Raw genomic sequence first — 72,089 nt, 5'->3', positions numbered from 1 at the left:
AGACCCCTTTTCAAAAGAAAAATAAAAATTAAAAAATAAAATAAAATAAAAATACCTAGACTCTAGGCTCAAGAGAATGTGGTTGCAGAAAGAGAAAGGAATCCAGCTTATTCACTGCCAGTTCTGCCATTGAAATCATAATTTTTAGTCTTATGACCTACATCATTTTGGTACAATTAACAAAGACCATCTTTTTTCTTCAGTGAGTACTAGCTCCAACAAGGCAATGACATAGGAACAAAAATGTTAGCATAAGGGACAAGAGATAGATACATTTGGTGGATAGGAGGAGTTGGAGTGGAGCATGAGTAGTGGGGGATGGGCCCTTTCCTTAAAGGTAGCTAAATAATTCTTTCTTGAATAAATGAATAAAGGACCAGTGAGAATTCTTAGAGTATACTGTGATGGGAAGAAGATGCAAAAGAAAACTGAGAAATGAAAACATAGGAAGTAGAAAAATAAGCCAATCAATTCTTAAAAACCAGAATAAGATTGATCAAATGGTTTTTGTTGCCAATTTTTTTTTGAACTTTAGTTGAGTGTAATTCCACTAATGGGGTGTGCCAACCTTCTGATGGGGCCCATTTTCATGACCTAATGAAACAACATTGCAAACGGAAAGGCAGCTCACAATGTTTGCCAAGGGAAAGGGAAATTCTAGGCACACCAATCTGGATGCCTTTCAAGTTCAATGCGTGTGTTTACTTTGAAAGTCTGAACACATGAACAATTAAGAGAACACTCCTCTGATTCGGCCTGCTTATGTTAAATGACTAGTGAAATAAATGATTACATGACTTAAAAATATTAGTTTTCGTTTTTTTAAACAGGAAGGGGGAACTAAAGAAATCTGGGTTAAAGAATAATTTATTCATCCAACAAACATTTATTGTCCATTTCCGTAGATATACTCTGATGGCTTATATGAATACAAAGAGTATTTAAACACATTCCACGATTTCTAGTAGCCTAGCATCTAATGGAGATAAAAAGTAATATAGATTATGTAGTCTAATGTGAAGATAAAGGACCTCAAGAGGGTAACAAAACAGCAAAAACAAACAAAAACCACAGGAATGTACTGTGGTAAGATCTATCAAATCCGATTAGTAGTTATAAAATAGAAATGGACTTGAAGATAAATGAACTTGCCAATTATAATGATTGGCAATTGGTTTTCAGAATTAGAACAAAAAAGTTGTTAATGGAACTGCTTATGTAACAACTCCAGATAAAAACTGTGTAGAATTCTAAGATTGAGAAACAATATCTTTCTAGAGCAGGGTAGAGGAAGGAAAGAAGGATCACAGCAAAGTCTATTTTCTCATGCCACTTTATTGAAGTAGGATCCAGAAAACGGAGACAGTTGGAAATGGAGAGAGGAGGAAGAAAGAGTAGCCTATAGCTACCAAGGAAGAGTTTACAATAACTCATCCTTATTGGTATCAGGAATAACAAGGGTAATGATTTCCTGTAAAAACAGCAAAGTCCAAGTATATACATAGATGGAAGGGTCAAGAGAACTGGTAAGCAGAATAAAATGCAGATAAAAAGTGAGAGTGAGATAAGTAAGGAGCGAAGAATAAACGTCAGTAGAAATTTTATTTAAATTTGAACTCTAAAGTCAGTGGGCACGTTGTTTGTTTTGCTAGTGTAATGATTATACCTACTTATGATTAATATGCAAATAAATACCTTTTATAATTTAACTTTGAAAGTTGTAATTGGGACTGGGTGTGGTGGCTCACACCTGTAATCCTAGCACTTTGAGAGGCTGAGGTGGGTGGATTGCCTGAGCTCAGGAGTTCGAGACCAGCCTGGTTAACACAGTGAGACCCCATCTCTACTAAAAATACAAAAAATTAGCTGGGCGTGGTGGCGGGTGCCTGTAATCCCAGCTACTTAGAACGCTGAGGCGGGAGGATTGCTTGAACTTGGGAGGCAGAGCTGAGATCACAGAGCTCGTGGGACACTGGCTCAAAAACAAAAACAAAAACAAACAAACAAAAAAGCTGGGCACAGTGGCTCACACTTGTAATCCCAGCACTTTGGGAGGCTGAGGTGGGCTGATCACTTGAGGTCAAGAGTTCAAGACCAGCCTGGCCAACATGGTGAAACCTGGTCTCAACTAAAAATACAAAAATTAGCCAGTCATGGTGGCACATACCTGTAATCCCAGCTGCTCAGGAGGCTGAGTCAGGAGAATCACTTGAACCCGGGAGGCAGAGGCTGCAGTGGGCTGAGATCTCGCCACTGTACTTCAGTCTGGGTGACAGAGTGAGACTCCGTTTCAAAAAACAAAAACAAAAGTTGAAACTGGAATGTGGCAGAGAGTACTTCAGGCTAAATGTTATTCACATGTAAGGAATTATTATTATATGCCTTTTGTAAAGGGTTTTATTCCCAAAGTGTAGAGCAGAAAAAAAACTAACCAAACAAAAATGGATCTTTTGAAAAGTGAGGAAAGTACTTATTCATTCATTTCATACAGATTTATTAAATGCTTGTTAAGTATGTATTGTTTGGGATTAGAAACCAGGATAATATTATATTATTTTAATTATTTGTAAGTGTTTTCTTTTATTTTTGAGTTGAAGTTTTGCTCTTTTTGCCCAGACTGGAGTGCAGTGGCATGACCTGGGCTGACTGCAACCTCTGCCTCCCAGGTTAAAGCAATTCTCCTGCCTCAGCCTCATGAGTAGGTGGGATTACAGGCATGCGTCACCACGCCCGGCTAATTTTTATGTTGGCCAGGCTGGTCTTGAACTCTTAACCTCAGGTGATCTGCCTGCCTCACCTCTCAAAGTGTTGGGATTACAGGCATGAGCCACTGCGCCCAGCCTGTAAGCATTTTCATCTTTCATTTGTTTTTACTTTGCAGCTAACACTTGCTGTGAGGACGAGGATGTACAATTTATTAGTAGCATTATTTAAGACAGGGTTCCCCAGCCCCCTGGCCATGGACTGGTAGTGGTCAGTGGCCTGTTAGGAACCTGGCCGCACAGCAGGAGTGAGTGGCGGTGGCGAGCATTACCACCTGAGCTCGGCCTCCTGTCAATCAATAGGCTGGCATTAGATTCTTGAGCCCTATTGTGAACTGCACATGTAAGGGATCTAGGCTGCATGCTCCTATGAGAACCTAATGCCTGATGATCTGAGGTGGAAGTTTCATCCCGAAATTACCCCCATCCCCTGCTCCCATCACTAGCTATGGAAAAACTGTCTTCCACAAAACTAGTCCCTGGTGCCAAAAAGGTTGGAGACCACTGATCTAACTGATCTAAGAGATCTGTTTAATTTTCAGTGAAACCCTACCCAATTACATTAGATAAAAATAAAACAAGAACTATAACCTTCCATGTACATGTGGCAATCATGTTACCTCATACCTTTAAACCTTTGGGGCCCCAGAGTGGTAGCAAGTAGACCCTGTTTCTTCTTTTTTTAGCCACTTTCTTTCTTTTTTTTTTAAATTGAGAAAACCCCAGTATAATCAGAGAAACAATGTTTCCAGTTACAATATACTACTTTCCTCAGTTTCCTTTGAAATTAGGGTTGGTTGTATAACCTAGTGTTTATCAGTAAGATGTAAGAAGAAATCTACATATAGCCCATAATAGGGCTATATGTAGCCCATAAAACGGGCTGACTCCTTCGTGATGTCTGTTGCCCTTTGTTCATCTCCTGCTTTTTCCCTGGGGATGTGGCCGTGATGCAGCAGCCATCTTGTAAGCATAAGGATGTGATGGAGCCTGAGGTGTGGCAGAGTGAAGAACAGCCATATGGATCTGGGATGGGATCCATCCAAGATGGATCCACACGGAATCCTGATGCCACCGTAATTGTAATCCTTCAATTTCAAGACCTGCTTGTTATGTGGGGAAACTATATACCTATTTGGCTTGGCTACTGTGATCAGGTTTCTGCTTCATGGAATTTAAGGGAGTCAAAGACAAAATAATAATCTTAGAAGAAGAAAAACTAAGGATTAAAAAAATTGAAAAACGTGGGACAAAGTGCAAAAACCACAGAAAAGTATTTTAACTCTCAAATTCATTTCACCTTCTATGAAGTAGTATAGTTATATCTAATGTGGTATAGCTCGTGCAATAGGCACAGCATTTCATGATTCTAGATATACATTTTTTCATATTTTTATGTCTTTGGGTGTTTTACAATTGCTGTTGGCTAGGTGGCAGTCATATTGTGGACGTTATTGTTTGCATAGGTGCATACAAACTTGCAGAAAGAGTGTCAGTGGCTTGGAAAAAAATTATAGACACAATCATGGAGTGAGAAATGCTGCTCTTGATGGCATAAATGATGATGTTATGTAGAAAAACACAGATATTAACAATTATTCTATATGACATGTTTTAGTAGAGTTGAACTCGAAATATGAGAAAGCTTTGCAAATGCCTTACCCTATTTATTTTGCTTGTTTTCCTTTTTATATATGCATAAGCGATATATAATCCCAAATAAACCTAAATGGGCTCTTTTAATATATATAACATTAAAATTCTAAGAGATAAAAAATGATATCATAATTTAATTGGCAGCTTCTTAATCTTTCTTAGTGGTATGTAAAATAATGATGTGTTTTACAAGATATGATATTCCAGATTTGATGAAATACCATAAAGCTCCTTTCTGCCAGGAGTAAATGTCAGCCTTCTTTTTCACAGCATGATGTTGTAATAGAACACAGGCCTTGGGGAAAGAGGCCAAGGAATCTACCCCAAGGTAATGTTTTATGGATTCTGTGCAAAATGCCTGGTAGAGTGCCTGGCAGTTATATTGCCTTAGGGACACATCCTATGAATTGCTCCCATAGGTAGCTATGAACTCTGGTCTGAATCTGCATAGGCAAGCCAGATCACAAACTTGGCAGATACACAAAATATGTATTTGTAGAATAAATTAATTTCTACAAATTCCAATTAGCTTCATATATCGTGCATGTTCGTTTGGGATTTTAAGTATTTCTTTTAGTAGAATGTTTTAATGTAATTTATTTATACTTTTGCCTTTCAAAACTCTTATATTTCAAATAAATTTCAGGTACTGTGATGACTTCTCTTAAAGGCAGGTTCTTATATACCTATTTTAAAATAGAAGAATCTGAGGTTTCAAGAGATTAAGTAAATTGCCTAAAGTCACAGAGCTAGTAAGTGGTATAATTAGGATTAAAATTCACATTTACCTGTTTCAAAAGTTCATGTTCTTTATGGTATGTGTAAATTAAAGTAAGCCCCTCGTTCCCTAAATCACTCCCAAAACAAGACACTGGAAACACAGCATAAGTTGCTAACAGAAGAAGCCAACTATCACAACCAAACTGTGGATAAAATTTTCTAAATAACAAACAGAGAATAAAGAAGCAGCAATTACAAACGACAAAATATTCTTTCCTAATTTTATCTTTAACATGAAGACAAGGGCAACAATGGTCACTTGATTTCCAAGAGGCTTTTTAGAAGAAATAAGACTTTATAAAAGAATTCAGCAGGACAGGTCATGTTTTGGACATTTAGGAAATTTCTTCATTAAGAGTCTAATTTCTCATGCTCTATCAACTTAAATTTGAAGATATAGAATCATTGGCCATACCTATACTAGCAACAGAATTGGGTATGACAAAGACTTGTTTTAATCTGATTGGCTAGAATTTATTGAGGTGATCCCTGCAATTTATGATGTATAATAGTCAAAGCTAAATGCCTAAACCTGTCTTTGAAAAGTGGTTTCATATGAGACTCACAAACTGATTTTCTACGTATGAAAAGTTGTCTAATGAACAAGAAATTCGTTCTTAGGGTCTTGACAAAAACGTAAGAAATGTTCTTTTTTTTTTTTTTTTTTTGTGACAGAGTCTCTGTCTGTCAGCTCACTGCAACCTCCACTTCCAGGGTTTAAGAGATTCTCCTGCCTCAGCCTCCCAAAGTGCTGGGATTACAGGCTTGAGCCACTGCACCTGGCCTACTATATATATTTCAACCTAATACATTGTAATGGTTTATTAGCCAAAGACACAAAATGCAACTTGGGTCTGAAATAAAACATTAAATTGCCTATGAGAAGATCAATGTTGAATGAAAGTGACTCTGTTGAGGTTCTCAAAGTGGCTCCCTGGGCCAGCAGCATCAGCATCACTTGGAAACTTGTGAGAAATGCAGACTTTGGAGCCTGGCTGCAAACTCACTGAATCAGACATTTTGAGATGTGTCCCCAAAATCTGTGTTTTAATAAGCCATCAGGTGTCTTTGATGCAGGTTAACATTTAAGAATCACTGGAGTATGTTTTCTAGCATAAACTCTGTATGTCCTTAGTACCACTGAAAATGAAATTGAGTTGTATTGGACTTGTATTTACTTTTTGTGCGAGCTGATACAGAAAACACAACAGCAGCATAATCATTCCATTTTACCCATTTATAACATTTCATTTCACAAGAAATGCTACATATAATAAAGCTATATGAAAAAAATCTATAGCAAGATCAGCTTTAATGGAGGAGTTCTAGACCCAGTCCATTCATGGATAGACAAGGATGTTCATTTTCAACCCTGATGACATTATAAGAGCTTCTAGCCAATTAAATAAGATAAGGAAAATAAATTTTAAAAAAGTAATAGAGATATAACCTTAAATTCAAGGGCCTCAATAAACTATTAACATAATAAAAAGACAAAGAAACTTGAATAAACAGAAAGATATATTTAATATTCTGCGTACATACTTTAAATTTCCATTACTTAATTTATTAATTCTAACAAATCCAGTCAAAATCCCAGCAGAACTTTTGAGTAACTTAAAAAATTGATTCTAAAATTTATGTAGAAAGATAAAGGTCCATGAATAGTTAAAATTTTTTTAAAAAGAGCCAAGAGAGACTTACCCAAACAGAAATTAAGACATATTAAAAAGCTATTGTTTAAAAATGTGGTACTGGCACAGGAACATACTGGTAGATAACAGAATAGAATAGAGTCCAGAGAGTAGAGAAAATAATACATAAGATTGAGATGATAATCACAAATAGCAAGGGACTAGGAGTAGTGGCTCATGCCTGTAATCCCAGCACTTTGGGAGGCTAAGGCAAGAGGACTGCTTGAGGCCAAGACTTTGGGATCAGCCTGGACAACATAGTGAGACACCATTTCTGTAAAAAATTAAAATTAAAAAAGCAGCCAGGTGTGGTGGTGCATTCCTCTAGTCCCAGCTACTCAGGAGGCTGAAATGGGAGGATGGCTTGAACCTAGGAGAGCAAGGCTGCAGTGAGCTATGGTCGTGCCACTGCATTCCAGCCTGGGTAGACTGAGTAAGACACCATCTCAGAAAAAGAAAAAAGTAAGAAAAGAAAAGAAGTTAGCAAGGAAAGAGTGGATTCCTTATTAAAGAACACATTAATTGGGTCACCATATGAAGAAAAATAAATTGGGAATTCATACATCATAGCACATATAAAAAGAAAAGAAGGAAAAAGAAAAAGAAATCCATTTAAATTAGATTAAAGGGCTAAAGTTGAAAGGCGAAAATCTAAAGCTGTTATGGAAGAAATAGAGAAATTTATCTTTGTGATCTCATGTGGAGGAAGCTCCAACAGTAACCCAAAGCACAGATGAGGAGAGGAAAAATGAATGTATTTTGCAATATGCAAATATAAACATTCTGTTTAACAAAGGACTATATAACCAAAATTAATAGGCAGATATAGATTGAAGGAAGGTATTTATAATGTGAAAACTAACAATAAATTATATTACATGCACATAAATACATATAAATGTGTGTATTGGTTTTTGGAAAATAAGCAAGGAAGTCTGTAAACCAAGTAAAAGATGGACAAAATATATGAACAATAATTCGCAAAAGCATAGGGGTGGGAATCAAATAGTTTAATAAGCATATGAGCAGGTGCTTCCTAATTTATTTATGCATTTTTTTTTTGAGACAGGGTCTTGCTCTGTTGCCCAGGCTGGAGTGCCGAGGTACAATCTCAGCTCACTGCAACCTCCACTTCCTGGGTTCAAGCAATTCTCCCACCTCAGACTCCTGAGTAGCTGGGCTTATAGGTGCATGACACCACGCTCGGCTAATTTTTGTATTTTTAGTAGAGACAGGGTTTCACCATGTTGGCCAGGCTGGTCTCAAACGTCTTACCTCAAGTGATCAGCCTGCCTTGGCCTCCCAAAGTGCTGGGATTACAGATGTAAGCCACCGCGCCGACCAATGTTTACTAATTTGAACAGTCATGAGCTACCATTATCAGGCTAGCAAGAGTGAGGTAGCTTCAGAATATCCACTGCTCATAATATCAACTGTTGTTGGAGGTAAGGTTGATGCAGTCACTATGGGCAGTAATATGGCAGTATTTAGTAAAATTAAATATTCATGTAACTGTGATCCAACAATCCTCCTCCTGGGTACACTCCAGAAAATATCCCCCCACGTCCACAGGCAGACTTGGTTACCACATTGCTAGTCCCGTTAGCAAAGGGGAGGGGGCAATTGTATGTGTTTATCACCAGTGGAATATGTAAATATCATGTGTAAATGCAAACCATGAAACCTAATTGACTAAAGACTCCTGGGGTCTCCCAGTAGACTACCAATAAAGGATAATTATCTTCCTTATCTGGATTCTGAACAAATTAAGAAATAAAAGCAAAAATGAACAGAGATCTAAATATTGCTTTTATTATTGATAACAGCATTGGAAGATGTTTAGTGTGGGTGAAAAGGGACACGAACACTGAAAACCAGAGTAGACAGAATCTCCACCTTGGGCCAGGTGCCCACTTGGGGCGCCACATCTAAGCAGGAGAAAAAGTGGACTCTCTGAAAGTCGCTAGGACCCATGAAGAAGAAGGGGAGAACAGAGAAGAGCATGCCCAGCCATTCTTCTCAAATTTACCCATTAATGCAAGTCATGGAGTAAAAAATGGAATAGAACGAGACACTTCATGGGAAAGTAACATCTGTGTGAGGAAGAATGGCAATGGAGTAGACCTCAAAGGATAATAATGGTGAAAAAGTCAGGACTGATACAATCATAGTTCACTCTATGTACATTAAAATAAACACATGTAAAAGACAAACGTAGAATATTTTTCAGGAATATCTATCTAAGGAAATGTATGAAACGTAGATTTGAAAGGCAGAGATTACATTTTAGGAATGTCTATGTCTATGGGGGATTAATACTAAATGTTTTAAAAAATAAAATGGGAGATTTGCACAGATAAAGGAAGATAGAATGACCTGAGGTGAGGCATATGAACAACTTTCTCCTGTACCTCTGGGGTTAAAAAGAAAACATTAAAAACGCAGATATGACATGGCATATTATTATTGCTTGCACTTGTATTTGTATATATAACTATCCCCCAAAAATCCAACAGCAACAACAAGAAAAAATAGTTATTGAATGACTGCACGGATGGTCTCGGAATTCAAAGATGGACAAGATATTGAGCCTTCTCCAGAGCTTAGAGTCTTTTGGCGACAGCTTTCGTTTGTACAGAACGTTTTTAGGTCTTATGAGAGTTCTTCTTTAATCAGGAGACATAACATCAGTGGGAGAGAAGAGAACACAAACCCGAAATCACGCTGATGTTATGGACAACCTTTTAACTTCAAGGCTGTGCTTTTCACATCCGGAGTGTGCTCTTTAACCAGTTATCTTCTATTCACATTTCTCACTAGTGATGGAGACACGTTGCTAACTCAGTTCATCTTGTTCCTTTCCCAGAATCTAAAGGGAGAAACACAATCGTTTTCCTATTCTTGTTACATAACTATCTTATGAGAAATCTGCTAGCAAAACGCCCTGGCTCGGCCCCGGGTGAGGGGCGAGGCCCAGGGGGCGTGGAAGAAGAGAACTGCCAGCACCGGACGGGGTCCTCCCTGGCTCAAGGAGAGGCAACTCCTGTTTGGACTGTGCGCACAGCGCAGGGCTGCTGAGCGGCACTGACTAGAAGGGACTTGGAAAGAACCGCTCAGCCCCACAGGCGACAGATGGTGTTTCTTCTGCATTTGTGTGGAGGGAGTGGGGGAGTGTTGGTAACAATAAGCAGCAGTAGCCACTTGACAGGCTCCCTGCTGCCAAGAATTTGCATGACGAGCGCTTGCTGCCATCTGGAGAACTTCAGCTCATTGAGGAAGAATCGGTGTTTCAGCTTCCATGCTCTGTGGGCCCCAGTCCATGCTGAGGATATCCTCTCCCAGGGGAAGAAGAGCGCAAAAGGGAAACCAATCAGATGAACCTGGCTCGGGGGAGGTCCAAGCCCACTGCACCATCCCTTCGGCAAAGTCAGGGTGAGCTGGCCATGCTGGCCTAATCCCGAGGACGTGTGGACAGATCTGGCACTTCAGAGTGGATTAGGTCAATGGAGCCCAGCACCTTTTGAACATGAGTCTGTTTACACAGCAGTAGTCGATAGAGGAAATGTGGACCCGAGGAGAAAACTCAAACAAGTACCCCGTTTCCCATGGCCTCCAGAGGAGAGTTCAGTGAGGCAAAAGGCTGACCATACACCCCGGGGATTCCAGGATTCCGTTCACAGACCACAGTGCTGTGCATTACAAACACATGTGTGGGCCATTTAATTAAACACATAACAGGCTTCCAGCTGCTAAGATTTTGTGTTTAAAGCAAGATGTATTTTCAAAGTGCAAAAAAAAAAAAAAAAAAAATTCACTTAAATCTTAAGTTTTACTTTTAAAGTATTTCCTTCCTTTCTTGTTAACTATCTGGGAAATTTGTTACTTTTTTCTCATATATATATATATATATATATATACACACATATATTTTTTAGCCAGGCTCAGTGGCTCACGCCTGTAATCTCAGCACTTTGGGAGGCTGAGGTGGAGAACTGTTTGAGGCCACGAGTTTCAGACTGGCCTGGGCAACATGGCAAGACATTGTCTCTACAAATTTTTTTAAAAAAATTAGCTAAGCATGGTGGTGAGCACCTTCAGTACCAGCTACTCGGGAGGCTGAGGTGTGAGGATCACTTGAGCCCAGGAGGTTGAGGCTTCAGTGAGCCATGATCACACCACTGCACTCCAGCCTGGGGGACTGAGTGAGACCCTGTCTGAAAAACAAACAAAAGAATTTTTTTTTTCTAAAATGTCTCTAATTGGTATTTAAATTTTACTGAGATCAAATGATATTTTAAATATAACATCAGATTTATCCTATAGTTAAAAACAAGTTACCAGCAGCAGTTAAAAGGCCTGTATTTAATACACATAACCACAAAGCTTGATAAACTCGCTGTCTTGCCAGAATTTCCAGTGTCAAACTGCATGAACAGAGTTCCTCATAGGAGAAAAGACATGTGCTCAAATATATTAATTACGGATTAATCAAATAAGTGAGAGTAAGACCACATTTACTATTGAGACTTTCGAAGGCGGAAACTATTATTAATATATCTATCTTCATTACCCCAGCAGGTAGCACAATTCCTGCCATGGGGTAGGAGTCTGTGTTTGTTTCAGCATTGGGAGTTACAGGGAACAGAATACTGGTAAACTTAAACCAAAAGAGAGATTTATGGGAAAGATGCTGCTCTCTCCTGTGGACTAAGAGGTGAACAGCCAACACTAGAAAGGAAGCGCCAGCCTCACAAACTGCAGGAATGGGCGGTCTTTAGTCTCCACAACTTGATGATAAATGTGCTGACATTCTGGTGACCTCTGTATCTAAATTTCAAATTCTCTGAAGGTTAATTTTGGTGGGCCTAGGTTGGGTTGGTGTTGGGTGACTGTGACTGCTCTGAGAAGGATGAAGGTGGCAGGCACGAGGAATGCAGTGGTGGCTGTAGGAGCCTGACTCTGGCTATCAGAGGCAGTTGTCAAACAGGGGGAAAGGTGTGTTCACATGTAATGTGCAAACAGTAGTGTGCAGTCATTTTCAGAACATCGTGAAGCATCATCAGGTATGAAGCATTCTGGTTGAACTGGATTATTTCAGAGAATGTAAGCTTAATGCTCTGTTTGTCCAAATTTAACATTTAAATTACTTAAAACTTGTAAGTGCATTTCCCTGACTTATTAGGTAGAATTATTGAAGTGATTTAGTGCTTCCATGGTTCAGAATAATAATTATGCACATTAGTTATTATGCAATACTGTAACATAGTGATTCCCTTAAGAACTACTGAGGGTTAAGAGAGGCAGGCCGGGTCTAGGGTGGTAGAGGGAGGCACCTGGGACCAGCCGTTTATGAAGGCAGCCCAGCATGAGAATCAGCTGTAGAGTATTTTATTAGCTGCTTCCTCCTGTGTGCCTCCCTTGCTTCACCCTACTCTGGACCCTGATGAGAATACTATTTATCCTTATGCAAAAATGGCTCCATATTATTCATCCTGAAAGTTTGACAGCTCTCCCCTCTCAAGAAACTTTATTACAATCATTCTCACTTCCCCACCCATTCAAACTTTTCTAATCTTGTGTTTGCCACAACCATGGTGTCCTAATTTCTCTTTCCCCCACCCCATCCCCCAATCTAGGGCAATCCTTATTTTAAGTATTCCATCGTATATTTCCATTGCCAACACACCACCACACATATGAATGAAATACTCATAGATACAGACATGGATATGTGTATCCAAGCAGACTTAATGCATTCAGAAAAGGGTCATTTTGAAAAAATACTAAATAAGTGATTTTTTTTTTTTGAGACAGAGTCTCACTCTGCCACCCAGGCTGGAGTACAATGGTGCAACCTCAGCTCACTGTGATCTCTGCCTCCTGAGTTCAAGCAATTCTCCTGCCTCGGCCTTCCAAGTAGCTAGGATTACGGGTACATGCCACCACTCTCGGCTAACTTTTGTATTTTTAGTAGAGACAGGGTTTCACTGTGTTGGCCAGGCTGGTCTTGAACTCCTAACCTCATAATTTGCCCACCTCAGCCTCCCAAAGTGCTGGGATTACAGGCATGAGCCACCGCGCCCAGCCATGAGTGATATTATGTGCAAACACATTGGGATAAACACATTTCCTATCAGAACATGTGTCCTGATTTTTAGATTTGAAAATGTGGTTGTTATAACCATAATCTAGAAAGAACTAAAGATTTAAAGGAGAAAGCAGACAACTACACTAGTAAAATTATATACTACATTTTAAGTAAAGCTCTAAGACATCACAACTTTTGTTTGAGCCCTTGAAGGTGGTGGCAGTACTGCCCTGAGAAAACAATAGTGCATGACCTCCGCAACAGATTCTAAACTTACTTCTAGGCTCTGTGTGGCCACTGGGGCCTAATTCTGGGTAACAAAAGTGATTTCCAGACAAGGGTGATATGATGGCTATCCTGTAGCAGAACATCATTAATTTAGAGGGGACGCCAGGTCTCAGATTATTTTTCTGGCTCTACTGCAACTTGCTAAATTACCTTGGACAAGTCACTTAAGGAATCTCTCAGGAACAGAGTTTTCAAGTCTATAATGTTAGAGAATTGGACTAGACAATTTTGAAGGTGCTTTCCAGTTATAATGTTTTATATTCTCATTATTATCAAAATAAGTTGACCAATATAAAACTTGGAAAAAGTTTCTATTGTTTCTGAAAGCACCTGAGGCAGTCTACACACATCAGACAAGAAAACCACACATTTTTAAGGGTTTTCTTTTTTTTTTGATAACACCCACTTGATACTCATCATAAGAACAAAATGTTGTGCCTTTGTGACTTGTGATTATAGCTCTGAGTCATTCCAGTGGTATGGCATTTGTTTTTGTTGTGTCTATATGATATCTGTCCAACCTTATGAAAATTGAATTTTAAAAAGTTAACCAACAGTTTATTGCTTCCAAAACACTAGACAATGAGCCAGCTCAGAGGACAGAATTAAAATGTCTGATTTTATAGAGACCTAGTCTTTGTATAAGGAATAAAGTAATATAGACATCTAGTCTGGTTAAATATGTTTGCTTGCTTTTACCCTATGTAATTATTCTTTCAGGGGAGTATACTATGGGTTGAAGTGTGTTACCCCCTAATAAAGAAGGATATATTGGCATCCTAAGCCCCAGGACTTTAGAATATGACTTTGTTTGGAGATACAGTCTTTGCAGAGGTAATCAAACTAAAATGAGGTCTTCAGGTGGGTCCTAATCCAATAGGATTGGTGTCGTTACAAAAAGGTAAAACTTAGATACAGGCATGCATCTAGAGAGTCTGCCATGTAAAGATGAAAGCATAGATAAGATGATGCTTCTTCAAGCAAATGAATGCCAAAGATTGTCAGCAAACTACCAGAAGCCAGGGAAGTGGCATGAAATAGCTTCTTTCCCTTGGCCTCAGAAAGAGTGAACTCTGCTGATACTTTGATCTTGGACTTCTAGGTCTAGAACTGTGAGACAATAAATTTCTGTTGTTTAAGTCACCCAATTTGTGATACATTGTTGTGGCAGCTCTAGCAGACTAATAGGGGGTTCTTGTTGTAGTAGTGTCTAAATAAGGATCCCTTATTAATTTCAGTGCTGGTTTTGGACACATTCACATGCACATACATTCCAAAATTACACTTTTTTTTGTATCATAGTAAAACAAAAAATGTGCTTTAAAGAGGCCCTAAAGAATTAGTACTTTATACATATGCTTACCCGTGGCCTGGAAACCCAATTGCTTTCTGGATCTAATTTTATTAGTGGAATGGTAACTGTTAGAACAATTTTCAGAATCATCTTGCTACTCAAATGTACACATAGAATTAGGAATTTATTCTAGCACATTTATGAACCATCACTAGGCATGGATCTTGTATGACAAAGAGTGGTCCCCTCCCTTCACAAAAAAAAGTCCATCGTTCTGCCATTAGTAAGTTTTTGGGCTATATGAGCATTTGTATCTTTCTTCCTCTAGGAAATATATTATTGAGGGATTATCCTTAAAACTTCTTACTGTCTTCCTTATAATCTCATGAAAAAGAAAATTGTATAACCTTCCTGGTTTCCTCTTTCAGCATTCCAGAGTCCCCTAAAGGAAGAGAATTGTTCCTAATATCTAAGTAAAGTTATCCTTTTTAGAATTTATGCTTGAACTTATTTGCATTTAGTAAGAAATAAAGAACCTAATACAGCAACTGCCGCATATTGTATGCTTTTACTTGGAGGTAATGAATATGGAACCAAGGCTATAACATTTTTAGTCCCTTCTACTTGCTTTGCCAGTTTTAAAGTAAGATGATATGCTTATAGAAATGTTGTTTTCCTTTCTGGCTAACTAGGCTGCATTTTTTCTCTCTCTCTTTGATATGCAGGGAGCAAAAGTAGGGCAATTTAAATATATCTTTTGAGCCAAGGAAGCTAGCAAGAAACAATCATAATTTTAAGGAAAAATAAGAAATGGTGACAGTGTTTAAGTAGAAGATTACATTGTGTTTGGATTCTGTTAATTACTACTACCCCACAAGCAGTTGCAAAGGCCTCCTGGACATTATTTCCAATCTATTGATGGATCTTCAGAGGAGAAGTTATGAGAATGTCTTTTTATTATATTCTCTTTAAACTTTCATTTTCAATAGCTCATAGTTAGTTGTCTGGAATGAGGATGTGTATTAGACTAAATATGCAGGGGTCATAATTTTGTGACCCACTTCCTTATTCATGCCCAAATACATTTGGAAATAACTCTGTCCCGATTCTGTTTGTCTGTTGTGTTAATTTACAATGACATCTTTTCAACTGTCTTGGTTTCAAAGTGTCCTGTCTCTTTAAAGTAGCAATTTCCTATTTGAAGGGATCCATTACCATGCCTACAAGAATGTGGGTAGATTAGAAAAGCTGTTCCACACTAGTCAGTGACTTGTAGAGGAAGCTTAGAACTGAGATGAGCAGACAGAATAAAGATGGGAGAAAATTAGTGCTGAGAACAGGAGGTAGATTGTAAAGAGAAGCTGGGTGGATCTGTCTTGAAAAATGGGCTTCACTGCTGGGGTTTATTTAGGTAGTTTCTTCTTTCTTCAGATTTCAATGGAAGTTTTTATCATCTTTATTAGAAAATCATAATTGAGAATTCCATTTATTTCTATTCTCTTCTAAGTAAGAAAGAAATATTTTGTTTTTATTCATTGGTTTCCACATAATAGAATTTTGTACCTTCCTCTTTGACACCATATGTCCATTTGAGAAATGCAGGGCTTCATTAGTCCCCCTAAAATGAGCTGCGTGTGTGCCAGGGGCAGCATGTGACACTCTCCCATCTGGCATACAAGTTGCCACTTGGCTGCCACCTGTGCTGCCACCCAGGACCCTTGCCATTCCCCCCATCCAGTGCCGTAGACCATAGTCCCCACAGCCTCTTACTGGTTGCTGTCTCTCCTGCAGTGGCAAATGTTGGGGTGGGAAACATTTTGAGGGCCAAGCATTTGCTATTACCAGTCTGGCTAGACTCAAACCCTTCTCCACCGACAAAACATAAGAACCTGGATTTTGCTTGCCTCTTAGTGTACAACCACTTCTCTTCTTTTCGCTCTCCCTAGCTCTTTCCAGGCTGTTTAATGCACCTTAATTTGACCCTTTGCTCTAACTTGGGATGTATTTGATTGCACTCACATGCGCACTGTTCTTCCCATTCCCTTTCCTCACTGAAGAGATCTTTTGTGGGCCTTCCCTTGGGTGAGGAGGACTGAGTCATGCTTTCTTTAATCAGCTGAGCTCAGGTCTCTTGCTGAAGTGCTCCTGGACCTTGGACATGCACATCCCAGACTATTATGTTTTGCAGTCTGGGTATGATTATGGCACTGCTAGAAGTGCCACAGAGACCATCAGAACAGATTGGAGGTGCCAATACATTGGACTACTTTGATGATAAAAGAGCAGCTCTCGAATCATAAACTCATGTTATTTTTAGAGGTGGAAGTAATCTTGGAATCATTCATTTATGTTACAAATGACAGAACTAAAAGTGTTCTGTAGCTTAGTTACACACTGTTTATACGTTGATGCCGTTCCTATTAATTGATATTCTATAAAAACATGTCATGAAATTTATTGTTGTAAGTATTTGGGATTTATATTTATTGTTTATACACATACCCTTTCAATCTGGGAAATCTGAGGAACAAAGCATTTCATTTTAATGAGACCATATGGATGGTAAGATTCCTTCTTGGTCACAAGCTTGGGATATTTTACACACTGAGAAAATGTTTTCCTCTCAGTACTTGAAAGTCAATGGCGATATCTTTAGGGAAAAAAATTACTCAAGGCCATAACTATTCACTCATTCGACATGTACTTATTGAATATTTATTATTATTATTAATTATTTCCTCCTACCACTTCCCAGTGAATATTTATTGAAAAATGCCAGGCGCTAAACCAGGTACTGGGGATACAATGAGGAACAAAACAAATAAAATTCCAGATGTTAAAATCGAGTGGTTTACATTTTGATTTAATGGACTAGTGAATATAGACTTAAGAACATTAACCTATTTCTATTTGTTTTTACTTTTTTCTTTTCTCTGGTGTCACCGTAATTACAAAGTGTTTGTTAGTTACCCAAGTGTTTTAGTTAGAACGCATTTGGCTGTGAGTGAAAGAAAAGTCAATTAAATCTAAAGTGGCTTAAATAATAAAGGGAATTTATTGGCTCAGTAACTTGAAAGTCCAGCTGGTGGGTGGGCTTCCAGCATGGTTTAATTAGGGTTCCAGGTCAATTGCTGTATGGCTTTTTCAGCTCTGTCCAATTCAATGCATGTATCATGTTAGTCCCTGCCAGGTTTCTCTCATGGTTGCAAGATAAACACCAGGAGAAAACAGGATTTGATGCTTCTCACTCTTACATAGGAAAGAATAAGAGTATTCCTAGCTTAGGATTCCAAGAAAGACTCTTGAGATTACTATGCCTGAATTTGATTAGATCATATCTGGACAGCTAACCCAATTATTGTGGCCAAGAGAATGAAATGTGTAATTTGATTTAAACCAATCCACAGCCTAAAATTGGAGATGGAGGTAGGATCAGTTTCCCTCAAAGTAATTTAGCCAGAGGGGCAACAGCAGATACTTGAACCAAATCTTGAGTGTTACTAAAATGTAGAAAGTAGATAATGGACACCAGATAGAAAATCATCAAATATTTGCTGTATAAGTTTTGGGGTAGAACCATATCAGGTTCTATGATCTTGCTGGTTACCACTCGCAGACAGTTGTTAAATAAGTTCAAAATGAATTTACATTAAAAGCAATGTTTGAAGTGATAAAGAAGAGAAAGCATCAGAATCAGATTAAATACTCAACCAAGGAAGCAGAAAAAAACAAAAACAAAAAACAAAAAACCTATAATAAAACAAACCAAAGAAAAGGAGACCAAAGGAGTTAATAAAGACAAAAGCAAAAATTATTTAGAAAAGAGAACAGACTTTTTCATTTTGTGATCATGTTAGACTATTTACTTTCAAACCCACTCTACACACTGAGAAAAACAAAATAAGCTGAACAACAGCAACAATAACAACAAAATCTGTTTGAAGGCACTGAAGAGCTACCAAAGTAGCAAGGCCTTGAGAGTCAAGATCCTGGAAAGGAGAGCACAGAGAGATGAACCCTACCTTTACCATCACTTTTCATCTTAAGGTATTTGCAGGTTAGAAGGATGGATGAAGGCTGAGATGCTAAGAAGGTTTGCAGAAAGTTGTGGTTGAGAGGGTAAGGAGTTGAGCAGAGTTTGGGTCGGTCTTATGAAGCTGGGGATGACCCAAACTAGAGTACAGAGCCCATTAAAGAGGCATTGCCCTGGTAAATACCCAGGGCTTTCAGCTGAGACTCTGAAAAAAGTTATCTTAGGAATGTGGGCTAATTAGCCAGCTCTCAAAAGGAAAAAAAAAAAAAGAAAAAAATCCCAGTTTTGAGTCAGCTCAATCAACTTTAATAAAATGGATCAAAAAGATATACCTTTGGCTTACTTCATTGCCAGAGAAAAATTGATCCTCTGTGGAAGAGACAAAACCATCGAGAACTTCAAATTATTTTTTAATATATAATGTCCCACATTACATTAAAAATTAGTCTGTCATTTTGAAAAAACTAAGAGAAAAAAATTTGAAACAGTCAAATAAAACACATAGGAAATCCAGATATTGGAGTTATCAGGTATGGATATGAAAATATCTGTGGTTAATTTATTAACAGATGGATAATTTCAGCAGAGAACCAGAAAATATAACTATATTAAAAGGAAATTTTATAACTAATAATTGTAATAATTGCAAGTAAGAACTGAATAGATAGGTTTTACTAAGACAGAATTCATGAACTGGAAGATAGGTAATAAGAAAATATTCAGATATCCAGACTAATGTATCAAGAGGCAAAAAGACAAAATACATGAACAACCATCAGAGACCAATGTGTTATGGTGACAAGGTTTCAGATATGTGCACCTGGAGTCTCAAAAAAAAATAAATAAATAAATAAAATAAAAGAATGTGGCAGAAGCAATGAATAGGTAATGTCCTAGGATTCTCCAGAAGAGATAATGTTCTAGGATTCTCCAGAAAACAGGTGGCAATAGAAAAAAGACCCAAATGCAATTTTTTAAAACAAAACAAAGCAAACAGTAATAACACCAAAAAAGTGACAAACCTTTAGCTAATCTAATCAAGAAAGGAAGGAAAAAACACAAAATAAAAATGTGAAAATAAATATAACTATAGATACAAGGGAGATTAAAATTATGTTTATATTTCTGCATTCCAAACTTTTAATGCAGTGAATAAATGTCTAGAAAAATATAAATTAATGACATTGACTAAAGAAAAAATAAAATATAAGTAGTCCAATAATTATTTTTTTAAAAAAAAGATCCCCTAAAAGTTGTTGATAAATCAGCTCCAGAAAAGCATGGCTTGATACTTTCATGGATGAGTTTCTATAAACCTTCAAGGAATAATTGATTCTCACAATATATAATGTTTCAGAGCAGGGGAAAAATGTGTAAAAATTTCTAATTCACTTTCAAAGTTAATGATGATAACCAAATGAAAATCTGCCCTCAAATGGCATAGAAATTTATAAGAGGTTCTCATTTATAAATAGAGATATCGAAAGTTTTCAAACCTCTCTCTGATACTGTATTCAGAGATGTCTGGGCCAGGTGCGGTGACTCACGCCTGTAATCCCAACAATTTGGAAGGCTGAGGCAGGTAGATCACCTGAGGTCAGGAGTTTGAGACCAGCCTGACCAAAATGGTGAAACCTTGTCTCTACTAAAAATACAAAAATTAGCTGGACGTGGTGGCACACTCCTGTAATCCCAGCTACTTGGGAGGCTGAGGCAGGGCAATCACTTGAACCTGGGAGACAGAGGTTGCAGTGAGCCGAGATCACGCCACTGCACTCCTGCCTGGGCAGTAAGAGCAGAGAGAGCTCATGCTCAAAAAAAAAAAAAAAAAAAAGTCTAGCATATTTCAGCAATACAAGGAAGGTTTAATATTAGAAATACTATCAATACATTTTTTATCACTTCTATAGATAAAAAGAGAAAAAAATATATGGTATTCTCTACTCAGTGGTTGTCAATTGTTTTTGTTTTCTCAGTTGAACTTTATTACCCTAGGAGATAACACATTTTATTAGAATATTGGCTTACACACTCAGTGATTCTAAAATAGGGGCAATCCACATCACCCCTCCAACCTTCAGAAACGAAGAGAGTGGGATTGAGCAGATTCTCATGTATATGAAAGTATAGTCTAGTTTGGGAAAGCTCCGCAGTTGATTGGCTAAAACCACCAATGGAGTATTTTCCTACTTTTTCCTCAATGTTTCCTCAATAAGATCACTGAAATAGAAAGCTCCATTTTTTTTTTAAATAAAGTTAAAACATTCATGTCTAATTTAAGAACAAACAAAAAGAGCAACAACCACAAAGTCTTAAAAAAATTATAGAAGAATATTTCTATAACTTGATGAGTAAGTCTATCAAGCCAGTGTCCAATGAATATGCAGTATCTCTTATTACTATTTAACATTATTTGGGACATAATGACCCATACAGTAATGCAAAACAAAAAAGCAGCTGTAAATATTGGAATTATCATGATTTTTATATAAAACCCCCCAAATCTCAATAAATTCAACTGACAGTCTATTCAAAATGAAAAGAGTTTAGTGGCCTGGAAGAAAATAATATATGCAGGCCAGGTGCGGTGGCCTATGGCCGTAATCCCAACATTTTGGGAGGCTGAGGCGGGGGGATCACTTGCGGTCAGGAGTTCAAGACCGCCTGGCCAACATGGTGAAAACCTATCTTTACTAAAAATACAAAAATTAGCTGGGCCTGGTGGCACGTACCTGTAATCCCAGCTACTTAGGAGGTTGAGTCAGAAGAATCACTTGAACCTGGGAGACGGAAGTTGCAGTGAGCCAAGACTGCACCACTGCACTTCAGCCTGGGTGACAGAGCGAGACTCCATCTCAAAAAAATAAAAATAAATAAATAAATGAAAATAATATATGTATACATAATTAATTTTCCTATGTATCAGCCACAACCAGTTCCATGTTATAGGGTGACCGCCCATCCCAGTTTCAGTATTGAGTCCTGTGTCCTGGGAAGTCTCATAGTTTTGGGTAAAGTGGGAAGATTAGTCACCCCAAAATGGGAAATAACAAACTTAGCAAGTATGTTTGTTAAAACTATAGAGAAACTTAGTGGGGAAAACCATACAATTTTACTAAGCATTATAAATACAAACTAATGGGACTTTCTATTAATAGCATGACCTTAGATGAAAAAAATTTACCATTGCAAATACATAAATTTTCCTAAATTTATTTTTTAAATTTGAAGACAAAGTCTTCCTCTGTTGCCCAGGCTGGAGTGCAGAGATATGATCACGACTCACTGTGGTCTCAAAGTCCTTGACTCAAGCAATCCTCCAGCTTCAGCCTCCCAAGTAGCTGGGACTACAGGCACATGCCATCATGCCCAGCTAATTTCATTTTGTTTTGTAGAGATGATGTCTTGCTATGTTGCCCAGGCTGGTCTTGAACTCCTCAGCTCAAGCAATCCTCCTGTGTTGGCCTCCCACAGGAGGAGGCATAAGCCACTTTGCCTAGCCAATTTTTCTAAGTTAATTTACAATTTTAATGGAACTCATAAAAATCCAGCAGATTTTTAAAAACTTCTGCAAAATGACTAAAATGTTTATGTGAAAAAAATCCAAATAGCTTACATGATACAGTTATGAAACAGATAATGAGGGGAGGGACATTTAGATTATTGAGTATGAAAATATGTTAAACAGTGAAAATAATTCCAATTGTTGTGTATGTGCAAAAAATAGAAAATTCAAAGGAGTAGAAATCCTACAGAGTAAAAGATGAAGAAACAGGAACAGGCTTAAGAATATGTAAGTACTTAGCATAAAAATAAGATTGCTTTTTTTTTTTTTTGAGACAGGGTCTCACTCTGTCACCCAGACTGGAATGCAGTGGCATGATCGTGGCTCACTGTAGCTTCAATCTCCTGGGCTCAAGTGATCCTCTCACCTCAGCCTCCCAAGTACCTGGGACCACAGTTGTGCACCACCACACCCAGCTAACTTTAAAAAAATATTTTTTAATTTTTGTAGAGATGGGGTTTCACTATGTTGCCCAGGCTGGTCACGGCCTCCTAGGCTCAAGCAATCCTCCCACCTTGCCCTCCTGGAGTGCTGGGATTATAGGTGTTAGCCACTGCATCCGGACTAAGACTGCATTTCAATTTAGGAGAAAAAAAATCAATGAGTTAAAAAGGATGTTGGACAAATTTGTTACAATTTGGAATAGAATAAAGTTGGATCCCTACCTTAAACTAAGCCATAAGATCAATGGCAGTCTGATTACTTAAATGTAATCAAAGAACAACCCTATCTCCCACACTCCAAAAAAGAACTTGAAGAAAATAGAGGTAGATCAAAAGGATCATCTTTTTTGTTTATTTTTAATTGACATAATATTACTGTAGATGTTTATGGGGTATGGTGTGATGGTTTGATACATAAATACATTGGAATGATTAAATCAGGCTATTTAGCATATCCATCATCTGAAACATTTACTATTTCCTTGTGGTAAGGACATTCAAAATCTTCTCTTCTAGTTTTTTGAAATATACAATACAATATTCCTAGCTCTAGTTATCCTACTGTGCAAAAAGAACACCAGAAATTATTTCTCTTATCTAATTACAATTTTGTACCTGTTAACCAATCCCCCTCAACACACACACACCCTCCCCAGCCTCTGGTAGCCATTACTTTACTCAGTACAGTATTTCTATGGGATCAACTTTTTTAGTTTCCACAAATGAGTGAGATCATTCTCTATCTGTCTGTGCCTGGCTTATTTTACTAAACATTGTGTCCTCTAGGTTCATCTACATTGCACAAATGACAGGATTTCAATTTTTTATGACTGTATAGTATTCCATTGTGTATATATGCCACATTTTCTTTATCCATTCATCTGTTGATGGACACTTAGGTTGATTCCATATCTTGGCTATTGTGACTAGTCCTGCAAAGAACCTGGGGCTACAGATAGCTCTTCAACATACTGATTGCATTTCCTTTGGAAACATACCCAGTAATGGGATTGCTGGATTATACAGTAGTTCTATCTTTAATATTCTGAGGACCCTCCATACCATTTCCATAATAGCTATACTAGTTTATGTTCCCACCAATGGTGTGTAAGAGTTCCCATCTTTCTATACCCATGTAAGATTTCTTATTTTTGTCTTTTTGATAATAACCATTCTAATTGGGCTGAGGTGGTATCTCGTTGTGGTTTCGATTTGCGTTTCCTTGATTAGTGATGTTGAACATTTACAAAAATATTATTGGCCATTTGTATGTCTTCTTTGGAGAAATATCTATTCAGGTCTTTTAATTATTCAAAAAATCATATTATTTATTTTTTTGCTGTTGAGATTTTGAGTTCCTTACGTATTCAGGATATTAACCCCTTGTTAGCTCTATAGTGTACAAATATTTATCTCATTCTTTAGGTTATTCCTCTACTTGTTTATTGTTTCCTTTGTTGTGCAGAAACTTTTTAGTTGGATATAATCTCATTTGTCCGTTTTTGCTTTTGTTGTCAGTGATTTTGAGTTCTTATCCAAAAAATTATTGCCCAAATCAATGTCATGAAGCATTTTCTCATATTTTCTTCTAGTAGTTTTATAGTTTTGAGGCTTACAAGTAAGTTCTTAATCCATTTTGAGTTGATTTTTCTATATGGTAAAAGATAGGGGTTTAGTTTTATTCTTCCGCATATGGATATCCAGTTTTCCCACCACCATTTAAAGAGTGTCCTTTCCCCAATGTGTGTTCCTAGCACCTTTGTTAAAAATCAATTGGCTGTGTGTGAATTTATTTCTGTGTGCTATATTCTGTTCCATTGGTTTAGATGTCTATTCTTATGTCAATGCCATTCTGTTTTGTTTACCATAGCTTTGTAGTATATTTTGATGTTTGGTAGTGTGATGTCTCTAACTTTGCTCTTTTCACTCAAAATTGCTTTGGCTATTTGGGATCTTTTGTGTTTACACACAAATTTTAGGATTTTTTTTTTTCTATTTTGGTAAAGAATGTTCTTAGTATTTTGATAGGTATTGCATTAAATCTGTAGATTGCTTTGGGTAGTATGAACATTTTAACAATATTAATTATCCCAATCCATAAATAAAGACCATCTTCCCATTTATTCATAGCATCTTCAATTTATTTTATCAAAGTTTTATAATTTTTATTGAAAAGATCTTTCATCTCTTTGGTTAAATTTACTACTAGACATTTTATTTTTTGGTAGCAATTGTAAATGGGATTGCTTTTTTATTTCTTTTTCAGGTAGTTCACTATTAGTGTATAGAAATACTACTGATTTTGTGTGTTGATTTTATATCTTGTAACTACTGAATTCACTTATTAGTTCTAACAGTTTTTTTGGTGGAGCCTTTAGGTTTTTTTCTGTGTATAAGATCATGTCATCTTCACAGGGAAAATTTGATTTCCTCCTTCCCAATTTGAATGCCCTCTATTTCTTTCTCTTGCTTTGGCTAGGACTTCCAGTACTATGTTGAATAAAAGTGGTGAAAGGGGGCATCCTTGTCTTGTTCCAGATTTCAGAGGAAAAGTGTTCAACTTTTTCCCATTCAGTATGATGTTAGCTGTGGTTTGTCATATCCAGCTTTTATTGTGTTGAGATAGGTTCCTTCTATACCTAATTTGTTGAGAGTTTTTATCGTGAAGGAATGTTGAATTTTATTAAATGTCTTTTCTGCATCTATTCAATTGATCATATGGTTTTTGTCTTTGATTCTGTTAATGTGATGTATTATGTTTACTAATTTGCATGTGCTGAACCACCCTTGTATCCTTATGGATGAATTCCACTTGATCATTGCAAAAACCTTTTTTATGTGCTGTTAAATTTAGTTTGCAAGTATTTTGTTGAGAACTATTTGCATCTATGTTCATCAGGGATATTGGCCTGAGGTTTTCTTTTTTTTGTTGTTGTGTGCTTGTCTGTTATTTTTTTTGTTTTTATCAGTGTGATGCTGGCCTCATGGAGTGAGTTTGGAAAAATTTGCTCCTCTTTAATTTTTTGGAATAGTTTGCAACAGCTAAGTATTCAAGTACTGGGCTTTTCTTTCATGAGAGTCTTTCATTACTGATTTAATATTGTTGCTATTGGTCTGTTCAGATTTTCTATTTTTTTATGATTTGATTTTGGTAGGTTGTGTGTGTCCAAGAATATATCCATTTCTTCTAGGTTTTCTAATTTGTTGCCATACAGTTGTTTCTCATAGTGTCTTGTGATCCTTTGTATTTTTATGGTATCAATTGTAATATGTTCTTTTTTTATCTCTGGTTTTATTTATTTGAATCTTCTCTGTTTTTTTTCTTAGTCTAGTGAAAGGTTTGTTTATTTTGTTTATTTTTCAGTAAAACTCTGTTTTGTTGATCTTTTGTATTTTTTAGTCTCTGATTTATGCTTTGATCTTTATTATTTCTTTTTTTCTACCACTTTTGAGTTTAGTGTTTTTCTTGTTTTTCTATTTTTTTTTTTTTTGATGCAACATTAGGTTGTTTGAGATCTTTCTAATTTTTTCATTCAGGAATTTGTTGCTGAAAACTTCCCTTTTATAACTGCCTTTTCAGTATCCTGTAGGTTTTGGTAATTTCATTTCCATTTTTTATCTCAAGAAATATTTAAATTTCCTTTTAAATTTCTTTATTGACTCATTTGTCATCCAGGAGTATGCTGTTTAATTTCCATATATTTGTGTAGTTTCCAAAGTTCTTCCTGTTATTGACTCCTAGTTTTATTCCATATGGTTCAGAAAAGATGCTTTACATGATTTTGATTTTTAAAAACTTGTTGAGACTTTTTTATGGCCTAATATATTATCTATCCTGGAGAAAGTACCATGTGCTGATGAGAAGAATGTGTATTGTGCAGCTCTTTAGTGAAATACTCAGTGAATGTCTCAGGTCCATTTAATCTACAGTGAAGTTTAAATCTGATGCTTGCTTGTTGATTTTCTGTCTAAATGATCTGGCCATTGCTGAAAGTAAGGTGTTGAAACCCCCTACTGTTTTTGTGTAGCAGTCTATCTCTCCCTTTAGATCTAATAATATTTGCTTTATATATTTGGTGCTTTCTTGTTGAGTGCATATATATTTATAATTGTTATATCCTCCTGCTGAATTGACTCCTTTATCATTATATAATGATCATCTCCATCTTTGTCTCCTTTTGTAGTTCTCTTTACTTAATGTCTGTTGTATCTGATGTAAGTATAGCTACGTCTGTTGTCTTTTGGTTTCCATTTATATGGAAAATCATTTTCCATTCCTTTACTTTCAGTCTATGTGTGTCCTTAGAGATGAAGTGAGCCTCCTGTAGACTGCATATAGTCAGGTCTTGATTTTTTTTTAATTCAGTGACTCTATATCTTTTTTTTTTTTTTTCCTGGAGATGGAGTCTCGTTATTGTCACCCAGGCTGGAATGCAGTGGCAAAATCTCAGCTCACTACAACCTCTGCCTCCCGAATTCAAGTGATTCTCATGCCTCAGCCTCCTGAGTAACTGGGATTACGGGCGCCTGCCACCACTCCTGGCTAATTTTTGTACTTTTAGTAGAACAGGGTTTAGCCATGTTGGCCAGGCTGGTCTCGAACTCCTGACCTCAGGAGATCCACCCGCCTCAGCCTCCCAAAGTGCTGGGATTACAGGTGTGAGTGACCACGCCTGGCCCACTCTATATCTTTTAATTGTAGAATTTCATCCATTTATATTCAAGGTTATTATTAATAGATAAGGGTTTACTTCTGCTCTTCTGTTAATTATTTCGTGGTTATTTCATAAGTCTTTTTGTTTATTTCTTTCTCTCTTGTTTACCTTTGTAATTTGGTGATTTTCTATAGTGAAAAGCTTCGATTTTTTTCTCATTCTCATTTATGTATCTGCTATAGTTTTTTTTTTTTTTTTTCTTTATGGTTACTCTGGGAATCACAAAACAATCTTAGAGCCATAAAAGTCTACTTTAAGCTGGTAACAACTTAACTTTGGTCACATACAAATATACCAGACTTTTATTCTTCTACCCATTTGTAATTTTGTTGCCTTAGTTAATATATCTTTATGTTGTGTATTTCTTAACAACTTATTGTACCTATGGTTATCATTAACCATACTGACTTTTAACCTTCATTCTAGAGATTTGAAGATTATATACTGCTATTACAGTAATGAAGTATTCTGAATTTGATTATGAGTTTACCTCTACCAGTGACTTTTTATAGTTTCATATGATTTGACGGTACTAATTAACATCCTTATGCTTCCGGTTGAAGCACTTAAGGATTTCTTTTAAGGCTGGTTTAAGGTTGATGAATTCTCTCAGCTTTTGCTTGTTTGGAACTTTATTTCTCCCTCATTTCTGAAGAATATCTTTGCTGGGTGTAATATTCTTGAATGGCAAGTTCTTTCTTTCAGCATTTTGAATATATTATCCCATTCTCTCTTGGCATGCAAGATTTCTACTGAGAAATCTGTTAATAGTCAAGTGGGACATCCATTATATGTGACTTAGGGCCATCTTCTAAGCAATGAGTCAAAGAAAAGTCTTGAAGGCAGCATTGAGGTATGTATTAGTCCATTCTCACATTGCTATAAAGAAATGCCAGAGACTGGGAAATTTATAAAGAAAAGAGGTTTAATTGGCTTACGGTTCCATGAGGTGTACAAGAAGCGTGACTGGGGAGGCCTCAGGGAACTCACAATCATGGCAGAAGGCAAAAAGGAAGCAGGTGCATCTTACATGGCTGGAGCAAGATGAAGAGAGCGAGAAGGGGAGGTGCCGCACACTTTTAAACAACCAGATCTTGCGAGAATTCTGTCATGAGACAGCATTAAGGGGATGATGCTAAGTCATTAGAAACCACCCCCATGATCCAATCACTTTCCACCAGGTCTAACAATTTGACATGAGATTTGGGTGGGGACACAGAGCCAAATCATATCAAGATATTTGAATATATACATGAAAATTAAAAATGTCTGTAGATCCATGATAAAAAAAAAAAACAAAACCTAAAGACATTTAGCCAACTAGGTATTTTTTTTTTCTTTTTTTTTTTCTTTTATTATTATTATTATTATTATTATTATTATACTTTAGGTTTTATGGTACATGTGCGCAATGTGCAGGTAAGTTACATATGTATACATGTGCCATGCTGGTGCGCTGCACCCACCAACTCGTCATCTAGCATTAGGTATATCTCCCAATGCTATCCCTCCCCCCTCCCCCCACCCCACAACAGTCCCCAGAGTGTGATGTTCCCCTTCCTGTGTCCATGTGTTCTCATTGTTCAACTAGGTATTTTTATTCACATCAACTATAATGGTTTTTATATTCTGAATATGTAAGTAGCATTTATAACTCAATAAGCAAATTATGCATATTCCAACATAATACAGACAAAATACATGAATTGGAAATTCACAAAGAACCTCAATGGCCAAAACACATATGGAAATAGGCTCACCATTGCTAGTAATCAAAGATATGAGAAATAAAGCATCAATGAGATTATATGGCTTTCATATACTTGACTAGGCATGACATTGATATTCCTAAATTATCTTTATTATACTTAATGTGAGCATTCACATGGTAAAATAGTATTTTTAAATGAGGTAGGTTGGTGCTGCTTGTCTGCCAATATGTATTTCAGTTTCAGCAGTGCTTCTATCTCTCTCAACATAGTAATGTGTATGAAATTATTTGAATGTTTCATCATATTTTGTCCTTTTCATTTCACAAAAGTGAGTAGAAATGAAAAAAATAAGAATTACTTATGTTACTGATAAGCAATATATGGCTCAGGTTTGAAACAAGGGAGACAAAGATGGAAATCATTTGTCATTTTGAGAGCCTTCATAGTATTTTAGTCTCAATTAGTTGCTTGTCACACTTATGCCAAGCTGTCAAATTCAGTGTACCCTTAATAAAGACATATTATAAGGAAAATACATACTATTTAGGCAGATGTCCAAAAAAATGAATTACAATTTGTAATTGTACAATTAGTAAATGTTTTTTGCCTTTTTTGGAATCCCTAATGATGTGTTACTCTATTATTTAATTTTTGCACATATGAATTTCATATTAATTGGCAGAAGTGCATGTGAAAGTAATGCAGAGGATACATTTCAACTCATTAAATGTGTAGATATAAAATAACTTGCTCTATTTTATTTAAGTTTTGAGCAAACTGATCCTTTAACACATTTTTGGTGGTGGTGGTGTAACTTGGTATGGTCTTTTTGTGGGCAGCATGGCAGGATGTATTGGAGGTATTAAATATTAATTTCTTCTGTTTGACTAATTCTATTCTAGGTATTTATGTCAAGGAAATAACTGTGTTGTGTAAAATTATTTATATACCAGGATTTCCTTCTTGTTGTAGCATTATTTTGATAGTGAAAAATTGGAAACTACCTAATTGTCAACAAGGGGAGATTAAGTAGATTATGATGCAGACACGTGATTAGACACTACATCTTAAAATAATATTTTAATAGCATAAAAAATATTAGTTATGCACTGATTTAAAAAATAAGGTTACAACTTTCTAAACTCTTGCAAAATGCAAGTTGCACATGTAAAGACAGCGGGGATATAAAACAAAATGATAATAGGTATTTTTCTAAGTACTGTAGTTGCAAGTGATTTTCATTGTTTTCCTTTGGGCTTTTCTGTAATTTCACATTTCCAAAATTTTCCTGAGAAACATGTCCTGTTTTTGTAATCAGAGAAATATTATTTTAAAAATTGTTCTTGAAATAAGTTAGGCAAAAAGTGGAGGTTACTTCTTATAAGGAGAGTTAGAAACTTTTCAATAGGATCCAACATTACATCTATGACTGAGAAATAGTGTATTATTTCCTTTTCCCTCCTGTTTTAGGACTGCTTAAATACTATTTTTGGTTTTTAATATCTAACATTCAAAGGTTATTATTACTATTTTCCAGAGTGTTACCACCTGATAAATATTGACAGTGGAATGACCCTTTGAGAACATGTCTATCATAAATAAAACATTTTTGAGATCCCTTTTCAAAGGCTAGACCAGATAACTACATTCCTTAAAATCCTAAATCAGTATTTAATATAATGGATACATACTTTAAAATAATATTTTTAATGTCATGAGAATAAATTATAAATGAGAGCTACTTGTACTATTGTCCTCTGAGGCTAAATCTATCACATGATACTGTAAGATGAACAGATAGGAAAAACTAGAAAGCAGAATAAAATGTTATGAAAAATGATTTAATGAGAGGAGGTTTACTTGGGTACACTTGCAAAAATTTAGGAATTCTACAGAAATGTGTTTAGTAAGAAAAATTCTAAAGAAACCATAATATCTTTGGGGGGATGAACATGTAGGAAGGAAGAACAGGATGGAATAAAATCAGCAATTAGAGAACAGAAAATAACTTGTAGATATTGAAAATACAATCCTGAAAAAATTTAATGTGAGGTTTGGAATGTAGGTTTGTTGCAATTTCCCAGAAGGCAGGATTAAAGGCAAAAAGATACATTATAGGATAAAATAAATTTATATGATTAATCAAGGATATCTCACATCTAGAGTGCTAGAAGGTAAGAAGAAAGAGAAAAGATATAAAGGTGTTTTCAAAGAAATAAAGTGATAAAATTCCCCATAAATAAAGAACCTGAGTCTGTAGGTTGAAAGGACTTGCTACCCAGCCCAAAGCCAAGAGACTCACACGAAATCCTACACTCAGCTATTGCAAAGTTGTCCCTCCAAGACTAATGAGACCAAATTAAAAGCAGAGAGAGTGAGATCACCCATGCATAACAAAACAATAACAAAATAGGTAAGGAAAAATAGAAATGGAAGGATAATTTTTAACAGCAACTGGAAGCAGAAAGCAATATTGGGAAAAAAATGCTTTTTAAATTCTGAGAATTTTTAACCTAGGATTTTCCACCCAGTCAAATTATTAATCAAGTTAAGGTAATGGCAATCCCTTAATTCAGTGGCTGAAGACATTAGAAGTTTATTTCTCACTCAATTGTTCAATACAATGGAGAGTTGGTGAGGGCTCTGAGCCACATAATCACTCAGGGACCCAGACTGATGGAGTCCCCAACTGCAATACATGCCTTCCTTTCCAGCAAAAGGGAAAAAAGATGGAAGGGCCCACGTGCTTCTTATGGGCTCCAGCCCAGAGCGTCACCATCAATTCTGCTCATATCTCTGTTGTGGAGAACTGGTTGTATGGATTTACCTGAATATGAGGGCCTGAGGCATAAAGTCCTTGGCTGGGTAGTCACAGGTAGCAAGAACTCCAAACTGTAGAAAGAGAAGCACAAATTTTGGTGAACAGTTATCAAAATGTTGTCTTTCATTCAGTTATTTTGAGGAAGTTACCAATAGATGTGTCCCATCAAGATAAGAAAGAAATTAAGAAAGATGAAGCTGCAGGATTGTGGAAACAGGAGAGTGAGCCCTCACAGGAGGGCAAAGAGATGTTTCTGAGCAACAAATAAAGCTACGCAGCAGGCCTAAAAGAGCAGCTAGTTTAGATTAGAGAGGGAGTGATAGAGGACTTAACAGAGAGAGACGTTCTCAGGAAAAAAAAATACAGAACTAGGAGACTACCTGTTGCATTTGGCCATGTGGAAAATAGTATTGTGAAACATTTTCATACATGTTGTGTTTAAACGTTTGAGAAAAACTAGGCATAGGTATTTAGAAGCCTAAGTAAATTAAAAATTTAGACAATTAATTAATTTATTTACTTTTGAGACAGAATCTTGCTCTGTCGCCCAGGGTGGAGTGCAGTGGTGCAATCTCGGCTCACTGCAACCTCCACCTCCTGGGTTCAAGCTATTCTCATGCCTCAGCCTCCCAAGTAGCTGGGATTACAGGTGTCTGCCACTGTACCCAGCTAATTTTTGTATTTTTAATAGAGACAGGGTTTTACTATGTTGGCCAGGCTGATTTCAAACAATTAGCCTAACGTGATCCGCCCGGCTCAGCCTACCAAAGTACTGGGATTACAGACATGAGTAACCATGCCCGCCAGAATTTGGACAACTATTAACTTCAAGAAATAGTAGAAGTACTATGGGAATGGAAACATAATCATATTATACTATGTGGCTAAGTAACTTATGCTAGTTATGAAGTTATAATGAAGTATAGTCATGTGTCACATAGTGATGTTTTGGTCAATGATGGACAACTTATATGACAGTGGTCCCATAAGAATATAATACCATATTTTTATTGTACCTTTTCTATGTTTAGAGTTACAAATACTTCCCATTGTGTTACAATTGCCCACAGTGTTTAGTACAGTAACATGGTGTACAGGTTTGCAGCCTAGGACAATAGGCTGTAGATTATAGCCTACGTATGTAGCAGGCTATACCATCTAGGTTGGTGTAAGTGCACTCTATGATGTTTACATAATGATGAAATAGTGTAGTGATATATTTCTCAGAATGTATTCCTGTCATTAAGTGATGCATGACTGTACCTCTAAATAGGAATTTAACTAAAAACAGATGTATAAATATACTGGGAGGATGGTGGGGATTAAAATTAAATGCTAATGTATGAGGGGTTTAATGTAAGAAAAATTTAAAAAAATCTGCCATAATTGGAAGTCAGTAGATGATGTATAGTCAACCCTCAGTTGGTGATTGGTTCTAAAACTTCCACGGATACCCAAATCTGCAGATGCTCAAATCCCTGATATAAAATGGTACAGTATTTGCATATCGCCAATGCACATCCTCCTGTATACTTTAATTCATGTCTAGATTACTTATAATACCTAATGCATTGTAATAGTATGCAAAAAGTTGTTATACTGTATTGTTTAGGGAATATTGCCAAGAAAAAAGTCTGCACAAGTTTAATATAGATGCATTTTTCTTCAAGTATTTTAGATACATGGCTGGTTGAATCTGCAGATACGGAATCCAAAGATATGGAAGGCCAACTATTTAGGCATATTAGTTAGAAACATACAGGAAAATACCAGACAAAATGGCTTACACGTTTTTGAAAACATTTGCCCTCTAGGAAACAGGAGTTGGTGTGGGGAGATGGGGCAGTGGATGTTGGTTTTTATGATAAGTGTAATATTTTAGAACTATTTGGCTTTTGCAAACAAATGTATGAATTACTTTGATAAATTAAAAATCAATGACTTTTAGGAGATGATATAGCTATTAAGGGGCAAAATTAAAACTGCAGAAGAAAACTAAGATTGTCAACTTTTATTTCTAGGCTTATATCCAGAAACAAGAGAATGAGTCAGCCCCAAGTTCTTTTAACATCAGAACTTCTGTGATCCTATTCTGTGCTCTTCAAATTTTGTAAATTTGTCACTTTACATGTCATCTTAAAATCATTTGGTACATTGGATGATGTAAAAGCAACTTGACTCCAATTATTCTTCTAGATTATTTTGTTTCTCTTAGTAATGAAGGTAAGACTTGTGGGCTCTTCCAGAACTGGTATGGTATTAAACAGGCCACCAAGTCAATACAATTGAAAAGGAAGTGTCTTTCTGTCCCTCATGTTTCAAGAAACAGTCTTTGCTCTGGCTAGATATACTACACTGGTAGACTGTCAACCCTTTAGTGTGTGGTTTTGATTCTAAAATGCGGAGACACAGGAGGAATAACTCAACATGATTATCAGCCATTGTCACAGAAAATGTTAACAAGGATTCAAGGGCAGACTTAGAGTGTGTTTATTTGTGGGGTTGGTTTGGAAGATAGAGTGGCATGAAAGGAATTTGAAAGCACTGATTGAGGGCAGACACTGGAGAGAGGATTTAGGGCGCAAACTGCAGCCTCTGCTGTTTTGCTTACACTTGGAGTAAGGGCTCTTTGGAATTTCTTTATATTTGTGATAATCGGAAAGTTAAAAGAAAAACATATCATTGTTTTTGACTTAGATTCTTATTTACAACAGAGAAAGTGATCGCTGGTTTGCAAATCATTTATTCTCAAGGAAAGGGGGTTCCTATTGTTAATGTGCTCCTAAGCTGAAGCTGAATACTCTGGGATTTTACCCAGGGCTCTTTGCCTTGATGAGACGGAAGCTTAGGCGTATTTCGGATCCTAAGGCAAGTTTTCTAGGGAAGACTGCTTTGGTGCATTATAAAAACCTCACTTCTCTTTTTCCTCAGCCCTTCACGGTAGAATTCAGAACGAATTGGAGCTTTGTTCCACTTCACGCCAGATAAATTACTGAAAGTTAACATGCATCTAAAGGCAAAATGATTAGAGAACTATTTGCCACAGCCAAAATCTCCCAACTTCCTCAGAAAATAAAAAATATGGCAAGATATTGTAATAGTTGAACAGTCCAGATTTGCTCTGGTCAGCCGCAGATGGAAATCAGTGATTGCAGACATGACTTCTCCTGGCCATTGAGAACTAAAGAAAGCAAATAATTATGGGACATTATTTAATTAATTATCATCTTAACATATTTCTTTGTGATCTGAGTTGTGTCCAATCTTGCCCATCCCTCTCCCCCAATTTGATTTGAAAGAGACAACATTCTACCAAACTCAATTTTCTTCAAACTCTAATTTTTACACACATGACAAGCAAAGAAGGGGATAGATTTATTTGGGGGAAAATGAAAATATTTATGTGATTGTGTGTTTCATTTTTACTTTGGCTGGTGACATAACATTTCTAGAGTCTTTTATTTTATTTTATTTTTTAGATGCGTTCTGGCTGTGTTGCCCAGGCTGAAGTGCGGTGGCGTGATCTTGGCTCACTGCAATGTCTGCCTCCCAGGTTCAAGTGATTCTCCTGCCTTAGCCTCCCGAGTAGATGGGACTACAGGCATGGGCCACCATGCCCAACTAATTTTTGTGTTTTTAGTAGAGACGCGGTTTCACAGTTTTGGCCAGGCTGGTCCTGAACTCCTGACCTCAAATGATCCACCTGCCTTGGCCTCTCAAAGTGCTGGGATTATAGGTGTGAGCCACTGTGCCCGGCCTAGAGTCTTGTAAGATTACTTTATTTCAGAAGAATCAATACTATGTTCCAGTCTCCATTCATTTTCTTAATAACCACAGGCTACTCTACCTTACCACTCAGATCTCTCCTCCTAGTGCTGATGGCATTTGCTACCTAATGATCTGTGACTTTAGAGCTGAGCTAAAAATCATGGGGTGAAGGGCACTTGTCATATTTACTACAAAAGTATGTGCCCTTTTGTAAAGCTCATTTTTCCTTAACTGTTAGAGTTTCTCTGTCTGTTTCAAAATAAAAAATGACATTGTATATGCTTATAGTAGTACATAAGCATTAAGTTTACATATAACTGTTTTCAATGACTTTTACTATTCTATTAATAATAGCCAAAGCTTTGTAGCATATTGCCATGCTTTCTATAAAATATATATAATATATATATATATATACGTATATACATGCATGTACACACACACACACACACACACATATGTAAATGGTGAAGGTAGGGGTGGTAGGGGAGTAAGTAGGCTTTAGCCCTGAAAGAACCGATGGAAAGATGTTTTAAATTGGCTGTGTGTGGAAGTTATTCTACTTTCTCCTTTTTATTCTCCTTCTCACATCTACCCCAGCTATATGTATGTATGTACATGTAAACACACACACACACATTCACACACACAGACACATACACACACTCATTTCCATTCCCTTCATTGTATCTTATACTACAAATGTCTAATAAAAGGCAACGACAGAAACAATGCTGGGATGCTGTAGGGTAAAGGACTAGAATTGCAACTATCCCTTCTTTTCTCATCAGGAAATTGTCAACATTTGCTTTTCTGAGGCAAATTCATTTTGGCTTTCCTTAAAGAAAGTAAAAATGAATGGTTATCTACAATTTTTTTCATACTGGACTCAAAGTTTCTCTCTTTTTGGCCTTATCTGGTGTCAACTGCTCTTTTGAATGGATGTATATTTTCTTAGTCCACAAATACAGACAAAGCTTCTACTTTTCTGATTTGCCCAAGGCAACATGGTCTGAGTCTCAGAGCAGTGTTGTAATGCTTTTGTATGAATAACAGCATGCTTGGGTGAGTCACTCTACCTCCTATTGACTCATGTGCAAGCACATGCACATGTAGTTTGAGAGCACTGGTCAAAGGCTAGGGGGGCAGATCTGACCCAGTCTGAGCTCACTGTGACCTTGCAAACAATATCAGTGCCTGGGGTTACTTTAAATTTCAGCATCTTAGTGTCCGACTATTCTTTTTCACTACTATGAGTAATTTAATGAGGGTTAGTTTTTACAGACTTAGATATTGAAGAACCTTTTATATTTATGAATGAGCTATTTAAAATATACTCCATCTTTAAAGCAAGCAATTATCTTTTTCTCCTAAAGATGATTTCCAAATTCAGAGATTTTCATATATATTTTAACTTTTTTGAACACTATTTAATGAGTACCATTCTAGAAACAAGTACTTATTTCCAAAAGGAAAAATATAAAGCAAAGCAAGAAGTGTTTTTTTTTGAAACAAGGTGTCACTCTGTTACCCAGGCTGGAATGCAGTGGTGTGATCTTGGCTCACTGCAACCTCTGCCTCTAGGGTTCAAGAGATTCTCCCACCTCAGCCTCCCAAGTAGCTGGAACTACAGGCATGTGCCACCACATCTGGCTAATTTTTGTATTTTTTGGTAGGCACAGGGTTTCACCATGTTGGCCAGGCTGGTGTGAAACTCCTGACCTCACGGGTTCCACCCACCTCAGCCTCCTAAAATGCTCTAAAGTTATTTTTTATTCATCCACTTGTTAAGAGTTTCTACCATTGAGTATGTACACCCTTTATTAATAGAGTATTTAAACTCAATTTCAAGTGGGATATCCTTAAAATATATATTTGGTTTGAGTGGCTGTTAACACATTTCTAATAGTAATTAAATGTTTTCATTAAAAATTATGCACCACTGTACTTTTTCCTCAATACAAATTGGAACTGTATTATGTTTTTCATTTACTAATTACAGATAACCGTTTTTGAACATCTGTTGTATGTAAGATATTGGATTATTAATTTAGATTCCAAAAAGAAACTATCACTATCTCTGCATAGTGGTAATATAGCAAAATAAACAAGGCTGTAGCTCCCAATGGGCTGAGTATTTGGTTTAACACTGCGAGTCCAGAGAAGTGACAACTAATTTTGTTAGGCCTTTAAAAACAGAAATAATTTAGATAAAAAGAGAGAGGGTATTGCAGAAACTGATAATAGAGTAAGAAAAAGTATGGGGGCAAGAAATAGGAAGAAACAAATTTGACTTAAGGATATAGTCTAATTTGAGGATTTTATTATTCATCTATTGCTGTGTAACAATATTAACAGAAGCAACACACATTTATTCTCTCATATTCTGTGGGTCAGAATTTGGCCTTGAGGAGCCCTGAGTGTCTAGCAAAGCTGCGATCAGTGTTGGCCAGTGCTGGAGGTCTCATCTGAGGCTTGACTGTAGAAGGATCTGATTCTAAGCCAGGGGGTTGTTGGCAACATTTTGTTTCTTGTGCACTGTCAGCCTGAGGGTCTCAGCTCCTTGCTGACTGTTGGCCAGCCCTCAGCTATTTCCATGTTGGCCACCTTCCAAATGTGGCTACGTGCTTCCTAATGCCAGGAAACAAGGTAGAGTCTCTTAGCAAGAAGGACACTATAATTTTATGTGATATAATCATGTACATTCCATCAATGTTGCTGTATTCTTTTGGTAAGATGTGAGTCACAAATCCTACCTACACACATGGGATTGCCGACCTCAATGTCCAAGAAGAAGAAAACTCAGGAAAGAAATAAGTGTCATTCTTTCAATGAAGAAATGGGTGAATATAAACGATTATCTTCATGTTGAGTGAAAAAGCATCCAATTTCTTATCTCTTACTGATTCCTAACTTGAACTTTCCACCATACTATATGTTAGTGATAGTATTCTGAATGTATAAATAGTTACTGTCCAACTCTATGTAGGCAATTTGATAAGTGGTGCTTCAGTATTTCAGGCCCTTCCTTTGCATTGTATGTAGTATAGCCATGGGGAGTTAGACTATATGGGGAGGAAGTATGGTGAGGTTTCCAGAGAGACTCTGGTGACTAGAGAATAGAAGGGCCACTGGGAAAAGATTCACTACACATGAATCCTGAACAGGGTTTGATAGACATGAAGGCCATATCTGAGGAGAGAATAAAGAACAACTTGCAGAAATTACAGCAGGAGAGTGGGAGAGCCAAGAGTCAAAACCAAGCAGCTTGACCCCAGAGGCTGCACTCTTAACCATCCTCTCCTAGTGCTTCTGAACTGGTTCTTGGTGAAAGTGATCTTAGAAGTCATTCAGTCCTACCTCATCAGCTTTCATATCAGAAAGCTAAGGAGCCTTCATAGCCTATGTGTCAGCCCCAAATCATGAAACAAGTCCTCTGACATAGTCAGAACCAAAAGTTAAAACAAAACAAAGCTCAAAGTACTGCTTTAAGAGTTTCAGGGACTCCTTTCCTTATAATTCTTATTTTGTAGGAGAACAGCCCTCAGAATAGCATTGATTATCTCTTAAGGTTTCTAAAGAAGAGGTATCCCACATTGTTGAAAGGGACTGACTATCTGAAGAACTCCTTCAGGCTTCTACTACTTAGGGGATTAGGATATAAAGAAATTCCGTTAAAGAAATGTTTTAATAGCAGCAGCAATATGTCTCTGGAAAAAAAGGATATATATGAAGCAGATTATTTCTCAATATGTTTTTTCCTTCATTCTTCCACCTCTTCAGTATAAATCCAACATGAGGCTTCTGAAAGCAACTTGGAAGGAGGATCGGTGAGAAGCTTAAATACATTTAATCAAGCATTCTTGTCTGCTAACTTCAAAAGGGAGCCAAACATGGAGGACATTTGTGGAGATTCAGCATGCAGGAGGCTTAAGATATCTTATGACAGTTTGCTTGAGTGTGTAGCATTTCTAAATGTTAGGAGTATCTAATGAAGTCTGAAGAAGCCTGGAGGAAAAATGGATGCTACCTTAATTTAATCACCAACAAGGTTCAGGTGTATTAATAGTAATCAAATCAGGTTGATAACTGTTCTGAAAACTCTGTGTGAAGTGTATACTATTCAAAACAATGATCGAATTATGTCTTATTGATCTGACCAATCAATTGCTGTCTCATTAATGTTTATTTCCACTAGATCAATGGATTGAAAGATTGGTTGCAAAGACCAGATACAGAACAGAAGATGAAAACTGCACAAAGAGAGCACACATTTGAATTGCAGTGCAGGTGTTTGCTATTTAATGTTCCTTTCAGTCTGAATCTGTTTGCATCTACCTGCCCTACAGATGCTTTAACCATTAACACTAGTGCCCTCAAGGGTCTTTACATGTGCATAGTCTGAGGCCCATAAAGGTAAAGTGACTTGTCTTGGCCACGAGTCCAGGTGACTGTAAAGCCAGGGCTTGGTCCTAGGTCCCTAAGAGTATGTCCACTGTGTCAAGGCTCTCAGCTCCCAACTCAATTCACGTACCATTGACCTCGTAAAGAAAAAAAATGTTAAAATGAGATGATCACATGTACCTGAAAAGAGGGATGGTCTTCAATGTATTATATTTCACATCCAGACATTGCCCTTTGGCTTTAAAGTTCTGCAACTTCTCAAAAATTTAGGCGGCTCTGTTGGTGCTATAAGACTTAATTGTTGACTAAAAAATATTTGAAATCCTTAGATGAAAGGTGCTGCATTAAATATTAAAATATTCTTATTACAGAGTAGCTGCATGGAGCTGGTATGGATTTGAATTGGATGTGCGTCACCTAGTTAGCTGGCAGTCTGGTTATTTTAGGAGATTACATGTATCTGTTGCAATAGCAGGGACAGAGGGAGTGTTAGCTCTGCCACTGTCTTAGAATAAGCCCAGGGATAAGCCCAATCCAGACCTCTTCTCCCACTAATTGTAAGTTTTACTTTTTTCCCCTTTTATTAAATATCTTCGTGATTCAAGGTGATAATATCAGATCAGAGCACATTATAGTTAACAAAACATTCAGATTGATTATCTCTTTTGAAAATCTCAAAGTCTGTGAGGTAGACAGGTGGGCATCACCACCTTCTCTTTATGCATAAGTACAGCCAAGTATTATAAATACTACATCAGAAAATGAAGTTCCTTAGCAGAACAAGGCTGCTTTCCTACCTAAGGTTACAGTCCTAATACAGAGGGTAATAATGATGTCATCCTTCCAGGGCATGCTAGAGCATCACTGCTGAGTGGGAGGTTGGCAGTCCTGGGAGGATTACTGAGAGGGAATCAGGTTATTCTGGTCCTAAGTGCCAGGAAGTTAGATCTCTCCCTTTGGTTTTACCACCATGTGTTAACAAGACTTTATGGAGGAATTGCTTCACTCTTCTGGGCCTCAGGTCCTTGCTTTACCTTCTCTAGGTGAATGTGCACTAGAGTTGAGGGAGAAAGGCACCAGGTACAACTTCCAAGGGGTGCTGTGCATAGTTGTGCAGGCTGTACACTGCACAACTCTAAGGGCACCATTTACATCAAAGATGTAGATGTTCATATTTGTTATGAGATTGTTCGAACCATTGAACAATTGAAGCCAGTTGAAGCCAAGTGTTGAGGAAGAGGCACTTTTTCTAATTTACACAAAAGTTCAAGGCAAATAGTAGCCTTGAATTAGAACGATTTATGAAAAAAAGATAAGAATTAAGCCAACAGGAGCTAATAGGATGTTAAACTAGAATAACTTTATTTTTTGGTCAGTTCACTTAGAAGGCAATTCATGAAAATATAATCCAGTTTGTATTTAAGAACAAAAAGGTAGTAAACTCTGCCGTATTATATATATCCCATCAGGCAACACTGTGAATGTAGAAATTTCAGGTGTCAGGTCTGATTTTCAAAACATTTAGAATTAATTTGAAAATAAGGCTTTAGGTAGAGTGAAATTTTTCCCAGTTTCACAGGTAACTAAGTTACCTAGTTCTAAATTTCATAGGTTATTGGAAAAACTTGCCCAAAAGATATTTCTATTTTTCCCATCTCTGTAATCTAATTATGAAATTACGAGACTTCTTTCATACTCAATGCTTCCTCAAATTATGTCAAAGTGAAAAATTAATTTAGTCACAAAAGAGTACTATTTTAAAATATTTTTGTTAGCCTGGATGAGATTCGATTGAACTGAAAGTTGACTAATAGGATTGGGGTCAAAACTGAGCATAAGTTATACAATAGTAAACCAAGGAGAGCCCAAAGCTACCAAGATTGATGGTGTCAAAAAGAGGTGAAAAGAAATGAGCTTTGTATATTGAAATCAACAATTAAAAAATACAGCAGAAGAACAGCCATCAAGCATGTTTCTCCAAAATTCCATAACATCCGTATTTTCCAATTATAGTTTTAATCAATTTCTTAAATCATGTGCAGAAGATTGCAGCTATTTCTCAAAGGGCTGCAATCTCTTTCAGTTTTTACCACCACATATACAAAAAAAATGATCTCTGGCTTTAATTACTCTTTATCATTTTGCTCTCTGAGTCCCTGTTAACTTAGTTTTTGTGTTTAATGAGACATCTTGGTGATGTCACTCAAGGCAAATATATTGTCTTGTTCTCCTCCTTTCTCAGCCTGGACACTGTTTTAACACCACCAACCACTTTGTCATCTCGGACGCTCTTGACTTCTCAGTTGCTAGGCTCCTTTAGCCATCCTCAGAACTGTCTTATTTCGCCTTCCTTTCCACTTTCTTGGATTCTTCTAATTCCCCATATCATATTCTGTATACACACCCACATTTTTCACACATGCACTTCTTGAGCATCTTTATCTGGGTTGACAGTTCCCCAGATTCTTTTCTTGAATGCTTTCCCCATTCCCTACGTTGTTGGTCCTAGCACTGTATCATTTTGCTTGACTGCCCAGCAATCGGTTTACTATCTATCCTGTATTTCTTTCCCTCAAATGTTTCCTAAGTCCACTCTTGGCACCTTTTCATTCTACAGACACAGAATCTTGAACTTACTGCCTTAAACAACTTCCTTGCCAATTTCTCTGCCTTTAGTCTATCTTCATCTGATCAGCTGCATTCACACAGCAAATATTTTCTTTACCTTATGTGACCTCTTTGGTGGTAGATTTCAATAGCCTGTCCCATCAAATTTAAACACCTTCTCAAGAGATTTCAGTGTTTCCATTGCCCTCTTCCTTCTGCTCTCATTACCCTCTGCTCTTTGTAAAATAATTATATATTCTAGTTCGCCCAGGAGAGTCCTAAACAATTATTAATTGTGCTCCTCTTATTCTCAAAAGTGTCCTATTTGGGTAGTAAATTACAGGCCACTCTATCTGTCTGGGACTTTGGTTCTGACTGTGCCTGCTGTACAACAACTGCAATTCTTCATATTTGAGTTGTCCTCATGCTTATCAGTACTCACACACATCATTCCTTCTGTAATCTTTTTTTCTCATGCTCTTCTTATAACTCTCATATCTATTAAACTATGCTATATTCTATATGGCCATGTAGAGTCAGAGTATATTTTTTAAGTTGGGACTGTGATCACTACCTGTTTATCACTCAAAACTGTTTTATTTTTAAAATTGGGGCTATGACTACAACTTCTTTATGACCCATTATTAAGTCATTGCTTATACAATTCTTAACATTAAAAATGTAAATTAGTTCAACCACTGTGGAAGACAGTGTGGTGGTTCCTCAAAGATTTAGAACCAGAAATACCATTTGTCCCAGCAATCCCATTACTGGGTATATATCCGAAGGAACATAAATCATTCTTTTATAAAGATATATACACACATATGTTCATTGCAGCACTATTCACAATAGCAAAGACATAAAGTCAACCCAAATGCCCATCAATGATAAACTGGATAAAGAAAATGTGGTACATATACCCCATGCAATACTATGCAGCTATAAAAAGTAATGAGATCACCTCCTTTGCAGGGACATGGATGGAGCTGGAGCCATTATCCTCAGCAAACTAATGCAGGAACAGAAAACCAAACATCGCATGTTCTTACTTGTAAGTGGGGGCTAAACAATGAGAGTACATGGACACAGGGAGGGAACAACCACTCACTGGGGCCTGTCGGGGGAGGGCAGGGTGGGAGAGCATTAGAAAAAAGAACTAACACATGCTGGGCTTAATTACTAGGTGGTGGGTTGACAGGTGCAGCAAACCACCATGGCACAAGTTTACCTATGAAACAAACCTGCATATCCTGCGCCTGTACCCTGAAACTTAAACAAAAATACAATAAATTTTAAAAATTAAGAGTGGAGGCCAGGAGTGGTGGCTCATGCCTGTAATTCCAGCACTTTGGGAGGCCGAGGCGGACGGATCACCTGAGGTCAGGAGTTTGAGGCCAGCCTGGCCAACATGGTGAAACCCCGTCTCTACTTAAAATACAAAAAATTATCTGGGCGTGGTGGTACACACCTGTAATCCCAGCTACTCGGGAAGCTGAGGCAGAAGAATTACTTGAATCTGGGAGGCAGAGGTTGCAGTGAGCCGAGATCATGCCATTGCACTCCAGACTGGGGCAAAAGAGCAAGACTTCATGTCAAAAAAGGAAAAAAAAAAAAAAAAAAGGTGGAAATAATCTTAAAACAAAACAAAAATAGTATTTTCATCTTCTTTAATTCATTTCTGACCTAATAATGCAAACATTTAGGAGTCATTTTTGACCTGTGTCTCAATTTGTAATGTTACCTGGAATATTTCTGTGTGAAATAATGTATGTCTGAGCTCTTTTATTTCCTCCGGAGAAGAGTTCTGTACCCTCTGTAGTTAAATAGTATCACAGCTATAAAGAAGTGCAAAACGAACCTGTGTTTTTGCCATTTCTTTCTTTTTTCTTTTTCTGAAACAGGGTATTGCTCTGTCATCCAAGTTGGAGTACAGTGGCATGATCATGGCCTTGACCTCCTGGGCTGAAATAATCCTCCCACCTCAGCCTCCTGAATAGCTGGGACCACAGATGTATGCCACCATGCCCTGCTAATTAAAAAAAAATTTTTTTTTGTAGAGGTTGGGGGTCTTACCATGCTGCCCAGGCTGGTCTCAAACTCATGGGCTCAAGTGATTCTCTCACCTCGGTTTCCCAAAGTGCTGGGTTTACAGGTATGAGCCACTGTGCCTAGCCCATTTTTGCCATTTCTAATAAAAGAAGTTGAAATTGTTCCTTATACAAAATTTTGGGATTTTAGCACCTTTAATTTTTGCACATTGGTTTGAAGATCAAACATGATCTGGAAGTGCTCTTCTTTTCCTCTTGAGTTCTCGTCTTTATAAAATAGCAAGGACGCCAAGCACTTAGAAGAGTTGCATAGATTTATCATTATCTACAAAATATTTCAGTGGAATTCAGGACAAGTGTTAGTTGGTGTTAGGGAGGGACAGATGACTGAAAGCAACAATTTCTGTCTCTTTTCTTGTTCCTAAAGGAATTCTCCAGGGACTTATCAGAGTTGCTGGAAGAAAACAGCTGAGGATTGAGCACAGTGAACTAATTTCCTCACATCTTTGAATAAGCAGAAGTTGGTGAAAAGGAATGTAAATATTCTTATGGTAAAACGAGTTCAAAAAGAAGCCTTAAATCCTTAAAATTAATAAACCAATAAACCAAAACATAAGACTGCACAATTATTTGCATGGCTGATAAGAAGAAGGAAAATAATTCCAGATACCTTTTTGAAGAAAGGAACAATAAAACAGGCATATTAAAAAATAAAACCACATTAAAAAGTATTCAATAGAAAAAAATATAGAAGGCACCAAATATGAGAAAGTAAACTTTCTTTTATTGACACAGAATACTTTTAAGAGCGATGATTTGAGGTGTTAACTTCCTTTACTTCCTGATCCATTGTCCAGAACTTCTGAAGTTGTTCCTTTTTACGTTTTCTACCTTCTCATGTACCTTTCACCTTCCCTGTTCAGCAGGGCTTGTCAGAAAACTTAATTTTTGGTGGGGGATGGAAGGAGGAGTTGGAACAGGTTCTTTCTCTGTCAGCCCAGCTGGAGTGCAGTGGTGTGATCACAGCTTACTGCAGCCTTAAACTCCTGGGCTCAATAGATCCTCCCACCACAGCCTCCTGAATAGCTGGAATTATAGGTGTGAGCCACCGTGTCCAGCTAGAAAGCTTCATTTTCTGAATTATTTATTTCTTATATTCTGCAGCTATGGTTACATATTTTTCAGTTGTCAGAACTTGCACTGAACTTTCAGAGGCACATTTTTAAAATATAAAGTTATCCTTCATTTTACAAAGATGATACTACTGATTGGCTATCAATATTTGGTGCTTCAGGTTGTTGTCTTGAAGTGAGGATGGATTTACATTGCCTACTCACATTTTCCAACATGGTTCCCTGACAACTACGGGCATTAATTTAGGTGAGGGTTTTTCAGGACTGCAGATGCAGATTAGGGTCGTGGAATAGGATAGTGGTTCTTAAATTTTGCTGCAGATAAGAATCATCTAGGGAGTTCTTTAAAAATCTTGATATCGGCCGGGCGCGGCAGCTCCCGCCTGTAATCCCAGCACTTTGGAAGGCCGAGGCGGGCGGATCACGAGGTCAGGAGATCGAGACCATCCTGGCTAACACGGTGAAACCCCGTCTCTACTAAAAATACAAAAAAATTAGCTGGGCGTGGTGGCGGGTGCCTGTAATCCCAGCTACTCGGGAAGCTGAGGCAGGAGAATGGTGTGAACCCGGGAGGCGGAGCTTGCAGTGAGCCGAAGCTTGCAGTGAGCCGAGATCGCGCCACTGCACTGTAAAAAAAAACAAAAAACAAAAACCTTGATATCTATAGGTCATACCACTTATCAATGAAATCCAAATTTCTGGATAAGAGTTCCAGGCATTAGATTTATTGTTTTAAAATCTATATTCATTATATATGTGGGTGTATTGGTTTTGATTTTTTATAATTTTTAAAACAGCTTTATTGAGATGTAATTAACATGCAATAAATTTTGACATGTGTATACACTTATGAAACCATCATCGCAATCAAGATAATAAATATATCCATACGTTTTTTGCATGCTCCTTGATAATCTCTTCCTCCTGCCCCTCCTTGCCCTTTCCAGGAAACAATTCATCTGCTTTCTGCCACTATAGATTGGCCTGCACTTTCTAGAATTGTATATAAATAGAATCATGCAGTATATACTCTATTTGGTCTCTCTTCTTTCATCAGAAAGAAGTTATGTGTATCAAAAGCTCATTTAAAAAATATTGCTGAGTAGTATCCCATTGTATGGGAAAAACATAATTTATCAATTCACTTATTAATGGACATTTGAGTTGTGACTATTACAAATAAAGCTGCTATGAGCATTCATGTACAATATTTGTAGAGACAGACATGCCTTCCTTATGTTTTTGCATAAATATGTAAAAATAGAATTAAGTAAATGGATGCTTAAGTTTTAAGAATCTGACAAACATTTTTCCAAAGTGGCTAAACTTTTTACATTTTTATAAGCATTAAATATTATTTCAGTTCCTCCACGTCCTTGCCAACATTTGGTATGGTTAGTCTTTTAAATTTTAGCCATTTCTAATAGGCACATGCTGGTGTCTTATTATAATTTTAATATGTATTTTGTTAATGACAATTGATGTTGAGCATATTTTCATGTGTTTCTTTGCTAATCATATATATTCTTTGGTAAAGTGTCAGTTCAATTTTTTAAAGATTGGATCATTTGTCCTTTTATTTTTGAGTAGGAAGGGTTTTTCAATATAATTCTAGATGAAAGTTTATTGTCAGCTATATGTCCTGCAAATAGTTTCTCCCACTCTGTTAAAAGTTTTTAACTTTGCTGAAGTCCAGTTTATTGAATTTTTCTTTTATGATTTGTGCTTTTGCCAAACTTAAGGACACTAGGAGTTTCTTCTGTTTTTTTTTTTTTTTTTTTTTAATACTAGAAGTTGAATAATTTTACTCTTTTGTGTAGTTCTATGATGTATTTGAATTAATTGTCAGGAAAGGGTCAAGGTGTATTTATTTTTTTTTTCTGTATTGATATCTAGTTTTTCCAGAACCATTTGCCAAAAAGATTATCATTTCTCTTGTTGAATTATATTGGTCACTTGGTTGAATATCAATTAATTATAAGCATGTGGGTTAATTTCTAAACTCTTTTCTGTTGCATTGATCTATTTGCCTACTTTTGTACCAATGCCGCACTGTCTTGATTGCCATAGCTTTATAATAAACCTTGAAATCTGGTAGCATAAGTCCTCCATCTTTATTTTTCTTAAAAAAATTTTGCCTTTCAGGGGTCTTTGAATTTTCATATACATTTTAGAGTCTGCTTGTCAAAGAAAAGGGCTTCTAGAATTTTGATTAGCATTGTATTGAACATATAGATCAAATATTAACAATATTGTCTTTCAATATATAAATGTGGTATGTGGTATGAGTCTCCATTTATTTACAATTTCTTTAATTTTTTTTCAGCAATGTTTTATCATTTTCAATGTTCAAGTCTCACATATCATTTGTTACATTTATTCCAAAATATTTCATATTTTTGATGTTACTGTAAATACTGTTTTTCTGAATTTCAATTTCTGATTATTCATTGTTAGTATATGCAAATTATAGTTTATTTTTGTATTCTGATCTTTTAGTCTGTAACCTTGCTAAAATAATTTATTAATTCTACCAGTTTTTTAATAGGTTTTGTAGGATTTTCTACATAGAAATTATGTTGTTTTCTAATAAAGACAGCTTTAACTTCCTTCACTCCAATATTGATGCCATTTGTCTTTTTCTTGCATTATGCTGGAAAGAATCTTTAGTACAATTTTGAATAGAAATGATGACAGCCTTGTTCCTGACCCTAGAGGGAAAGCTTTTTGTTTTTTACTATTTAAGTATTAAGCCATCTTTTTTTTCCTTCAATTGTCCCTTTTCAGTTAGGTTGAGAAAGTTCCTTTCTAGTCATAGTTTTCTGAGACTTTTTATCAGAAATAGATGTTGAATTTTTTCAAATTCTTTCTCTGCATCTATTGAGATGATAATATGATTTTTCTAATAATGTAATGAATTACATTGACTGAATTTTCCTGTTAAGCCAATCTCACATTCCTGAGGTAATGCCTAGTTGGCTATGTTGCATTATTCTTTTTACATAATTTTGGATAGCCCAATTAGCTAAAATTTTAAGACTTTTAATATTTATGCTGATGACTGATGCTGGTCTGTAGTTTTCCTGTAATTTCCTTGTCTGGTTTTAGTATCAGAGTGGTGCTAAACTTATATTAATAGAATAAGTTGTCAAAGTAGTGCTTCCTCCTCAGTTTTTCTGGAAGCATTTATATCGAATTTATATTATTGCAGCCGCTCAATGAGTTCACCTTGCCCACTGCCTAGACACAGTTGAATTATCAAGACAGGGGAATTGCAATAGAGAAAGAGTAATCCACATAGAGCTGGCTGTGACGGACACCACCCAAATCAGTCTCCTGGAGCATTAGGGGATCAGAGTTTTTAAGGACAACTCGGTCAGTGGGGAGAAGCCAGTGAGCCAGGACTACTGATGGGTCAGGAATGAAATCATGGGGAGTCCAAGCTGTCTTGCACTGAGTCAGTTTCTGGGTGGGGGCAACAATATCAGACGAGCGATTTAATCCATCTGGGTGGTGCCAGCTTGTCCATCAAGTGCAGGATCTGCAAAATACTTCAAGCACTAATGTTAAGAACAGTTGAGGGAGGGTCAGAATCTTGTAGCCTCCAGCTGCCTGACTCCCAAACCACAATTTCTAATCTTGTGGCTAATGTTAGTCCTATAAAGGCAATCTAGTCCCCAGGCAAGAAGGAGATCTGCTTTGGGAAAAGGCTGTTATCATCTTTGTTTTAAACTATAAACTATAAACTAAGTTTCTCCCAAAGTTAGCTCAGCCTATGTCCAGGAATGAACAAGGACAGCTTGGAGGTTAGAAGCAAGATGGAGTCAATTAAATTAGATCTGTTTCACTGTCTCAGTCATAATTTTGCAAAGGCGGTTTCATTATTTCTTCCTTGAATGTCTGGTAGAATTTGCCTGTGAAATCATAAGCCTGGAATTTTTTTAGTGAGAAAAGAGAGATGTTTTTTACTACAAATTAAAATTCTTTCATAGATATAAGGCTATCAGGTTATTTATTACTTGAATGAACTTTGGTAGTTTGTGTTTTTCAAGGCATTTGTTCATTTCATTGAATTTGTTGAATGTATTAATGTAAAATTGGTTACAATATTTTCTTATCATCCTCATAATATCTGTAGAAATCATAGGGATATCACCTTTCTCATTTCTGTTTTTTGGTAAGATGTGTCTTCTCTCTTTTGTCCCTGATCAGTCTGGTGTGAGGTTTATCAATGTCTAATCAATCTAGTCAGAGATTTCTGTTCTCAATAAATTAGCTTTTGGTTTTATTGATTTTTCTCTATTTTTTTCTTCTTTTATATTTTGTTGATTTCTGCTCTAATCTTTATTGTTTTGTTTCTTTCGACTATTTGTAGGTTTAATTTATTCTTCTTTTTCTAGTTTTTTTTTTCAGATGGAAGCCAGGAACTTTGATTTGAAGCATTTCTTCTTTTCTAATATAGGTGTTCAGTACCATACATTTCCCTTTTAGTACTGCTTTTCTCGAATCTTACAAATTTTGATCTATTGTGTCTTTGTTTTCCTTTACTTTAAACTAGTTTCTCTTTTGTTTCATGGGTTATATATATGTGGATTTGGTTTCTAAACATTAGGGAATTTTCCAAATTTGTTTTCTGTTAGTGATTTCTCATTCAATTATACTGTGGGCAGAGAACATGTTTTGTATGATGTAAATTCTTTTGAATTTCTCAAGATTCGTTTTATGGCTTAGAATATGATCTATCTTGGTAAATAGTCAACACTTAAAGTGAACATGGCTTGTGTTCACTTTAAAGAATCTCTCACTAAAAGAACCAGGCATCAGTGTTTTTTTGGTTTCTTTGTTTTGTTTTGTAAAAATGCTTCCCAGGTGATTCTAATGTACAGTCAAGTATGAGACCAATGGATTAGACCAATGTTCTCAAATTTAGCAAGCATCATAATCATCTGACAGTCTTATTGGCTTGTTAAAATATAGATTACTGACCGCCACTCCCAGAACTTTTGATCCAGTAGTTCTGGGAATTAGCCCAAGAATTTACATTTTTAAAACTTCTCAGATGATGCTGAAGATGCTATTCCAGATGACACTTTGGGAGTGACTGGACCAGATTTTTGCATTCTAAGTGTGGGTCAGGGACCAGCAGCATCACCTCAATATCTAGCCCCAATTCCATACCTAATATCAAAATCTGTATTTCAGTAAGATCCCCTGGTTATTCATACATATATAAGCTTGTGAATTATTGGCGTGAAGCACTAATTTCTATTTTGATTCAGTAGGTTTGGGGTGGGTCCCGAGAGTCTGCATTGCTAACAAGCATCCAGGTGATGCTAATACATTGGTCTTTGAGTAGCACACTTTGAGTAGCAAGGGAATAGAACATCTACTAAATGCAGTGCAGTGAAGAACAGATAACAAGGGTAATGATACAAAACTATCTCTATACAAGAAGCTCCAAATTTCATAATATCTTGTGATGCTAGGGAATGTAAGATGGAAATTATTAACCAACACAACTGATTGGCTAAGAGGCTAGTGAATATCAAAAGGAGGTGGCACAATATGTTTGAGGTGCAGGTATTATAGGATTTGAGTTCATGATGGAATCAAAGCTTACTTTAGTAAATGTGAGGTAGTCTAGGTAAACAGTTATGAATTTGGGGTTAGACCCAGAAATTTAGAGGTACAAGTGTTCTGACTTATGATATTTTAGGGTATGGTGAAGTTTATCTGTGGCAGAGGAGAGATGCACTTAGTTAACTATAGAAACAGGTAATATAAATAACACATAGTGAAAAACAAAAACAAAAACAAAACAAGACCATTGTGTTACCAGACAGAGTAGAGACACCACATCATGAACTAAGTTCAAAGACCACTTAGCAGTGGTTTTCAATCTTGAGAATAAATTAGGATCACCTTGGAGCTATAAAAATTTGATCCATATGTCCATACTGACATAAATAATTAAACAAATGAGAGAGAAGAGAAAGTATTCCCTCATAGAAGGTTCCAATTAATAAACATGGAAGAAATGAAGGAAATAGAAAATCACCATTAGAGCACTATGGTAAGAGTTTTTGCATGTAAGATCTACTGATTCAGGCTCAAGTCAGTTTTAACGTTTGAGGAGGAAAAGGATATTTGTATAGTCTCAAAGTATTTTTTGTAAAATATTTATTAATTACAAAGATGAAACTAGTATTGTTGCAGTGGAGAAACCTAGCAGACACCACTTTAACCAAGTCATCAAAATTAGTATCACCAATAATAAGACATATTGACATAAGGTATCCACTGATAGAATGTACCAAGAAGGGCACATCATTTCTGTAGTATTCTAGCAAAAAATTAGAAACTTTAATATAATAGTAAGAGAACATTAGAGAAACCCAAATCAAGGAACATTCTACAAAACAAGTGACAGGAGCTCTTCAAAAGTACAATGTCATGAAAGACAAGGAAAGAACGAGAGCTGTCACGGATTGGAGAGAACAAGAAGAAACTAAATGCAACGTGGGATCGCAGATTAGACCCTGGAACAGAAAAAGGTCATTCCCGGAAAAACTGGTGAAACTTGAATAACCATCTGTAGTTTTGTTAAGGGTTTTGTACCAATGTTTATTTCTTTGTTTTAACAAGTGTACTACATTTTTGTAAGATGTTACAAAACAAAACAAAACAGAACAAAAGATTGGGCCACACTACAGGCCAATTAAAATTAGGTTTCCTGGCATTGGGAGTTGGAATTTTTTAGGGCCTTCAATGTGCCTCAGGATTGAAAACCACTTATCTATTAGATTGATGCAAAAGTAATTGCTGTTTTCGCCATCACTTTTATGGTAAAAACAGCAATTACTTTTGCACCAACACAGTAGGTTAACAAATTCATTGGAAAGTCTGGAAACTTGTAGTCAGCATTCTTTTAAATAAGGAATGTATATATATAACTTTCTAAAGACTTCAGAACATTGCCTTTACAAGGAAAAATAAATAATAAAATATTCCAATGTTTTTAAAGCATCTTCTACGTTCCAGCCATCAAAGATGAAAAGATAACTAAAGCTCAATTTCTGCCACCACGTAAGTTTATGATTTAGTAGGAGAGAGAGATAAATAAATGAATAAGTTTACAATATTTTCATATTTGAACCACATAAAGGATAAGAGAGGCAGCAAAGGCGGTATGGAGTTTCTTCTTGATGGAAGTAAACGTTATCAATGTCCCCACACTTACAAGTTTCACTGAAAAGACCATGTATTCACCTTACTGAAAATCCTCAGTATACTCAAGTGCCTGGTCTGCCTGGGAAAAAAAGCTCTGATTAGCTTCCATCTCCTCTCAGTCCTCCACTCACAATGACATTTGAGTACCTTACACATCACAAAAGGGAAGGGATGCCCTGAAATAACCTTTGGATGGTCAGGAGCCAAAAGATTTCATTATTTTGTAATTAATAGAATGGAACGCTCTTTGAAAAATTTGTTTGATGGGTGGTGTCAAAATGCTAATCAAACCTTGGCTTAGAATCAAATTTATTAGTTGAATTATGCATAGAGACTTCTCAGTCTCTGTGAAACAATGTTAAAGCCAATAAAAAATTTTTAAATTCCCTCCGTACTATCCAGGTGAAAATAGCCAAAATACCCTTGGACTTCTTTCCCTGAGAACTGAAAATGTTTGCTTTAAACCAAACAACTAAATCTTGTACTTTCAAAAACTTTGCACTTCAGGGCTGGGCACGGTGGCTCACGCCTGGAATCCCAGCACTTTGGGAGGCCGAGGCGGGCGGATCACGGGGTCAGGAGATCGAGACCATCCTAGCTAACACGGTGAAACCCCGTCTCTACGAAAAATACAAAAAAAATTAGCTAGGCGTGGTGGTGGGCGCCTGTAGTCCCAGCTACTCGGGAGGCTGAGGCGGGAGAATGGCGTGAACTCGGGAGGTGGAGCTTGCAGTGAGCGGAGATCGCTCCACTGCACTCCAGCCTGGGCTACAGAGCGAGACTCCGTCTCAAAACAAACAAACAAACAAACAAAACCTTTACATTTCAGTCAGGATTTTTGGAGGGTAATGTAATTTCAGAGGTTCTCTTGTGTATGTGGGGGGTGGGTGGGTGGGGATTTAGTGTGCAGGGAAGAAGAAAGATAATTTCATTATAATTATAATAAGTGAATTACAATGTGGCGGTTTTAAAACATGACTTCACATTTTTGGAAATTCCCCCCATGGAAAGTTGGGGGTCTGTCCTGTGCAACCTGGCCTAACCTTAGTAACTACCTTGCAACCAACAATGCAGTGGCAGCAACAATGGTGACTTTTGAGGCTAGTTCAAAAAAGGCCATGCAACTTCCTCCAGCTTTACTTGGGATGTTTGCTCTGGGGGAAGCAGACACCACGTAAGCCTCTACCGAGAACTCCACACTGGAGAGGCTACATGTAGGTGCTGTGGTCAGCTCCAGCGGAATGCCCAGCAACAGCCAGCTTCAACCACAAGCCCTAGGAGGAAGCCATCTTGGATGACCAGCGCAGGAGCGCCTTCAGCTGAGTCCCAGCTACACCCCACTCTCACTATGCCCTCCTGAGAGACCCCAAGTGAGAGCTACCCAGCCAAGCCCTCCCTCCATTTCCATTGCACACAATAGTGCACAAGATAAAACAGTTGTTTAAACGTACTAAGTTTTGTGACAATTTGTGACATAGCAAATGTAACTAGAAAAGTGTCAGAAAATGTGTATGAAACTATTTCTGGAACAATTTTTAGGTTCAAAGATCTTCACCAATTAGGCTCACCTACAGTCTACCAAAATTGATTTACTGACCAATTGTTGTCTAATTTTACTTGTGTATTCTAGGTTTTACATGCATTTATGTAAAAGCAGTCACTTTGATTAATTGTATCATATGTGGGAAGGATTCACAGTTTAAATATGCTCAGAAGGGCAGCTGCTGCCAGGGAGGAAATGTGTTTCAATGGACTAGAGACTTAGGCACAGTTTTTCTGACTCCAGCCACCTGTTTCAACTGAACTAAAATAGCCTGCGTGCAGAGATTTTTGGAGGAGTCATTGGGAAAGAAAATAAGCTATGTTCATCACGAAAACTTGACTTTGTGGAGAGAAATTCAAAGGTCCAATTTAGAGGATAGTTATGAAAGCAATTTGCAAATGAGTTAGGATTTCTTAGTGGAGAATTTTGTATAAAATTGGCAAAATGTTTGGCACTGTTGGTTGCAGCAAGAAAATGAGGCTGTATTGAGAAAGAAGCTTGGCGAGAGCTGATGTCTTGAAGCTGTATTCTCGAAAGTGATGTACTCTAAGTCACTGTGGATAGATGACATATAGATCTTCTGTTCTCAGGGAATGCCTTCCTTCAAGCAAGGCACAAGATATAGAAATCAAACAAGTTCATCATTGCATGAAAATGTTTCCACGGGTGGGTTACTGTAGCAGCCATACTCTAAGAATTTAGAAATTATACTATTTTTTTCTGAAGCTTACATATTCCTGCCTCTGTTATTTGCCCCCTCACCCCACTTTTTTCTTTTACTCTGATTAAACAAATTAGTAAAATGGAAGTTGAAAAACAAGAGCATCTGGAAAAGAGGAAGAAAGAGGGTATAAGAGGGAAGGTCAATTATTATCTGAGAAAGGGAAAAATTAAGGTGTGAGATGATATTATCAATTTAATTTTTAATTAAAACATCTTGTAAGTGTTCTGAAACAAATGAGGATACCTTATTTTTATTTTTTTAGAGACGAGGTTTTGCTCTGTTGTCCAGGCTGGAGGGTAGTAGTGCAGTCATAGCTTATTGCAGCCTCAAACTCCTGGGCTCAAGCCATCCACCTTTCTCAGCCCCCTGACTAGTTGAGACTGCAGGTGTGCACCACCATGCCTGGCTAATTTCTTTTACATGTTTGTAGAGATAGGGTCTTTCTATGTTGCGCAGGCTGGTCTTGAACTCCTGGGCTCAAGTGGTCCTCCTCCCTCAGCCTTCCAAAACATTGGGATTATAGGCATGAGCCCCTGTGCCCAGCCAGTACTTTCTATTACTATGTATCTCAGGCTTCTTTTTTTTTTTTTCTGGAGGGGGAAAGGTGTTTTGTTTTGTTTTCCATTTGGAATAAAAATTCTTAAAGTTATATAAAAGATTTATTGAATCGGCTGGACCAGAGAGGGTACAAATCAGGAAAAACCATTATTTTCCCCACCATCTGTTAGATATCCCTTCCCAGGACCCAAAGATCTCATTGCTTTTGTGGTTACTTTTAGTATTAGAACAGGTTTTTTTTTTTTCAGCTATGAAAATGTTTAATTAAAATTAAAAAATGAAACCATCACTGAATTCAAAGGCACAACCCTGCTCCCTAGGTGAGGCCTGAACCAGGCTTGGCTTATGCCCTTCAGACATCAAAGGAAAAGGAGCATGGGCGTCCTGCCCACCTGCTGTGAACTGACTGGTCAGGCTGCGTGCACCCTCTCTGTGGTAGATGCTCACTGCTTGCTCTTTTGCCGGGTGCGTGTATGGGTTCTCTGGAGAGGCCTCTCTGAAGGCATCCTCACTGCAACTCCCTCACACAGGCGAAGCTTCCTCTTGTTCACCTCTCTGAAACTTCCTCCTTTCCTGTAACAGAGATCTACCTTTGGGGTTTCCTCCAACTGGTGGGAAACCCTCTCCAATGGGATCCCTTCAAGATGGCTAGAGCCTAGCTACCTTCTGCAGTTTCTGCTTGGTCTGAAGGAAAGCTGTGGAAGAGTTTGTCACCTCCACTGCTGCTCTCTCTCCTCACCCTGTGCTGTAGCTGCTTGTAGCCAGTGTCCCACCCTCAGACTTCTCTGAGGCAAGGCAGCCATCAGTGTCTATCTTCATGTATAGTTGCAACCCATGGAGACACATGCCAACATGTTATGCTCTCCCAAGGCTTCTTTTATCTTTTTTTTTTTTTTTAAGAGATGGTAATCTTGCTGTGTTGTCCAGGCTCATCTCAAACTCTTGACTTCAAGTGATCCTCCCACCTTGGCCTCCCAAGTACTGGGATTACTGGGATTACAGGCATGAGCCACCACGCCCAGCCTCCAAGACTTCTTTAAAAGGGCAGGTTACCCAATATTCAAACCTTAGCCAATATCCAACTGGGGGCTGAGATACCAATCTCCTCTTCTAGAAAGTAACCCTCATCTCTATGAGAGCTTCCCTCTGAGCCTTCTTGTCTTGGTTTGCGGTGTGTGTGTGTGTGTGTGTGTGTGTGTGTATTAGTCTGTTCTTGCACTGCTGTAAAGAAATACCTGAGACTGGGTAACTTTTAAAGAAAAGAGGCTTAATTGGCTCACGGTTCCACAAGCTGCACAGGAAGCATGATGGTGGCATCTGCTCTGTTTCTAGGGGTGGGCCTCAGGAAACTTACAATCATGGCAGAGGGCGAAGGGGAAGCTGGCACTTCTTATGGCCAGAACAGGAGGAAGGGACCGGGGGAAGATGCCACACACCCAGATGTCAGGAGAACTCACTAATGTGACAATAGCACCAAGAGGAAGAGCATTAAACTATGCTCCAATCACCTCCCACCAGGCCTCCAACACTGGGAATTATGACATGAGATTTGGTGGGGGCACAGATTGAAACCATATCAGTGCGTGTAAGAGAAGCACCACATGGAAAAAGTGAGAGAAAACACTAATGTGCCCTCTACTCTTCCTAGCGTCTTTCAAGAAAACTCTCCTCCATTGCATTTTCAGCTGCTCCAGATTGGTGTTGGCTGATGGACTTGGTAGTCAAAGATCCAGTTTGGCAACCTCTTAGTAAGTCCTGTAGGGATGTAGCAAGAACATTTTTTTGAAAGGGGAGGGGAATAATAGTCAAATTTAGCCCTTAGATTTGAGGCCTTAGCCAAGCTTTTGAGACAACAGAGAAAATTTCACTCCATCTGTTATACTTGGATATAGTTTAATAGCAATAGACAGTAAACAGTGCAGTTGGAGAGCAGGTCTCAGAATTTAGCTTTGAAATGATTTTTATATTAAATCCAGCCTATAATAATTTATACTTTCTTTTATACGGACACCTCACTATTTGAATTCTGGAGACTTTCATTTTAGCTTCTTATCACAAGCTTAGGGCCTTTTCCCTTCCTTTTCTTACTCTTTCCCTTTCTTATTTTCTCCCTCCCTCCTTTCCTTCCTTCTTTCCTATTCTCCCTTTTCCCCTGATCGGTGTCACATTTCTGCTTTCTCCTTTCTCTCTTTACCTGACAGTCTCTTTCAATGCCAACCGAGATATTTTACAATAAGATATAATGTAAATTATAAGTAGGCAAAGAAAGAGAAGACAAGCTGGAGAGGAATATGACATGGCGTTAAGAACACAATGAATATAAAAACTTTCCATAAAAGCCTATGGTGTTTGTGCAAAGGGACTATAGATTTGTACTAATTGGTGTCTTACCAGCCAAAAAGAAAGAGAAAGCCACTTGATCACTTCCACAATTTACAGCATCTATGACATAGAAAGAGACTAATTGGGTAGGGAAAACTTAACTATTGCTTGTAATAAGGACAGATAGGAATTTCTCCTGAGGGTGTGATGATATGAACAAACCCAACAACTACCTCCTAGTATCCGCAAGAATAGGTTTTGTGGGATTGTTTCATGGAGTGATCCTTGGTGTAAGCAGATAGTATTTTGCTAGTTTTGCTATTGTAATTCAATAGCAACAATTTGATAAGCCCTAGTTATTACCCTGCCTCTTCGTATCTGCTGGGTAGAAAAAAACAAAACAAAAAAAACCCCATAGACTTAAAAATGACTTAAAAAGCCCAGAAGAGGAAGAGAAGGTAAACAGTATTGGCATCCCAGTTTGAATGTAGGCAAACATCTAGATCTCAATATACATAACTTATGTTAAATGTAAGCTAAGAGCCATATTCCACTGAGAGGGAAAGCAAATGTAATCTATAAAATTGATTAAGTTCCAGAGAAGACAAAGTGTGCAGTCTTTAACCAGGATCAGCCCATCATGGTAGTAAACAATCTCTGAGTATAGTTAGGCTCCCAGGAAGTGTGGAAAAGCCAGGTCTGGAATGGCATACCATTTGCTAATGTGTAATTCTGCACAGAAAATGGCAAGAAATATAAAACTACTGTTGACCTACGATTGAATTCAAAGAGTGTAATTTTAATTTAAGATTATCAAGAAGATTTTCCAAGAAAGTATGTTTTCTGTGGTAACTGTTAGGCAAGAGAGAGTTTCTAAAATGTTTTAGATGTTTTGCTTATTTTGAAAATCTCTATAGGATGTCTCATAACTCAGAACCCCATACTCCTGAGTGCAACATCTTTCTCTGATATTTCATTTAGAGTCTCTGTCTTCAGGTATCTTGTACTCGACCTGTTTCTTACTTTTAGTTGGGAATTGGGCAGTGCTTTTCAAAAGATCTGTGGCAAGGACCTCAACATGCCCACCCTCTCCCCATCTGTCATGGACTCATATTTTTATACAATTCAGTAAAAATGAATGACTAGAAAGATGATCATGTGTTTTGATGTTGTGATGATATCTCTTGTTAAAATGTTTCTAAACACTCACTCTAAGTTTCTGTATTTATCTCCCTGAAAATGTGTAACAATTTGCAGATGGGCATGCAATATGCAGGCCATACTTGGAGGATATAGCGCCAAGGTACCTGATGCTGTTCAAAGTCAAATTCTAGTTAGTCTGTGATCAAGTTGAGACGCTGTTTAGCTTAACATCTTCTGAAAGTTTTGTCTCACCTTCTTGTCCGTTTAGAAGGTATTATGCTGGCTAGCAGAAAAAAGGTATAAGGCAGACACTGGGGCCAGCACAGACCGCATAATTTTCGGGGCTCAATGCAAGCTGAAAATACAAGTCTTCTTATTCAAAGATTATTGAGAATTCCAAGACAAGGACAGCAGAGCATAAAGCCAACGGTGGGGCCCCTCTGAGGCCAGGACCCTGTGCAATTGCATAGATCACGTGATTATGAAGCTGTCCCCGACTGGGGTGCTCAAGTTTCTTTTACAAAACATACTTTAGCAAGATGCTCTCTGCCTGCACCAAGGATGCTCTAAGAGACATTCCAGCGTCTACTCAGGCCCGTGTATCTGAGTGCTGCTACTGCTGACACTGTTGTTCCTTGACGTGTGCATAATCAAAAATAAAAAAGAAATTGTGAAAAACAACAGTCCTTTTCATATTGCATTAAGATACAGCCAGGTATGTGTTAGAGCCTATTGTAAGTATAATTCAAGCTTCTTAGCCCTTTAGCGAATTTTTTCTTATAATTGGCTTTCTCCAATTTCTGAATGCCTGGGTGACAAGGTTAAATACAATGGCTTTCGTGGTGGTTAGTGCCAGAATTATTCTAGGGAACAAACTGGTCTTTTCTTTCTTTATGAACAAAGTTAAATGGACTATAAGGGTGTGAAAAAATAGGCCCCAGGTTCAATCTGGAAGGTGAAGACAGAAAAAAAGGAGAGTATTTTAGGCACATAATTTTGAGTTGTTTTAATTGCCATAAGGCAGACTTGCTCTATCCATCATCTCAAACGTTTAATAGAGTTTACTACACACAAAACACCTTGTGTGATAATTTTTTTTTCTTTTAAAAAAATAAATCAAAGGAATGGGCTATTTCATTTACTTCACTTTGGGGTTCATAAAGTGCAGAATAGAAATAGCACATATATGATGGAACAACATTCACTCAGCAAAGCTCAGTGAACAAGATCTTGGGCTCTGAGGCCAAACTGCCTGCACTTGAATCTCAGTTCTAGCCCTTATCAGCTCTGTTATCTTCGGAGTTATTTTCTTCTTTGTGCCTCAGTTTCCTCTAATAGTAATATCTATCTCTTATAAGGCTATTATCAATATTAAGTCAGTTACTATCTTTAAAGCTCTGAGGACAGTGCCGGGTTCAGAGCAAAATACACACGTGTTATCCATTATTATTCTATAAACTACATTAATTTCGATAAGGATCATGAGAGCATAGGTCTACTGGAAAGGCAGGGAAACCTTGGGAAGAGCATTTAGCACAGAAATGGCTATATCAATCTGATCTAGACCTTGGGTCCAGGCAACTGCACTGGACATTGTGGCTGTTCTAGGTTAAGCTTTTCCTTACTCTGTCCTACTTGGGTCCATACTGTTTTGTCATGGCCGTTTTGATGAGACCATTTTGATAAGGCTGTTTTGGCATTGACTAAAACAAATCACTAAATGTCCCCACTTTTTAAAGGTACTGAAGTTAAGGGACCATCTTCAATCTCTGCCATGCATTCTTTCATCCCCGATTGGCATTCCTTCATTTCTTCATTATTCCTTCAGCTGTAGAAAGCATTCTGTTTGGGTGTCCACAGCTAGCCCACACACTTAAATTTGTTTTTCTACACAGTTTATTTCTTCAGTGTCTTTACAACATTTTCCTTAGCTTGTTTGTCATCCACTTCTCCGTTCTCCAATAATTCAGGGCCTGTTTACGAGGTCTACCATTATTCACCCGCTCTCAGCATCTCGTCCAGGGAGGCTGGTGCATCAATATCAGTCTCATGCTCCACACCTGCTGAGAAGATGTCATTATTAGTGGCCCTATTGTGCTAGTCAGTGAGAACCTGAGTGTGGTAAATATCAATGTGAGAAGTACAAATACTTTCCCACAAGAAAGACTTTAAGAGCAGTTAACAAAATCAAAGTTAAGTTGTCCCGAAGTAGTTTATGAATTATATTCTTGAAGCATTTCAAAAAGCTAGGTTATTATAATGGTAGCAATAAATACCTTGGTGACAATGATAATGATAATAGCTGGCACTTCTTGGGCGTCTGTATGCCAGGCTCTCAGTACTTTATATGAACTCACTAGTTAATGTCATAGCAGTCTTGTGAAGTAGGTATTGTTTTTCCATTTCTACAGATGATTGAACTCTGAGATTTGTGAACTTTGGTTCCATGCTTGTGAAATGAGAGAGCTGGCTTTCTACAGTCCCTCTCAACTCTAAGGGTAAGGAAGATTTGGCAAGAGAATGCAGTAGTGTTTTACTTTTAAACAATGGTCCTCAGATTTTGGCATGCATTGGAATTACCCAGAATGCTTATTAACACACAGATTGCCAGGCCCTAGTCCCAGAGTTTCTTGTGGGACCAGATAGTGCTTGAGAATTTGCATTTCTACCAAGTTCCCAGGAGATGCTGATGCTGCATTGGGCTGAGCCCAGTCATGGGAAGTTGTGATGTTTTTCAGGACCGGAGAGAACCTAAGGCAGAAATCTATGGGAATGAGATTGTTTCTCATATAAATAATGTAAATTTCAAGTCCATAGATTTTTGTATATGCAGTCATGCACTCCATAATGACATTTTGGCCAACAATGGACTGCATATAGGATGGTGGTCCTATAAGATTATAATGGAGATGAATGATTCCAATCACCTAGTGACATCATGGCCATTGTAACATCTTAGCAGAACACATTACTCACATGTTTGTGGTGATGCTGCTGTAAGCAAACCTACCGCATTGTCAGTTGTACAAAATTATAGCACATTTTTTTTGTACCCAGTAACCATCCCACCTTCTCCGCCCTGTACCCCCACTGCCATTCCCAGCCTATTGTAACCATCCTTCTACTTTCTATTTCCCTGAGTTCAGTTGTTTTGATTTTTAGATCCCATAAACAAGTGAGAATGTGCGATGTTTGTCTTTCTGTGCCAGTCTTATATTACTTAACATCAGGACCTCCAATTCCATCCATGTTGCTGCAAATGAAAAGATCTCATTATTTGTTATGGCTGAATAATACTCCATTGTTTATAAATACCACATTTTATTTATCCATTTATCTGTGGGTGGACAGCATTTTCTAGGATGTGATTATTATGCATTGCATGCCCATACCAAAATATCTCATGTACCCCATAAGTATATAGATGTAATATGTACCCACAAAAGTTAAAAATAAAAAAAATTTACAAAGTTAAAGAAAAAAAAAATTATAGCACATATGTGTAGTATATAATACTTGATAATGATAATAAACAACTATGTTACTGGTTTATGTGTTTACCCTGCAATATGTTTTATCAGTATTTTAGTGTGTACTCCTTCTATTTATTTAAAAAAAAAATTTAACTATGAAACAGCCTCGGGCAGGCCCTTCAGAAGAGGGTATTCCAGAAGAAAGCATTGTTGTCATGGAAGATGACAGCCCTATGCGTGTTATTACCCCTGAAGACCTTCCAGTGGGACAAGATGTGAAGGTGGAAGACAGTGATATCAGTTATCGATGATTTTCACCCTATATAGGCCTAAGCTAATATGTGTGTTTGTGCCTTAGTTTTTAAGAAAAAAAGTTTAAAAAGTAGAAGTAAATAAATCAGTAAATAAATCTAAAAATAGAAAACAGCTTATAGAATAAGTATATAAAGAAAGAAAATATTTTTGTACAGCTGTACAATGTGTTTGTGTTTAAGCTAAGTGTTATCCAAAAAAGTCAAAAAGTTAAAATATTAAAATGCTTGTAAAGTAATGTTACAGTAAGATAGATGACATGAATTTACTATTGAAAAGAGAAAAAATACTAAAAAAAAATTTAATGTAGCCTAAGTGTACAGTGTTTATAAAGACTGCAGTTGTGTACAGTAATGTCCAAGAGGCCTTCACATTCACTTGCCACTCACTCACTGACTCGCCTAGAGCAACTTCCAGTACTGCAAGCTGGATTCATGGTAAGTGCCCTAGACAGGTGTAGCATTTTTAATCTTTTATGTCATATTTTGCTGTACTCTTCTATGTCTAGACATATTTTGACACATAAGTACTTACCATTGTGTTATAATTGTCTACAGTATTGAGTACAGTAACATGCTGTAGAGGTTTATAACCTAGGAGCAAGAAAGTGACCATAGAGCTTAGCTAGATGTGTAGTTGGTTATACCAGCTACGTTTGTGTACCCTCTACGATGTTCATGCAATGAAAAAATTTTAATGTTTTAAATGAAAATTTAATGATCTAAAGTTTATGATCATTAGATTAAAATCTAATGATGCATTTTTCAGAAAATATTCATTAAGTTGTATATTACTGTATATATCTATTTTTGTTTATTCCACTGGAATAAGAAAAACATCTTTTACTTCTTTATCAAATTAAGAAAGTATACTTATTTATGTCATGCCAGTTCTCCTTTTTTTTTTCATCAGGGTAGTTTAAGATTCATGCAAAATTGAGCAGAAAATCTGAAGTTCCTACACACCCCTGTCCCCACACATGCATAGCCTCCTGGTTATCAACATCCTGCTCAGAGCAGTGCTGTATTTGTTACAATCTATGAACCTACATTGTCATATCATCATTATCCAAAGTCCACAGAGTAGGGTTCCTACTTGCTGTTGTACATTCTATGGGTTTGAATAAACGTATAATGACATGTGTCTAAAATCCTACTAAAAAATAAATTAGTTATTAGAAGTAATCAAATTTTCATATTTTTCTTTGTTTTTGTAGAACATGTAGTTTTTCCTCAGAGGTAAAATAATATTCATTTTGCTGAAAGGATCCATCTGCTCCTACTTTCACCCCTCCCCCTTCAACTCACACACACTTTTTTCTCTTTCGAAAGTTAAAGAAGAGATGAGATCTTATTGGCTAATTTAAATTTTTTTTTCAAAGTTAGGAAATTCCCTATAAAAGATGCTCTGCTTCAGATTTCAATGGCAAATCAACCATGGGATTAAGTGGATTAGTGTAAAAAGCTTTCTCAAAAAGAAAAGAAAATCCATTCTTATTTTCCTCTGAGTGAATGTTTCTGTGATTTCAATGGCCCTGACAGTACCAGTATGAAACAGCCACCACACAAATGGATGGTAGCAGCTGTACTGTAACACCAGGGCACTCAGTGACTGGATGTGCAGCACAGACCTCTGAAGGCGTCTTGTCTTTATGTGATTCCCTTTACTGCAGGTGGGGATATGTCCTTTAAACAAAGCTCCATTTCAATATATCAGCAATATTTGAAAGGCAGTGTTATGGTGGAAACAGCTATAGGCTTTCGGATTCAGTTACATCTGGATTTGAATTCTGGCTCCAAAAGTTGGCAGGTTCTTTAATTTCCCAGAGACCATTAAAATGATGGAGATATGTGTTAAAACCTACCTTCTTGGGTTACTGTGATGCTTAGTAATGAGCTAAAAAAAAAAAAAAAAAATGCCAGTATGCCAGTAAGTGACTACTCTTATCATCATTGTTACCAAAACTGCTTCATTAAAGCAACCATCCAACTTTCATTCATTCATGTATTCATTCTTCATTTGTATTATGTACTTGTGTATGTGCCCCATATGTGGCACGACGGAGTAGCAATAGCTGTTTTTTTGTTGTTGTTGTTGCAGCTGTCTTCTCCATAATGATTTCACTAAGCAAGGTATCAACATGAAATATTTTAGGTGGTTATAGAGACATAAGTATAGTATATTTTATTTTTAATTTTTTAAGACAAGCAAATGCTGAGAGATTTTGTCACCACCAGGCCTGCCCTAAAAGAGCTCCTGAAGGAAGTGCTAAACATGGAAAGGCAGAACCGGTACCAGCCACTGCAAAATCATACCGAAATGTAAAGAACATCGAGACTAGGAAGAGACTGCATCAACTAATGAGCAAAATATCCAGCTAACATCATATTGACAGGATCAAATTCACATATAACAATATTAACTTTAAATGTAAATGGACTAAATGCTCCAATTAAAAGACACAGACTGGCAAACTGGATAAAGACTCAAGACCCATCAGTGTGCTGTATTCAGGAAACCCATCTCACGTGCAGAGACACACATAGGCTCAAAATAAAAGGATGGAGGAAGATCTACCAAGCAAATGGAAAACAAAAAAAGGCAGGGGTTGCAATCCTAGTCTCTGATAAAACAGACTTTAAACCAACAAAGATCAAAAGAGACAAAGAAGGCCATTACATAATGGTAAAGGGATTAATTCAACAAGAAGAGCTAACTATCCTAAATATATATGCACCCAATACAGGAGCACCCAGATTCATAAAGCAAGTCCTGAGTGACCTACAAAGAGACTTAGACTCCCACACATTAATAATGGGAGACTTTAACACCCCACTATCAACATTAGACAGATCAACGAGACAGAAAGTCAACAAGGATACCCAGGAATTGAACTCAGCTCTGCATCAAGCGGACCTAATAGACATCTACAGAACTCTCCACCCCAAATCAACAGAATATACATTTTTTTCAGCACCACACCACACCTATTCCAAAATTGACCATATACTTGGAAGTAAAGCTCTCCTCAATAAATGTAAAAGAACAGAAATTGTAACAAACTGTCTCTCAGATCACAGTGCAATCAAGCTAGAACTCAGGATTAAGAATCTCACTCAAAACCGCTCAACTACATGGAAACTGAACAACCTGCTCCTGAATGACTACTGGGTACATAACGAAATGAAGGCAGAAATAAAGATGTTCTTTGAAACCAATGAGAACCAAGACACAACATACCAGAATCTCTGGGATGCATTCAAAGCAGTGTGTAGAGGGAAATTTATAGCACTAAATGCCCACAAGAGAAAGCAGGAAAGATCCAAAATTGACACCCTAACATCACAATTAAAAGAACTAGAAAAGTAAGAGCAAACACATTCAAAAGCTAGCAGAAGGCAAGAGATAACTAAAATCAGAGCAGAACTGAAGGAAATAGAGACACAAAAAACCCTTCAAAAAATAAATGAATCCAGGAGCTGGTTTTTTGAAAGGATCAACAAAATTGATAGACCGCTAGCAAGATTAATAAAGAAAAAAAGAGAGAAGAATCAAATAGATGCAATAAAAAATGATAAAGGGGATATCACCACCGATCCCACAGAAATACAAACTACCATCAGAGAATATTACAAACACCTCTACGCAAATAAACTAGAAAATCTGGAAGAAATGGATAAATTCCTCAACACATACACCCTCCCAAGACTAAACCAGGAAGAAGTCGAATCTCTGAATAGACCAATAACAGGAGCTGAAATTGTGGCAATAATCAATAGCTTACCAACCAAAAAAAGTCCAGGACCAGATGGGTTCACAGCCGAATTCTACCAGAGGTACAAGGAGGAGCTGGTACCATTCCTTCTGAAACTATTCCAATCAATAGAAAAAGAGGGAATCCTCCCTAACTCATTTTATGAGGCCAGCATCATCCTGATACCAAAGCCTGGCAGAGACACAACAAAAAAAGAGAATTTTAGACCAATATCCTTGATGAACATTGATGCAAAAATCCTCAATAAAATACTGGCAAACAGAATCCAGCAGCACATCAAAAAGCTTATCCACCATGATCAAGTGGGCTTCATCCCTGGGATGCAAGGCTGGTTCAATACACGCAAATCAATAAATGTAATCCAGCATATAAACAGAATGAAAGACAAAAACCACATGATTATCTCAATAGATGCAGAAAAGGCCTTTGACAAAATTCAACAACCCTTCATGCTAAAAACTCTCAATAAATTAGGAATTGATGGGACGTATCTCAAAATAATAAGAGCTATTTATGACAAACCCACAGCCAATATCATACTGAATGGGCAAAAACTGGAAGCATTCCCTTTGAAAACTGGCACAAGACAGGGATGCCCTCTCTCACCACTTCTATTCAACATAGTGTTGGAAGTTCTGGCCAGGGCAATTAGGCAGGAGAAGGAAATCAAGGGTATTCAATTAGGAAAAGAGGAAGTCAAATTGTCCCTGTTTGCAGATGACATGATAGTATATCTAGAAAACCCCATTGTCTCAGCCCAAAATCTCCTTAAGCTGATAAGCAACTTCAGCAAAGTCTCAGGATACAAAATCAATGTGCAAAAATCACAAGCATTCTTATACATCAATAACAGACAAACAGAGAGCCAAATCATGAGTGAACTCCCATTCACAATTGCTTCAAAGAGAATAAAATACCTAGGAATCCAACTTACAAGGGATGTGAAAGACCTCTTCAAGGAGAACTACAAACCACTGCTCAAGGAAATAAAAGAGGATACAAACAAATGGAAGAACATTCCATGCTCATGGGTAGGAAGAATCAATATCATGAAAATGGCCATCCTTCCCAAGGTAATTTACAGATTCAATGCCATCCCCATCAAGCTACCAATGACTTTCTTCACAGAATTGGAAAAAACTACTCTAAAGTTCATATGGAACCAAAAAAGAGCCCGCATCGCCAAGTCAATCCTAAGCCAAAAGAACAAAGCTGGAGGCATCACACTACCTGACTTCAAACTATACTACAAGGCTACAGTAACTAAAACAGCATGGTACTGGTACCAAAACAGAGATATAGATCAATGGAACAGAACAGAGCCGTCAGAAATAATGCCACATATCTACAAGTATCTGATCTTTGACAAACCTGACAAAAACAAGAAATGGGGAAAGGATTCCCTATTTAATAAATGGTGCTGGGAAAACTGGCTAGCCATATGTAGAAAGCTGAAACTGGATCCCTTCCTTACACCTTATACAAAAATCAATTCAAGATGGATTAAAGACTTAAATGTTAGACCTAAAACCATAAAAACCCTAGAAGAAAACCTAGGCATTACCATTCAGGACATAGGCATAGGCAAGGAGTTCATGTCTAAAACACCAAAAGCAATGGCAACAAAAGCCAAAATTGACAAATGGGATCTAATTAAACTCAAGAGCTTCTGCACAGCAAAAGAAACTACCATCAGAGTGAACAGGCAACCTACAAAATGGGAGAAAATTTTTGCAACCTACTCATCTGACAAAGGGCTAATATCCAGAATCTACAATGAACTCCAACAAATTTACAAGAAAAAAACAAACAACCCCATCAAAAAGTGGGCGAAGGACATGAACAGACACTTCTCAAAAGAAGACATTTATGCAGCCAAAAAACACATGAAAAAATGCTCACCATCACTGGCCATCAGAGAAATGCAAATCAAAACCACAATGAGATACCATCTCACACCAGTTAGAATGGCAATCATTAAAAAGTCAGGAAACAACAGGTGCTGGAGAGGATGTGGAGAAATAGGAACACTTTTACACTGTTGGTGGGACTGTAAACTAGTTCAACCCTTGTGGAAGTCAGTGTGGCGATTCCTCAGGGATCTAGAACTACAAATTCCATTCGACCCAGCCATCCCATTACTGGGTATATACCCAAAGGACTATAAATCATGCTGCTATAAAGACACATGCACACGTATGTTTATTGCGGCATTATTCACAATAGCAAAGACTTGGAACCAACCCAAATGTCCAACAATGATAGACTGGATTAAGAAAATGTGGCACATATACACCATGGAATACTATGCAGCCATAAAAAATGATGAGTTCACGTCCTTTGTAGGGACATGGGTGAAATTGGAAATCATCATTCTCAGTAAACTATCGCAAGAACAAAAAACCAAACACCGCATATTCTCACTCATAGGTGGGAATTGAACAATGAGAACACATGGACACAGGAAGGGGAACATCACACTCTGGGCTCTGTTGTGGGGTGGGGGGAGCGGGGAGGGATAGCATTGGGAGATATACCTAATGCGAGATGACGAGTTGGTGGGTGCAGCGCACCAGCATGGCACATGTATACATATGTAACTTACCTGCACATTGCGCACATGTACCATAAAACCTAAAGTATAATAATAATAATAATAAAAGAAAAAAAAATAAAATAAAATAAAATAAAATAAAATAAAAAAAAATTTTTTAGAGAGAAATAAGGACCATCTCTAAACGTCAACAGTAAATTTTCTAGAGAAATGAGATTATGCGTGTTTTGTATTTTTTCCTTGTGCTTATTTTCATTTACTAAAAATTTTCAAATGAGTTTAGATGATTCAGAGATAAGACAAAAAACAATATTTATTAAGATTTAAAAAAGTGGCTAACAATGATGACAAGGGTCATCCTCGCTAACTCATTAGTGGATTCTCCCTTAGATAATTAATTAGTGGATTCTCTCTTAGATAATTAATTACTGGATTCTCCCTGTGTACAAGGCTTTGCATTACACATTGGGAGACAGAGGGAGGATGAAAAGATAAAACTTGTGCTTAAGAGTCTTTTAAGAAAGTTATAAAGAGAGACCCTTCTCATGTATTTTCTTCAGTTAATATGGTTACAGAATCTAAATGTTACCTCATGAATCAGTTGTATTATTATTTTTGTTGGCTTGCCACGTTTAATTTGATCAGATATCCCACTATCTTATCAATTTTTAAAACAACAAAGAATAAAACTTCAAGTTTAGAAATAAAGGACTATCAAAATAAAGAGAAATGATAATAAATATCTTGCCTAGGAAAAAAACTTATTTTTGAAAATCTTAGAAAAGTTTCTCAAGCTTCACAGTCAAATATCACTTTATTTGCTCTCTTAGGATAAGGAGTTTTAAAAATTTATTTCTTTTTAGTTTTTTTCTAATTCTGGCCTAACTATACCTCATACTGGCTCTAATTACCCAGATTAATGTGAGCACTAATAGGTTGTCCATTCTAAAAACATTTACCATGTGACTGATAATGTCATTTGCCACGTCTTGGTGATTATGGGAGGGAATTCAAAGTAGATGGAAGATGAAATTGTGTCAGAACTCTCCACTGTCACCAAATCTAGGACAAATGGAAACTTGTTCTTTGTATAAACTATCTTTACTATTTTCTATAAGATGTCAAATGTCATTTCTTCTGAGATTACAAACATTAAAAACAACATGAATTTAACAATAGCATTTTCTTTGGTATAAACCAATTCATCAGCTAAATTCATAGAATATTTCAGAATACTGAGATATGTCAAGGGATTGGGATTCCTTGGCAGGGCTATGGATTATGGAAACAATATATTATAAGTGTGATATTTACCAATAGCCAGAATATTTCTATCTATTCCATAATATAGGAGACCTGAATGGCAGCTGCTTTGCAGCGCTGCAAAGGCCTCATAAGTTATGTTTGTAGTTGAGACCTGAGAGGTCTGATAACAGCTTATGATTTTTTCCCAGCATGAAACCCAATTATACTTTAAGGACTTATACAAGCTAAAATAATTATTTCTCTTTCAAACTTGATTCAAATCATTATCACAGCTGTCAGGCTTGAAGTGAAAAACATTGCATGAGGTATTATTTTTTAAAAGAAAAATAAAATGTAATGAATACTATTTACCCCCCAATTCTCTACCTTGAAGAATTTTTTTTCAAAAATTCAAAAAAATAAGAAAGGTATCATTCTTATCAACTTAAAGTGATTTTTATCGGGAATTTGATTAGTCAATTTAAAAAAGAGGAAAATGTCTTCTATTGAATGCATATATGGTTGTGGTTGGTAAAGTTCAGTTTCACTTAAAATAGTCAGCAGATGACCAGTTAAGTCATGCATGGTAGTCAAATGAGGAAATGTTTGTGGACACCCATATACTTGAGCTCAGGGATGTAGTCCATAAGGGAGCAATAAGTGGTGATTCCAACAGTGGGTGCCAGAAAAGCTTGAGGCCCACCTATCACAGTCATTCCATAAATATATTTGGAATTCTTTCCTCCAGGCACCACACTTTATTGGGCATATAGAGCCACTGAGGGAAATCTCTACCCTCAAGAAGCTCACAGCACAGTGGCACAGTCATATAATGTCAATACTCTGATAGAGGGTCCTGTAAGTCTTGAGTAGGGTGTTCCTAAGGCTCCTGGGTGGTGCTGAAGGTTGTCTGTTTTTCAGAGAGGGTTCTGAGGCTTAGTGAGGCCATATAACCAAAAAACTATGTCCCTGGGATTCGAAGCCCATGTCTTTTCCTCATGCTATGTCAACTCTTCTGGGGCATTGCTGGAGCAATAGAAGACGGAGGCAGTGGGACAGACAGTGACTGAGAAGATTTGAAGAGATAAAATGGGGGTAACTAAATGTTGAGTGTGACTAAGAGGAACAAGTGTGGATGCCTCCGGGGGTAGAAATCTGGCTCTCACAAGTAGGGAGAGAGCAGCACTATTTGCCGAGAAAGGGAAACAGTGAGTAGGAAACAGCATGCAAGATAATGACCTCAGTTTTGGATCTATTGTGTTACTATTGCTTGAGATTCTATTACTATTGCTATTACAATTCTGTTCTGTTTCTATTACTCTTGCTTGTAATTCTGGCTGATTCTAGCCCCTTTTTGGAGCTCATAAGAGAGGAGTCTAAACAGGCAAATGGGATT

At 37.1% G+C, this 72,089-nt stretch overlaps 1 long non-coding RNA gene across 2 annotated transcripts; it reads left to right on the top strand.

The window, feature by feature from the left end:
- Positions 1-36,894: 36,894 nt before the first annotated feature.
- On the top strand, positions 36,895-48,201 carry LOC129060039 (uncharacterized). Of its 2 annotated transcripts, XR_008526370.2 has the most exons (3): positions 36,895-39,909; positions 43,606-43,684; positions 45,109-48,201. It is a non-coding gene; the product is annotated as an uncharacterized LOC129060039 (long non-coding RNA). The 2 variants fall into 2 exon arrangements; XR_010140322.1 differs by having other exon boundaries at positions 36,895-43,684.
- Positions 48,202-72,089: the final 23,888 nt, after the last annotated feature.

The sequence above is a fragment of the Pongo abelii genome, chromosome 5 (genome assembly GCF_028885655.2).
Source record: "Pongo abelii isolate AG06213 chromosome 5, NHGRI_mPonAbe1-v2.0_pri, whole genome shotgun sequence".
NCBI lineage: Eukaryota > Metazoa > Chordata > Mammalia > Primates > Hominidae > Pongo > Pongo abelii.
The sequence above is the reverse complement of the archived record's forward strand: the minus strand, read 5'-3'. Positions and strand labels throughout refer to the sequence as shown.